The sequence below is a fragment of the Miniopterus schreibersii genome, assembly GCF_964146895.1.
Source record: "Miniopterus schreibersii genome assembly, chromosome: 22".
In the NCBI taxonomy this organism is placed as follows: Eukaryota; Metazoa; Chordata; class Mammalia; order Chiroptera; family Miniopteridae; genus Miniopterus; species Miniopterus schreibersii.
In genome coordinates this window covers 9,334,297-9,406,385 of record NC_138124.1, presented here as the reverse complement: position 1 = coordinate 9,406,385, position 72,089 = coordinate 9,334,297, and positions in this window count along the sequence as shown.

Sequence of the window (72,089 nt, the reverse complement as noted above, 5' to 3'; positions counted from 1 at the left end):
AGCGTGTTTGAGCAAGAGTGATGCAGTGTGCGTTTTCCTGATTTTCATGTGATTTGGGAAACATACTCCTTGTATTTCCACATTGTGTAAGAAACAACATGAAGCTTGCAAGAGATTGAAACAATGAATCCCAAAACGTATTCCAGCAGTGAAAACACACGTTTCTACAAAGACCTTGAAGGAGCAAGCAAAAGCCTGGTGGCTGAGTGTTCTTTCAGACAGAAACACATGCATTTCATCCTTCTGGAGTGAGTTTTCAGCCTGGAATTCATATGCGTTTTGTACTGTGCAGAATGTAGCTACCTGCTCGGGGGTTGTGTCATAGAAGCACCTTTCCTGCAGGAGCTCATTGCAACATTCATTGTTTGGCTAAGTTCTTTAGGGTTGGTTTTGGAAGGTCTTTCAACTTTCGCCAAATCCCGCTTCGTACGAAATTTTTTCACAGCGCTGTTTCCAAGTGTCCACAAAGAGCTGCTGCTTGAAACTGTACACATGCACATCTCCCATACTGGTGTGCTCGTTTCACTACCTGGATTTCGGTTTCCTCTTCTTTCTTTGAAATGACAAGCCTTCATTCGCCATGCTACACACACCTTGCAGCAGTATCAGTGTTAAGCACGTTGGTCCTCTCAATACGCTGTGTATCCTGTGAAGAGTGAATCACTCGACAATACTAAATACACAACTTAGAGCTCCATTCCCCACAGACACGCAAACACATCTTTTTGGGAAAGTCCTAATTCAGGTCACTTGGAAATGTAAGGGTTTCTTCGAGAACATGAAGTCAATCATGCTTTTGCACTCTGCAACCGCTAGAAATGACTTTTGTACATGCCCGTTTGAAATTCACTGCAAAATGCCCTTCTTTTCTACTTTCTTGTATGTTCTCAACGCATTAGGTGAAAGAGCGTGTTTGAGCAAGAGTGATGCAGTGTGCGTTTTCCTGATTTTCAAGTGATTTGGGAAACATATTCCTTGTATTTCCACATTGTGTAGGAAACAACATGAAGCTTGCAAGAGATTGAAACAATGAATCCCAAAACGTATTCCAGCAGTGAAAACACACGTTTCTACAAAGACCTTGAAGGAGCAAGCAAAAGCCTGGTGGCTGAGTGTTCTTTCAGAGAGAAACACATGCATTTCATCCTTCTGGAGTGAGTTTTCAGCCTGGAATTCATATGCGTTTTGTACTGTGCAGAATGTAGCTACCTGCTCGGGGGTTGTGTCATAGAAGCACCTTTCCTGCAGGAGCTCATTGCAACATTCATTGTTTGGCTAAGTTCTTTAGGTTTGGTTTTGGAAGGTCTTTCAACTTTGGCCAAATCCCGCTTCGTACGAAATTTTTTCACAGCGCTGTTTCCAAGTGTCCACAAAGAGCTGCTGCTTGAAACTGTACACATGCACATCTCCCATACTGGTGTGCTCGTTTCACTACCTGGATTTTGGTTTCCTCTTCTTTCTTTGAAATGACAAGCCTTCATTCGCCATGCTACACACACCTTGTAGCAGTATCAGTGTTAAGCATGTTGGTGCTCTCAATACGCTGTGTATCCTGTGAAGAGTGAATCACTCGACAATACTAAATACACAACTTAGAGCTCCATTCGCCACAGACACGCAAACACATCTTTTTGGGAAAGTCCTAATTCAGGTCACTTGGAAATGTAAGGGTTTCTTCGAGAACATGAAGTCAATCATGCTTTTGCACTCTGCAACCGATAGAAATGACTTTTTGTACATGCCGGTTTGAAATTCACTGCAAAATGCCCTTCTTTTCTACTTTCTTGAATGTTCTCAACGCATTAGGTGAAAGAGCGTGTTTGAGCAAGAGTGATGCAGTGTGCGTTTTCCTGATTTTCAAGTGATTTGGGAAACATATTCCTTGTATTTCCACATTGTGTAGGAAACAACATGAAGCTTGCAAGAGATTGAAACAATGAATCCCAAAACGTATTCCAGCAGTGAAAACACACGTTTCTACAAAGACCTTGAAGGAGCAAGCAAAAGCCTGGTGGCTGAGTGTTCTTTCAGAGAGAAACACATGCATTTCATCCTTCTGGAGTGAGTTTTCAGCCTGGAATTCATCTGCGTTTTGTACTGTGCAGAATGTAGCTACCTGCTCGGGGGTTGTGTCATAGAAGCACCTTTCTTGCAGGAGCTCATTGCAACATTCATTGTTTGGCTAAGTTCTTTAGGGTTGGTTTTGGAAGGTCTTTCAACTTTGGCCAAATCCTGCTTCGTACGAAATTTTTTCACAGCGCTGTTTCCAAGTGTCCACAAAGAGCTGCTGCTTGAAACTGTACACATGCACATCTCCCATACTGGTGTGCTCGCTTCACTACCTGGATTTTGGTTTCCTCTTCTTTCTTTGAAATGACAAGCCTTCATTCGACATGCTACACACACCTTGTAGCAGTATCAGTGTTAAGCATGTTGGTGCTCTCAAAACGCTGTGTATCCTGTGAAGAGTGAATCACTCGACAATACTAAATACACAACTTAGAGCTCCATTCGCCACAGACACGGAAACACACCTTTCTGGGAAATTCCTAATTCAGGTCACTTGGAAATGTAAGGGTTTCTTCGAGAACATGAAGTCAATCATGCTTTTGCACTCTGCAACCGATAGAAATGACTTTTTGTACATGCCCGTTTGAAATTCACTGCAAAATGCCCTTCTTTTCTACTTTCTTGAATGTTCTCAACGCATTAGGTGAAAGAGCGTGTTTGAGCAAGAGTGATGCAGTGTGCGTTTTCCTGATTTTCAAGTGATTTGGGAAACATACTCCTTGTATTTCCACATTGTGTAAGAAACAACATGAAGCTTGCAAGAGATTGAAACAATGAATCCCAAAACGTATTCCAGCAGTGAAAACACACGTTTCTACAAAGACCTTGAAGGAGCAAGCAAAAGCCTGGTGGCTGAGTGTTCTTTCAGACAGAAACACATGCATTTCATCCTTCTGGAGTGAGTTTTCAGCCTGGAATTCATATGCGTTTTGTACTGTGCAGAATGTAGCTACCTGCTCGGGGGTTGTGTCATAGAAGCACCTTTCCTGCAGGAGCTCATTGCAACATTCATTGTTTGGCTAAGTTCTTTAGGGTTGGTTTTGGAAGGTCTTTCAACTTTGGCCAAATCCCGCTTCGTACGAAATTTTTTCACAGCGCTGTTTCCAAGTGTCCACAAAGAGCTGCTGCTTGAAACTGTACACATGCACATCTCCCATACTGGTGTGCTCGTTTCACTACCTGGATTTCGGTTTCCTCTTCTTTCTTTGAAATGACAAGCCTTCATTCGCCATGCTACACACACCTTGTAGCAGTATCAGTGTTAAGCATGTTGGTGCTCTCAATACGCTGTGTATCCTGTGAAGAGTGAATCACTCTACAATACTAAATACACAACTTAGAGCTCCATTCGCCACAGACACGCAAACACATCTTTTTGGGAAAGTCCTAATTCAGGTCACTTGGAAATGTAAGGGTTTCTTCGAGAACATGAAGTCAATCATGCTTTTGCACTCTGCAACCGATAGAAATGACTTTTTGTACATGCCCGTTTGAAATTCACTGCAAAATGCCCTTCTTTTCTACTTTCTTGAATGTTCTCAACGCATTAGGTGAAAGAGCGTGTTTGAGCAAGAGTGATGCAGTGTGCGTTTTCCTGATTTTCAAGTGATTTGGGAAACATACTCCTTGTATTTCCACATTGTGTAAGAAACAACATGAAGCTTGCAAGAGATTGAAACAATGAATCCCAAAACGTATTCCAGCAGTGAAAACACACGTTTCTACAAAGACCTTGAAGGAGCAAGCAAAAGCCTGGTGGCTGAGTGTTCTTTCAGAGAGAAACACATGCATTTCATCCTTCTGGAGTGAGTTTTCAGCCTGGAATTCATCTGCGTTTTGTACTGTGCAGAATGTAGCTACCTGCTCGGGGGTTGTGTCATAGAAGCACCTTTCCTGCAGGAGCTCATTGCAACATTCATTGTTTGGCTAAGTTCTTTAGGGTTGGTTTTGGAAGGTCTTTCAACTTTGGCCAAATCCCGCTTCGTACGAAATTTTTTCACAGCGCTGTTTCCAAGTGTCCACAAAGAGCTGCTGCTTGAAACTGTACACATGCACATCTCCCATACTGGTGTGCTCGTTTCACTACCTGGATTTTGGTTTCCTCTTCTTTCTTTGAAATGACAAGCCTTCATTCGCCATGCTACACACACCTTGTAGCCGTATCAGTGTTAAGCATGTTGGTGCTCTCAAAACGCTGTGTATCCTGTGAAGAGTGAATCACTCTACAATACTAAATACACAACTTAGAGCTCCATTCCCCACAGACACGCAAACACATCTTTTTGGGAAAGTCCTAATTCAGGTCACTTGGAAATGTAAGGGTTTCTTCGAGAACATGAAGTCAATCATGCTTTTGCACTCTGCAACCGATAGAAATGACTTTTTGTACATGCCCGTTTGAAATTCACTGCAAAATGCCCTTCTTTTCTACTTTCTTGAATGTTCTCAACGCATTAGGTGAAAGAGCGTGTTTGAGCAAGAGTGATGCAGTGTGCGTTTTCCTGATTTTCAAGTGATTTGGGAAACATACTCCTTGTATTTCCACATTGTGTAAGAAACAACATGAAGCTTGCAAGAGATTGAAACAATGAATCCCAAAACGTATTCCAGCAGTGAAAACACACGTTTCTACAAAGACCTTGAAGGAGCAAGCAAAAGCCTGGTGGCTGAGTGTTCTTTCAGAGAGAAACACATGCATTTCATCCTTCTGGAGTGAGTTTTCAGCCTGGAATTCATCTGCGTTTTGTACTGTGCAGAATGTAGCTACCTGCTCGGGGGTTGTGTCATAGAAGCACCTTTCCTGCAGGAGCTCATTGCAACATTCATTGTTTGGCTAAGTTCTTTAGGGTTGGTTTTGGAAGGTCTTTCAACTTTGGCCAAATCCCGCTTCGTACGAAATTTTTTCACAGCGCTGTTTCCAAGTGTCCACAAAGAGCTGCTGCTTGAAACTGTACACATGCACATCTCCCATACTGGTGTGCTCGTTTCACTACCTGGATTTTGGTTTCCTCTTCTTTCTTTGAAATGACAAGCCTTCAATCGCCATGCTACACACACCTTGTAGCCGTATCAGTGTTAAGCATGTTGGTGCTCTCAAAACGCTGTGTATCCTGTGAAGAGTGAATCACTCTACAATACTAAATACACAACTTAGAGCTCCATTCCCCACAGACACGGAAACACATCTTTTTGGGAAAGTCCTAATTCAGGTCACTTGGAAATGTAAGGGTTTCTTCGAGAACATGAAGTCAATCATGCTTTTGCACTCTGCAACCGATAGAAATGACTTTTTGTACATGCCCGTTTGAAATTCACTGCAAAATGCCCTTCTTTTCTACTTTCTTGAATGTTCTCAACGCATTAGGTGAAAGAGCGTGTTTGAGCAAGAGTGATGCAGTGTGCGTTTTCCTGATTTTCAAGTGATTTGGGAAACATACTCCTTGTATTTCCACATTGTGTAAGAAACAACATGAAGCTTGCAAGAGATTGAAACAATGAATCCCAAAACGTATTCCAGCAGTGAAAACACACGTTTCTACAAAGACCTTGAAGGAGCAAGCAAAAGCCTGGTGGCTGAGTGTTCTTTCAGAGAGAAACACATGCATTTCATCCTTCTGGAGTGAGTTTTCAGCCTGGAATTCATATGCGTTTTGTACTGTGCAGAATGTAGCTACCTGCTCGGGGGTTGTGTCATAGAAGCACCTTTCCTGCAGGAGCTCATTGCAACATTCATTGTTTGGCTAAGTTCTTTAGGGTTGGTTTTGGAAGGTCTTTCAACTTTGGCCAAATCCCGCTTCGTACGAAATTTTTTCACAGCGCTGTTTCCAAGTGTCCACAAAGAGCTGCTGCTTGAAAGTGTACACATGCACATCTCCCATACTGGTGTGCTCGTTTCACTACCTGGATTTTGGTTTCCTCTTCTTTCTTTGAAATGACAAGCCTTCATTCGCCATGCTACACACACCTTGTAGCCGTATCAGTGTTAAGCATGTTGGTGCTCCCAAAACGCTGTGTATCCTGTGAAGAGTGAATCACTCTACAATACTAAATACACAACTTAGAGCTCCATTCCCCACAGACACGGAAACACATCTTTTTGGGAAAGTCCTAATTCAGGTCACTTGGAAATGTAAGGGTTTCTTCGAGAACATGAAGTCAATCATGCTTTTGCACTCTGCAACCGATAGAAATGACTTTTTGTACATGCCGGTTTGAAATTCACTGCAAAATGCCCTTCTTTTCTACTTTCTTGAATGTTCTCAACGCATTAGGTGAAAGAGCGTGTTTGAGCAAGAGTGATGCAGTGTGCGTTTTCCTGATTTTCAAGTGATTTGGGAAACATACTCCTTGTATTTCCACATTGTGTAAGAAACAACATGAAGCTTGCAAGAGATTGAAACAATGAATCCCAAAACGTATTCCAGCAGTGAAAACACACGTTTCTACAAAGACCTTGAAGGAGCAAGCAAAAGCCTGGTGGCTGAGTGTTCTTTCAGAGAGAAACACATGCATTTCATCCTTCTGGAGTGAGTTTTCAGCCTGGAATTCATCTGCGTTTTGTACTGTGCAGAATGTAGCTACCTGCTCGGGGGTTGTGTCATAGAAGCACCTTTCCTGCAGGAGCTCATTGCAACATTCATTGTTTGGCTAAGTTCTTTAGGGTTGGTTTTGGAAGGTCTTTCAACTTTGGCCAAATCCCGCTTCGTACGAAATTTTTTCACAGCGCTGTTTCCAAGTGTCCACAAAGAGCTGCTGCTTGAAACTGTACACATGCACATCTCCCATACTGGTGTGCTCGTTTCACTACCTGGATTTTGGTTTCCTCTTCTTTCTTTGAAATGACAAGCCTTCATTCGCCATGCTACACACACCTTGTAGCCGTATCAGTGTTAAGCATGTTGGTGCTCTCAAAACGCTGTGTATCCTGTGAAGAGTGAATCACTCTACAATACTAAATACACAACTTAGAGCTCCATTCCCCACAGACACGGAAACACATCTTTTTGGGAAAGTCCTAATTCAGGTCACTTGGAAATGTAAGGGTTTCTTCGAGAACATGAAGTCAATCATGCTTTTGCACTCTGCAACCGATAGAAATGACTTTTTGTACATGCCCGTTTGAAATTCACTGCAAAATGCCCTTCTTTTCTACTTTCTTGAATGTTCTCAACGCATTAGGTGAAAGAGCGTGTTTGAGCAAGAGTGATGCAGTGTGCGTTTTCCTGATTTTCAAGTGATTTGGGAAACATACTCCTTGTATTTCCACATTGTGTAAGAAACAACATGAAGCTTGCAAGAGATTGAAACAATGAATCCCAAAACGTATTCCAGCAGTGAAAACACACGTTTCTACAAAGACCTTGAAGGAGCAAGCAAAAGCCTGGTGGCTGAGTGTTCTTTCAGACAGAAACACATGCATTTCATCCTTCTGGAGTGAGTTTTCAGCCTGGAATTCATATGCGTTTTGTACTGTGCAGAATGTAGCTACCTGCTCGGGGGTTGTGTCATAGAAGCACCTTTCCTGCAGGAGCTCATTGCAACATTCATTGTTTGGCTAAGTTCTTTAGGGTTGGTTTTGGAAGGTCTTTCAACTTTCGCCAAATCCCGCTTCGTACGAAATTTTTTCACAGCGCTGTTTCCAAGTGTCCACAAAGAGCTGCTGCTTGAAACTGTACACATGCACATCTCCCATACTGGTGTGCTCGTTTCACTACCTGGATTTCGGTTTCCTCTTCTTTCTTTGAAATGACAAGCCTTCATTCGCCATGCTACACACACCTTGTAGCAGTATCAGTGTTAAGCACGTTGGTGCTCTCAATACGCTGTGTATCCTGTGAAGAGTGAATCACTCGACAATACTAAATACACAACTTAGAGCTCCATTCGCCACAGACACGCAAACACATCTTTTTGGGAAAGTCCTAATTCAGGTCACTTGGAAATGTAAGGGTTTCTTCGACAACATGAAGTCAATCATGCTTTTGCACTCTGCAACCGATAGAAATGACTTTTTGTACATGCCCGTTTGAAATTCACTGCAAAATGCCCATCTTTTCTACTTTCTTGTATGTTCTCAACGCATTAGGTGAAAGAGCGTGTTTGAGCAAGAGTGATGCAGTGTGCGTTTTCCTGATTTTCAAGTGATTTGGGAAACATACTCCTTGTATTTCCACATTGTGTAAGAAACAACATGAAGCTTGCAAGAGATTGAAACAATGAATCCCAAAACGTATTCCAGCAGTGAAAACACACGTTTCTACAAAGACCTTGAAGGAGCAAGCAAAAGCCTGGTGGCTGAGTGTTCTTTCAGAGAGAAACACATGCATTTCATCCTTCTGGAGTGAGTTTTCAGCCTGGAATTCATCTGCGTTTTGTACTGTGCAGAATGTAGCTACCTGCTCGGGGGTTGTGTCATAGAAGCACCTTTCCTGCAGGAGCTCATTGCAACATTCATTGTTTGGCTAAGTTCTTTAGGGTTGGTTTTGGAAGGTCTTTCAACTTTGGCCAAATCGCGCTTCGTACGAAATTTTTTCACAGCGCTGTTTCCAAGTGTCCACAAAGAGCTGCTGCTTGAAACTGTACACATGCACATCTCCCATACTGGTGTGCTCGTTTCACTACCTGGATTTCGGTTTCCTCTTCTTTCTTTGAAATGACAAGCCTTCATTCGCCATGCTACACACACCTTGTAGCAGTATCAGTGTTAAGCATGTTGGTGCTCTCAGTACGCTGTGTATCCTGTGAAGAGTGAATCAGTCGACAATACTAAATACACAACTTAGAGCTCCATTCGCCACAGACACGCAAACACATCTTTTTGGGAAAGTCCTAATTCAGGTCACTTGGAAATGTAAGGGTTTCTTCGAGAACATGAAGTCAATCATGCTTTTGCACTCTGCAACCGATAGAAATGACTTTTTGTACATGCCCGTTTGAAATTCACTGCAAAATGCCCTTCTTTTCTACTTTCTTGAATGTTCTCAACGCATTAGGTGAAAGAGCGTGTTTGAGCAAGAGTGATGCAGTGTGCGTTTTCCTGATTTTCAAGTGATTTGGGAAACATACTCCTTGTATTTCCACATTGTGTAAGAAACAACATGAAGCTTGCAAGAGATTGAAACAATGAATCCCAAAACGTATTCCAGCAGTGAAAACACACGTTTCTACAAAGACCTTGAAGGAGCAAGCAAAAGCCTGGTGGCTGAGTGTTCTTTCAGAGAGAAACACATGCATTTCATCCTTCTGGAGTGAGTTTTCAGCCTGGAATTCATCTGCGTTTTGTACTGTGCAGAATGTAGCTACCTGCTCGGGGGTTGTGTCATAGAAGCACCTTTCCTGCAGGAGCTCATTGCAACATTCATTGTTTGGCTAAGTTCTTTAGGGTTGGTTTTGGAAGGTCTTTCAACTTTGGCCAAATCCCGCTTCGTACGAAATTTTTTCACAGCGCTGTTTCCAAGTGTCCACAAAGAGCTGCTGCTTGAAAGTGTACACATGCACATCTCCCATACTGGTGTGCTCGTTTCACTACCTGGATTTTGGTTTCCTCTTCTTTCTTTGAAATGACAAGCCTTCATTCGCCATGCTACACACACCTTGTAGCCGTATCAGTGTTAAGCATGTTGGTGCTCCCAAAACGCTGTGTATCCTGTGAAGAGTGAATCACTCTACAATACTAAATACACAACTTAGAGCTCCATTCCCCACAGACACGGAAACACATCTTTTTGGGAAAGTCCTAATTCAGGTCACTTGGAAATGTAAGGGTTTCTTCGAGAACATGAAGTCAATCATGCTTTTGCACTCTGCAACCGATAGAAATGACTTTTTGTACATGCCGGTTTGAAATTCACTGCAAAATGCCCTTCTTTTCTACTTTCTTGAATGTTCTCAACGCATTAGGTGAAAGAGCGTGTTTGAGCAAGAGTGATGCAGTGTGCGTTTTCCTGATTTTCAAGTGATTTGGGAAACATACTCCTTGTATTTCCACATTGTGTAAGAAACAACATGAAGCTTGCAAGAGATTGAAACAATGAATCCCAAAACGTATTCCAGCAGTGAAAACACACGTTTCTACAAAGACCTTGAAGGAGCAAGCAAAAGCCTGGTGGCTGAGTGTTCTTTCAGAGAGAAACACATGCATTTCATCCTTCTGGAGTGAGTTTTCAGCCTGGAATTCATCTGCGTTTTGTACTGTGCAGAATGTAGCTACCTGCTCGGGGGTTGTGTCATAGAAGCACCTTTCCTGCAGGAGCTCATTGCAACATTCATTGTTTGGCTAAGTTCTTTAGGGTTGGTTTTGGAAGGTCTTTCAACTTTGGCCAAATCCCGCTTCGTACGAAATTTTTTCACAGCGCTGTTTCCAAGTGTCCACAAAGAGCTGCTGCTTGAAACTGTACACATGCACATCTCCCATACTGGTGTGCTCGTTTCACTACCTGGATTTTGGTTTCCTCTTCTTTCTTTGAAATGACAAGCCTTCATTCGCCATGCTACACACACCTTGTAGCCGTATCAGTGTTAAGCATGTTGGTGCTCTCAAAACGCTGTGTATCCTGTGAAGAGTGAATCACTCTACAATACTAAATACACAACTTAGAGCTCCATTCCCCACAGACACGGAAACACATCTTTTTGGGAAAGTCCTAATTCAGGTCACTTGGAAATGTAAGGGTTTCTTCGAGAACATGAAGTCAATCATGCTTTTGCACTCTGCAACCGATAGAAATGACTTTTTGTACATGCCCGTTTGAAATTCACTGCAAAATGCCCTTCTTTTCTACTTTCTTGAATGTTCTCAACGCATTAGGTGAAAGAGCGTGTTTGAGCAAGAGTGATGCAGTGTGCGTTTTCCTGATTTTCAAGTGATTTGGGAAACATACTCCTTGTATTTCCACATTGTGTAAGAAACAACATGAAGCTTGCAAGAGATTGAAACAATGAATCCCAAAACGTATTCCAGCAGTGAAAACACACGTTTCTACAAAGACCTTGAAGGAGCAAGCAAAAGCCTGGTGGCTGAGTGTTCTTTCAGACAGAAACACATGCATTTCATCCTTCTGGAGTGAGTTTTCAGCCTGGAATTCATATGCGTTTTGTACTGTGCAGAATGTAGCTACCTGCTCGGGGGTTGTGTCATAGAAGCACCTTTCCTGCAGGAGCTCATTGCAACATTCATTGTTTGGCTAAGTTCTTTAGGGTTGGTTTTGGAAGGTCTTTCAACTTTGGCCAAATCCCGCTTCGTACGAAATTTTTTCACAGCGCTGTTTCCAAGTGTCCACAAAGAGCTGCTGCTTGAAACTGTACACATGCACATCTCCCATACTGGTGTGCTCGTTTCACTACCTGGATTTCGGTTTCCTCTTCTTTCTTTGAAATGACAAGCCTTCATTCGCCATGCTACACACACCTTGTAGCAGTATCAGTGTTAAGCACGTTGGTGCTCTCAATACGCTGTGTATCCTGTGAAGAGTGAATCACTCGACAATACTAAATACACAACTTAGAGCTCCATTCGCCACAGACACGCAAACACATCTTTTTGGGAAAGTCCTAATTCAGGTCACTTGGAAATGTAAGGGTTTCTTCGACAACATGAAGTCAATCATGCTTTTGCACTCTGCAACCGATAGAAATGACTTTTTGTACATGCCCGTTTGAAATTCACTGCAAAATGCCCATCTTTTCTACTTTCTTGTATGTTCTCAACGCATTAGGTGAAAGAGCGTGTTTGAGCAAGAGTGATGCAGTGTGCGTTTTCCTGATTTTCAAGTGATTTGGGAAACATACTCCTTGTATTTCCACATTGTGTAAGAAACAACATGAAGCTTGCAAGAGATTGAAACAATGAATCCCAAAACGTATTCCAGCAGTGAAAACACACGTTTCTACAAAGACCTTGAAGGAGCAAGCAAAAGCCTGGTGGCTGAGTGTTCTTTCAGAGAGAAACACATGCATTTCATCCTTCTGGAGTGAGTTTTCAGCCTGGAATTCATCTGCGTTTTGTACTGTGCAGAATGTAGCTACCTGCTCGGGGGTTGTGTCATAGAAGCACCTTTCCTGCAGGAGCTCATTGCAACATTCATTGTTTGGCTAAGTTCTTTAGGGTTGGTTTTGGAAGGTCTTTCAACTTTGGCCAAATCGCGCTTCGTACGAAATTTTTTCACAGCGCTGTTTCCAAGTGTCCACAAAGAGCTGCTGCTTGAAACTGTACACATGCACATCTCCCATACTGGTGTGCTCGTTTCACTACCTGGATTTCGGTTTCCTCTTCTTTCTTTGAAATGACAAGCCTTCATTCGCCATGCTACACACACCTTGTAGCAGTATCAGTGTTAAGCATGTTGGTGCTCTCAATACGCTGTGTATCCTGTGAAGAGTGAATCACTCGACAATACTAAATACACAACTTAGAGCTCCATTCGCCACAGACACGCAAACACATCTTTTTGGGAAAGTCCTAATTCAGGTCACTTGGAAATGTAAGGGTTTCTTCGAGAACATGAAGTCAATCATGCTTTTGCACTCTGCAACCGATAGAAATGACTTTTTGTACATGCCCGTTTGAAATTCACTGCAAAATGCCCTTCTTTTCTACTTTCTTGAATGTTCTCAACGCATTAGGTGAAAGAGCGTGTTTGAGCAAGAGTGATGCAGTGTGCGTTTTCCTGATTTTCAAGTGATTTGGGAAACATACTCCTTGTATTTCCACATTGTGTAAGAAACAACATGAAGCTTGCAAGAGATTGAAACAATGAATCCCAAAACGTATTCCAGCAGTGAAAACACACGTTTCTACAAAGACCTTGAAGGAGCAAGCAAAAGCCTGGTGGCTGAGTGTTCTTTCAGAGAGAAACACATGCATTTCATCCTTCTGGAGTGAGTTTTCAGCCTGGAATTCATCTGCGTTTTGTACCTTGCAGAATGTAGCTACCTGCTCGGGGGTTGTGTCATAGAAGCACCTTTCCTGCAGGAGCTCATTGCAACATTCATTGTTTGGCTAAGTTCTTTAGGGTTGGTTTTGGAAGGTCTTTCAACTTTGGCCAAATCCCGCTTCGTACGAAATTTTTTCACAGCGCTGTTTCCAAGTGTCCACAAAGAGCTGCTGCTTGAAACTGTACACATGCACATCTCCCATACTGGTGTGCTCGTTTCACTACCTGGATTTCGGTTTCCTCTTCTTTCTTTGAAATGACAAGCCTTCATTCGCCATGCTACACACACCTTGTAGCAGTATCAGTGTTAAGCACGTTGGTGCTCTCAATACGCTGTGTATCCTGTGAAGAGTGAATCACTCGACAATACTAAATACACAACTTAGAGCTCCATTCGCCACAGACACTCAAACACATCTTTTTGGGAAAGTCCTAATTCAGGTCACTTGGAAATGTAAGGGTTTCTTCGAGAACATGAAGTCAATCATGCTTTTGCACTCTGCAACCGCTAGAAATGACTTTTTGTACATGCCCGTTTGAAATTCACTGCAAAATGCCCTTCTTTTCTACTTTCTTGAATGTTCTCAACGCATTAGGTGAAAGAGCGTGTTTGAGCAAGAGTGATGCAGTGTGCGTTTTCCTGATTTTCAAGTGATTTGGGAAACATACTCCTTGTATTTCCACATTGTGTAAGAAACAACATGAAGCTTGCAAGAGATTGAAACAATGAATCCCAAAACGTATTCCAGCAGTGAAAACACACGTTTCTACAAAGACCTTGAAGGAGCAAGCAAAAGCCTGGTGGCTGAGTGTTCTTTCAGAGAGAAACACATGCATTTCATCCTTCTGGAGTGAGTTTTCAGCCTGGAATTCATATGCGTTTTGTACTGTGCAGAATGTAGCTACCTGCTCGGGGGTTGTGTCATAGAAGCACCTTTCCTGCAGGAGCTCATTGCAACATTCATTGTTTGGCTAAGTTCTTTAGGGTTGGTTTTGGAAGGTCTTTCAACTTTGGCCAAATCCCGCTTCGTACGAAATTTTTTCACAGCGCTGTTTCCAAGTGTCCACAAAGAGCTGCTGCTTGAAAGTGTACACATGCACATCTCCCATACTGGTGTGCTCGTTTCACTACCTGGATTTTGGTTTCCTCTTCTTTCTTTGAAATGACAAGCCTTCATTCGCCATGCTACACACACCTTGTAGCCGTATCAGTGTTAAGCATGTTGGTGCTCCCAAAACGCTGTGTATCCTGTGAAGAGTGAATCACTCTACAATACTAAATACACAACTTAGAGCTCCATTCCCCACAGACACGGAAACACATCTTTTTGGGAAAGTCCTAATTCAGGTCACTTGGAAATGTAAGGGTTTCTTCGAGAACATGAAGTCAATCATGCTTTTGCACTCTGCAACCGATAGAAATGACTTTTTGTACATGCCGGTTTGAAATTCACTGCAAAATGCCCTTCTTTTCTACTTTCTTGAATGTTCTCAACGCATTAGGTGAAAGAGCGTGTTTGAGCAAGAGTGATGCAGTGTGCGTTTTCCTGATTTTCATGTGATTTGGGAAACATACTCCTTGTATTTCCACATTGTGTAAGAAACAACATGAAGCTTGCAAGAGATTGAAACAATGAATCCCAAAACGTATTCCAGCAGTGAAAACACACGTTTCTACAAAGACCTTGAAGGAGCAAGCAAAAGCCTGGTGGCTGAGTGTTCTTTCAGAGAGAAACACATGCATTTCATCCTTCTGGAGTGAGTTTTCAGCCTGGAATTCATCTGCGTTTTGTACTGTGCAGAATGTAGCTACCTGCTCGGGGGTTGTGTCATAGAAGCACCTTTCCTGCAGGAGCTCATTGCAACATTCATTTTTGGCTAAGTTCTTTAGGGTTGGTTTTGGAAGGTCTTTCAACTTTGGCCAAATCCCGCTTCGTACGAAATTTTTTCACAGCGCTGTTTCCAAGTGTCCACAAAGAGCTGCTGCTTGAAACTGTACACATGCACATCTCCCATACTGGTGTGCTCGTTTCACTACCTGGATTTCGGTTTCCTCTTCTTTCTTTGAAATGACAAGCCTTCATTCGCCATGCTACACACACCTTGTAGCAGTATCAGTGTTAAGCACGTTGGTGCTCTCAATACGCTGTGTATCCTGTGAAGAGTGAATCACTCGACAATACTAAATACACAACTTAGAGCTCCATTCGCCACAGACACGCAAACACATCTTTTTGGGAAAGTCCTAATTCAGGTCACTTGGAAATGTAAGGGTTTCTTCGAGAACATGAAGTCAATCATGCTTTTGCACTCTGCAACCGCTAGAAATGACTTTTTGTACATGCCCGTTTGAAATTCACTGCAAAATGCCCTTCTTTTCTACTTTCTTGAATGTTCTCAACGCATTAGGTGAAAGAGCGTGTTTGAGCAAGAGTGATGCAGTGTGCGTTTTCCTGATTTTCAAGTGATTTGGGAAACATACTCCTTGTATTTCCACATTGTGTAAGAAACAACATGAAGCTTGCAAGAGATTGAAACAATGAATCCCAAAACGTATTCCAGCAGTGAAAACACACGTTTCTACAAAGACCTTGAAGGAGCAAGCAAAAGCCTGGTGGCTGAGTGTTCTTTCAGAGAGAAACACATGCATTTCATCCTTCTGGAGTGAGTTTTCAGCCTGGAATTCATATGCGTTTTGTACTGTGCAGAATGTAGCTACCTGCTCGGGGGTTGTGTCATAGAAGCACCTTTCCTGCAGGAGCTCATTGCAACATTCATTGTTTGGCTAAGTTCTTTAGGGTTGGTTTTGGAAGGTCTTTCAACTTTCGCCAAATCCCGCTTCGTACGAAATTTTTTCACAGCTCTGTTTCCAAGTGTCCACAAAGAACTGCTGCTTGAAACTGTACACATGCACATCTCCCATACTGGTGTGCTCGTTTCACTACCTGGATTTTGGTTTCCTCTTCTTTCTTTGAAATGACAAGCCTTCATTCGCCATGCTACACACACCTTGTAGCCGTATCAGTGTTAAGCATGTTGGTGCTCTCAAAACGCTGTGTATCCTGTGAAGAGTGAATCACTCTACAATACTAAATACACAACTTAGAGCTCCATTCCCCACAGACACGGAAACACATCTTTTTGGGAAAGTCCTAATTCAGGTCACTTGGAAATGTAAGGGTTTCTTCGAGAACATGAAGTCAATCATGCTTTTGCACTCTGCAACCGATAGAAATGACTTTTTGTACATGCCCGTTTGAAATACACTGCAAAATGCCCTTCTTTTCTACTTTCTTGAATGTTCTCAACGCATTAGGTGAAAGAGCGTGTTTGAGCAAGAGTGATGCAGTGTGCGTTTTCCTGATTTTCAAGTGATTTGGGAAACATACTCCTTGTATTTCCACATTGTGTAAGAAACAACATGAAGCTTGCAAGAGATTGAAACAATGAATCCCAAAACGTATTCCAGCAGTGAAAACACACGTTTCTACAAAGACCTTGAAGGAGCAAGCAAAAGCCTGGTGGCTGAGTGTTCTTTCAGAGAGAAACACATGCATTTCATCCTTCTGGAGTGAGTTTTCAGCCTGGAATTCATATGCGTTTTGTACTGTGCAGAATGTAGCTACCTGCTCGGGGGTTGTGTCATAGAAGCACCTTTCCTGCAGGAGCTCATTGCAACATTCATTGTTTGGCTAAGTTCTTTAGGGTTGGTTTTGGAAGGTCTTTCAACTTTCGCCAAATCCCGCTTCGTACGAAATTTTTTCACAGCGCTGTTTCCAAGTGTCCACAAAGAGCTGCTTTGAAAGTGTACACATGCACATCTCCCATACTGGTGTGCTCGTTTCACTACCTGGATTTTGGTTTCCTCTTCTTTCTTTGAAATGACAAGCCTTCATTCGCCATGCTACACACACCTTGTAGCCGTATCAGTGTTAAGCATGTTGGTGCTCTCAAAACGCTGTGTATCCTGTGAAGAGTGAATCACTCTACAATACTAAATACACAACTTAGAGCTCCATTCCCCACAGACACGGAAACACATCTTTTTGGGAAAGTCCTAATTCAGGTCACTTGGAAATGTAAGGGTTTCTTCGAGAACATGAAGTCAATCATGCTTTTGCACTCTGCAACCGATAGAAATGACTTTTTGTACATGCCCGTTTGAAATTCACTGCAAAATGCCCTTCTTTTCTACTTTCTTGAATGTTCTCAACGCATTAGGTGAAAGAGCGTGTTTGAGCAAGAGTGATGCAGTGTGCGTTTTCCTGATTTTCATGTGATTTGGGAAACATACTCCTTGTATTTCCACATTGTGTAAGAAACAACATGAAGCTTGCAAGAGATTGAAACAATGAATCCCAAAACGTATTCCAGCAGTGAAAACACACGTTTCTACAAAGACCTTGAAGGAGCAAGCAAAAGCCTGGTGGCTGAGTGTTCTTTCAGAGAGAAACACATGCATTTCATCCTTCTGGAGTGAGTTTTCAGCCTGGAATTCATCTGCGTTTTGTACTGTGCAGAATGTAGCTACCTGCTCGGGGGCTGTGTCATAGAAGCACCTTTCCTGCAGGAGCTCATTGCAACATTCATTTTTGGCTAAGTTCTTTAGGGTTGGTTTTGGAAGGTCTTTCAACTTTGGCCAAATCCCGCTTCGTACGAAATTTTTTCACAGCGCTGTTTCCAAGTGTCCACAAAGAGCTGCTGCTTGAAACTGTACACATGCACATCTCCCATACTGGTGTGCTCGTTTCACTACCTGGATTTCGGTTTCCTCTTCTTTCTTTGAAATGACAAGCCTTCATTCGCCATGCTACACACACCTTGTAGCAGTATCAGTGTTAAGCACGTTGGTGCTCTCAATACGCTGTGTATCCTGTGAAGAGTGAATCACTCTACAATACTAAATACACAACTTAGAGCTCCATTCGCCACAGACACGCAAACACATCTTTTTGGGAAAGTCCTAATTCAGGTCACTTGGAAATGTAAGGGTTTCTTCGACAACATGAAGTCAATCATGCTTTTGCACTCTGCAACCGCTAGAAATGACTTTTTGTACATGCCCGTTTGAAATTCACTGCAAAATGCCCTTCTTTTCTACTTTCTTGTATGTTCTCAACGCATTAGGTGAAAGAGCGTGTTTGAGCAAGAGTGAGGCAGTGTGCGTTTTCCTGATTTTCAAGTGATTTGGGAAACATATTCCTTGTATTTCCACATTGTGTAAGAAACAACATGAAGCTTGCAAGAGATTGAAACAATGAATCCCAAAACGTATTCCAGCAGTGAAAACACACGTTTCTACAAAGACCTTGAAGGAGCAAGCAAAAGCCTGGTGGCTGAGTGTTCTTTCAGAGAGAAACACATGCATTTCATCCTTCTGGAGTGAGTTTTCAGCCTGGAATTCATATGCGTTTTGTACTGTGCAGAATGTAGCTACCTGCTCGGGGGTTGTGTCATAGAAGCACCTTTCCTGCAGGAGCTCATTGCAACATTCATTGTTTGGCTAAGTTCTTTAGGGTTGGTTTTGGAAGGTCTTTCAACTTTGGCCAAATCCCGCTTCGTACGAAATTTTTTCACAGCGCTGTTTCCAAGTGTCCACAAAGAGCTGCTGCTTGAAACTGTACACATGCACATCTCCCATACTGGTGTGCTCGTTTCACTACCTGGATTTCGGTTTCCTCTTCTTTCTTTGAAATGACAAGCCTTCATTCGCCATGCTACACACACCTTGTAGCAGTATCAGTGTTAAGCACGTTGGTGCTCTCAATACGCTGTGTATCCTGTGAAGAGTGAATCACTCGACAATACTAAATACACAACTTAGAGCTCCATTCGCCACAGACACGCAAACACATCTTTTTGGGAAAGTCCTAATTCAGGTCACTTGGAAATGTAAGGGTTTCTTCGAGAACATGAAGTCAATCATGCTTTTGCACTCTGCAACCGCTAGAAATGACTTTTTGTACATGCCCGTTTGAAATTCACTGCAAAATGCCCTTCTTTTCTACTTTCTTGTATGTTCTCAACGCATTAGGTGAAAGAGCGTGTTTGAGCAAGAGTGATGCAGTGTGCGTTTTCCTGATTTTCAAGTGATTTGGGAAACATACTCCTTGTATTTCCACATTGTGTAAGAAACAACATGAAGCTTGCAAGAGATTGAAACAATGAATCCCAAAACGTATTCCAGCAGTGAAAACACACGTTTCTACAAAGACCTTGAAGGAGCAAGCAAAAGCCTGGTGGCTGAGTGTTCTTTCAGAGAGAAACACATGCATTTCATCCTTCTGGAGTGAGTTTTCAGCCTGGAATTCATATGCGTTTTGTACTGTGCAGAATGTAGCTACCTGCTCGGGGGTTGTGTCATAGAAGCACCTTTCCTGCAGGAGCTCATTGCAACATTCATTGTTTGGCTAAGTTCTTTAGGGTTGGTTTTGGAAGGTCTTTCAACTTTGGCCAAATCCCGCTTCGTACGAAATTTTTTCACAGCGCTGTTTCCAAGTGTCCACAAAGAGCTGCTGCTTGAAACTGTACACATGCACATCTCCCATACTGGTGTGCTCGTTTCACTACCTGGATTTCGGTTTCCTCTTCTTTCTTTGAAATGACAAGCCTTCATTCGCCATGCTACACACACCTTGTAGCAGTATCAGTGTTAAGCACGTTGGTGCTCTCAATACGCTGTGTATCCTGTGAAGAGTGAATCACTCGACAATACTAAATACACAACTTAGAGCTCCATTCGCCACAGACACGGAAACACACCTTTCTGGGAAAGTCCTAATTCAGGTCACTTGGAAATGTAAGGGTTTCTTCGAGAACATGAAGTCAATCATGCTTTTGCACTCTGCAACCGATAGAAATGACTTTTTGTACATGCCCGTTTGAAATTCACTGCAAAATGCCCTTCTTTTCTACTTTCTTGAATGTTCTCAACGCATTAGGTGAAAGAGCGTGTTTGAGCAAGAGTGATGCAGTGTGCGTTTTCCTGATTTTCAAGTGATTTGGGAAACATACTCCTTGTATTTCCACATTGTGTAAGAAACAACATGAAGCTTGCAAGAGATTGAAACAATGAATCCCAAAACGTATTCCAGCAGTGAAAACACACGTTTCTACAAAGACCTTGAAGGAGCAAGCAAAAGCCTGGTGGCTGAGTGTTCTTTCAGAGAGAAACACATGCATTTCATCCTTCTGGAGTGAGTTTTCAGCCTGGAATTCATATGCGTTTTGTACTGTGCAGAATGTAGCTACCTGCTCGGGGGTTGTGTCATAGAAGCACCTTTCCTGCAGGAGCTCATTGCAACATTCATTGTTTGGCTAAGTTCTTTAGGGTTGGTTTTGGAAGGTCTTTCAACTTTGGCCAAATCCCGCTTCGTACGAAATTTTTTCACAGCGCTGTTTCCAAGTGTCCACAAAGAGCTGCTGCTTGAAACTGTACACATGCACATCTCCCATACTGGTGTGCTCGTTTCACTACCTGGATTTTGGTTTCCTCTTCTTTCTTTGAAATGACAAGCCTTCATTCGCCATGCTACACACACCTTGTAGCCGTATCAGTGTTAAGCATGTTGGTGCTCTCAAAACGCTGTGTATCCTGTGAAGAGTGAATCACTCTACAATACTAAATACACAACTTAGAGCTCCATTCCCCACAGACACGGAAACACATCTTTTTGGGAAAGTCCTAATTCAGGTCACTTGGAAATGTAAGGGTTTCTTCGAGAACATGAAGTCAATCATGCTTTTGCACTCTGCAACCGATAGAAATGACTTTTTGTACATGCCAGTTTGAAATTGACTGCAAAATGCCCTTCTTTTCTACTTTCTTGAATGTTCTCAACGCATTAGGTGAAAGAGCGTGTTTGAGCAAGAGTGATGCAGTGTGCGTTTTCCTGATTTTCAAGTGATTTGGGAAACATTCTCCTTGTATTTCCACATTGTGTAAGAAACAACATGAAGCTTGCAAGAGATTGAAACAATGAATCCCAAAACGTATTCCAGCAGTGAAAACACACGTTTCTACAAAGACCTTGAAGGAGCAAGCAAAAGCCTGGTGGCTGAGTGTTCTTTCAGACAGAAACACATGCATTTCATCCTTCTGGAGTGAGTTTTCAGCCTGGAATTCATCTGCGTTTTGTACTGTGCAGAATGTAGCTACCTGCTCGGGGGTTGTGTCATAGAAGCACCTTTCCTGCAGGAGCTCATTGCAACATTCATTGTTTGGCTAAGTTCTTTAGGGTTGGTTTTGGAAGGTCTTTCAACTTTGGCCAAATCCCGCTTCGTACGAAATTTTTTCACAGCGCTGTTTCCAAGTGTCCACAAAGAGCTGCTGCTTGAAACTGTACACATGCACATCTCCCATACTGGTGTGCTCGTTTCACTACCTGGATTTTGGTTTCCTCTTCTTTCTTTGAAATGACAAGCCTTCATTCGCCATGCTACACACACCTTGTAGCAGTATCAGTGTTAAGCATGTTGGTGCTCTCAATACGCTGTGTATCCTGTGAAGAGTGAATCACTCTACAATACTAAATACACAACTTAGAGCTCCATTCGCCACAGACACGGAAACACATCTTTTTGGGAAAGTCCTAATTCAGGTCACTTGGAAATGTAAGGGTTTCTTCGAGAACATGAAGTCAATCATGCTTTTGCACTCTGCAACCGATAGAAATGACTTTTTGTACATGCCGGTTTGAAATTCACTGCAAAATGCCCTTCTTTTCTACTTTCTTGAATGTTCTCAACGCATTAGGTGAAAGAGCGTGTTTGAGCAAGAGTGATGCAGTGTGCGTTTTCCTGATTTTCAAGTGATTTGGGAAACATACTCCTTGTATTTCCACATTGTGTAAGAAACAACATGAAGCTTGCAAGAGATTGAAACAATGAATCCCAAAACGTATTCCAGCAGTGAAAACACACGTTTCTACAAAGACCTTGAAGGAGCAAGCAAAAGCCTGGTGGCTGAGTGTTCTTTCAGACAGAAACACATGCATTTCATCCTTCTGGAGTGAGTTTTCAGCCTGGAATTCATATGCGTTTTGTACTGTGCAGAATGTAGCTACCTGCTCGGGGGTTGTGTCATAGAAGCACCTTTCCTGCAGGAGCTCATTGCAACATTCATTGTTTGGCTAAGTTCTTTAGGGTTGGTTTTGGAAGGTCTTTCAACTTTGGCCAAATCCCGCTTCGTACGAAATTTTTTCACAGCGCTGTTTCCAAGTGTCCACAAAGAGCTGCTGCTTGAAACTGTACACATGCACATCTCCCATACTGGTGTGCTCGTTTCACTACCTGGATTTTGGTTTCCTCTTCTTTCTTTGAAATGACAAGCCTTCATTCGCCATGCTACACACACCTTGTAGCAGTATCAGTGTTAAGCATGTTGGTGCTCTCAATACGCTGTGTATCCTGTGAAGAGTGAATCACTCGACAATACTAAATACACAACTTAGAGCTCCATTCGCCACAGACACGCAAACACATCTTTTTGGGAAAGTCCTAATTCAGGTCACTTGGAAATGTAAGGGTTTCTTAGAGAACATGAAGTCAATCATGCTTTTGCACTCTGCAACCGATAGAAATGACTTTTTGTACATGCCCGTTTGAAATTCACTGCAAAATGCCCTTCTTTTCTACTTTCTTGAATGTTCTCAACGCATTAGGTGAAAGAGCGTGTTTGAGCAAGAGTGATGCAGTGTGCGTTTTCCTGATTTTCAAGTGATTTGGGAAACATACTCCTTGTATTTCCACATTGTGTAAGAAACAACATGAAGCTTGCAAGAGATTGAAACAATGAATCCCAAAACGTATTCCAGCAGTGAAAACACACGTTTCTACAAAGACCTTGAAGGAGCAAGCAAAAGCCTGGTGGCTGAGTGTTCTTTCAGAGAGAAACACATGCATTTCATCCTTCTGGAGTGAGTTTTCAGCATGGAATTCATATGCGTTTTGTACTGTGCAGAATGTAGCTACCTGCTCGGGGGTTGTGTCATAGAAGCACCTTTCCTGCAGGAGCTCATTGCAACATTCATTGTTTGGCTAAGTTCTTTAGGGTTGGTTTTGGAAGGTCTTTCAACTTTCGCCAAATCCCGCTTCGTACGAAATTTTTTCACAGCTCTGTTTCCAAGTGTCCACAAAGAACTGCTGCTTGAAACTGTACACATGCACATCTCCCATACTGGTGTGCTCGTTTCACTACCTGGATTTTGGTTTCCTCTTCTTTCTTTGAAATGACAAGCCTTCATTCGCCATGCTACACACACCTTGTAGCCGTATCAGTGTTAAGCATGTTGGTGCTCTCAAAACGCTGTGTATCCTGTGAAGAGTGAATCACTCTACAATACTAAATACACAACTTAGAGCTCCATTCCCCACAGACACGGAAACACATCTTTTTGGGAAAGTCCTAATTCAGGTCACTTGGAAATGTAAGGGTTTCTTCGAGAACATGAAGTCAATCATGCTTTTGCACTCTGCAACCGATAGAAATGACTTTTTGTACATGCCCGTTTGAAATACACTGCAAAATGCCCTTCTTTTCTACTTTCTTGAATGTTCTCAACGCATTAGGTGAAAGAGCGTGTTTGAGCAAGAGTGATGCAGTGTGCGTTTTCCTGATTTTCAAGTGATTTGGGAAACATACTCCTTGTATTTCCACATTGTGTAAGAAACAACATGAAGCTTGCAAGAGATTGAAACAATGAATCCCAAAACGTATTCCAGCAGTGAAAACACACGTTTCTACAAAGACCTTGAAGGAGCAAGCAAAAGCCTGGTGGCTGAGTGTTCTTTCAGAGAGAAACACATGCATTTCATCCTTCTGGAGTGAGTTTTCAGCCTGGAATTCATATGCGTTTTGTACTGTGCAGAATGTAGCTACCTGCTCGGGGGTTGTGTCATAGAAGCACCTTTCCTGCAGGAGCTCATTGCAACATTCATTGTTTGGCTAAGTTCTTTAGGGTTGGTTTTGGAAGGTCTTTCAACTTTCGCCAAATCCCGCTTCGTACGAAATTTTTTCACAGCGCTGTTTCCAAGTGTCCACAAAGAGCTGCTTTGAAAGTGTACACATGCACATCTCCCATACTGGTGTGCTCGTTTCACTACCTGGATTTTGGTTTCCTCTTCTTTCTTTGAAATGACAAGCCTTCATTCGCCATGCTACACACACCTTGTAGCCGTATCAGTGTTAAGCATGTTGGTGCTCTCAAAACGCTGTGTATCCTGTGAAGAGTGAATCACTCTACAATACTAAATACACAACTTAGAGCTCCATTCCCCACAGACACGGAAACACATCTTTTTGGGAAAGTCCTAATTCAGGTCACTTGGAAATGTAAGGGTTTCTTCGAGAACATGAAGTCAATCATGCTTTTGCACTCTGCAACCGATAGAAATGACTTTTTGTACATGCCCGTTTGAAATTCACTGCAAAATGCCCTTCTTTTCTACTTTCTTGAATGTTCTCAACGCATTAGGTGAAAGAGCGTGTTTGAGCAAGAGTGATGCAGTGTGCGTTTTCCTGATTTTCATGTGATTTGGGAAACATACTCCTTGTATTTCCACATTGTGTAAGAAACAACATGAAGCTTGCAAGAGATTGAAACAATGAATCCCAAAACGTATTCCAGCAGTGAAAACACACGTTTCTACAAAGACCTTGAAGGAGCAAGCAAAAGCCTGGTGGCTGAGTGTTCTTTCAGAGAGAAACACATGCATTTCATCCTTCTGGAGTGAGTTTTCAGCCTGGAATTCATCTGCGTTTTGTACTGTGCAGAATGTAGCTACCTGCTCGGGGGCTGTGTCATAGAAGCACCTTTCCTGCAGGAGCTCATTGCAACATTCATTTTTGGCTAAGTTCTTTAGGGTTGGTTTTGGAAGGTCTTTCAACTTTGGCCAAATCCCGCTTCGTACGAAATTTTTTCACAGCGCTGTTTCCAAGTGTCCACAAAGAGCTGCTGCTTGAAACTGTACACATGCACATCTCCCATACTGGTGTGCTCGTTTCACTACCTGGATTTCGGTTTCCTCTTCTTTCTTTGAAATGACAAGCCTTCATTCGCCATGCTACACACACCTTGTAGCAGTATCAGTGTTAAGCACGTTGGTGCTCTCAATACGCTGTGTATCCTGTGAAGAGTGAATCACTCTACAATACTAAATACACAACTTAGAGCTCCATTCGCCACAGACACGCAAACACATCTTTTTGGGAAAGTCCTAATTCAGGTCACTTGGAAATGTAAGGGTTTCTTCGACAACATGAAGTCAATCATGCTTTTGCACTCTGCAACCGCTAGAAATGACTTTTTGTACATGCCCGTTTGAAATTCACTGCAAAATGCCCTTCTTTTCTACTTTCTTGTATGTTCTCAACGCATTAGGTGAAAGAGCGTGTTTGAGCAAGAGTGAGGCAGTGTGCGTTTTCCTGATTTTCAAGTGATTTGGGAAACATATTCCTTGTATTTCCACATTGTGTAAGAAACAACATGAAGCTTGCAAGAGATTGAAACAATGAATCCCAAAACGTATTCCAGCAGTGAAAACACACGTTTCTACAAAGACCTTGAAGGAGCAAGCAAAAGCCTGGTGGCTGAGTGTTCTTTCAGAGAGAAACACATGCATTTCATCCTTCTGGAGTGAGTTTTCAGCCTGGAATTCATATGCGTTTTGTACTGTGCAGAATGTAGCTACCTGCTCGGGGGTTGTGTCATAGAAGCACCTTTCCTGCAGGAGCTCATTGCAACATTCATTGTTTGGCTAAGTTCTTTAGGGTTGGTTTTGGAAGGTCTTTCAACTTTGGCCAAATCCCGCTTCGTACGAAATTTTTTCACAGCGCTGTTTCCAAGTGTCCACAAAGAGCTGCTGCTTGAAACTGTACACATGCACATCTCCCATACTGGTGTGCTCGTTTCACTACCTGGATTTCGGTTTCCTCTTCTTTCTTTGAAATGACAAGCCTTCATTCGCCATGCTACACACACCTTGTAGCAGTATCAGTGTTAAGCACGTTGGTGCTCTCAATACGCTGTGTATCCTGTGAAGAGTGAATCACTCGACAATACTAAATACACAACTTAGAGCTCCATTCGCCACAGACACGGAAACACACCTTTCTGGGAAAGTCCTAATTCAGGTCACTTGGAAATGTAAGGGTTTCTTCGAGAACATGAAGTCAATCATGCTTTTGCACTCTGCAACCGATAGAAATGACTTTTTGTACATGCCCGTTTGAAATTCACTGCAAAATGCCCTTCTTTTCTACTTTCTTGAATGTTCTCAACGCATTAGGTGAAAGAGCGTGTTTGAGCAAGAGTGATGCAGTGTGCGTTTTCCTGATTTTCAAGTGATTTGGGAAACATACTCCTTGTATTTCCACATTGTGTAAGAAACAACATGAAGCTTGCAAGAGATTGAAACAATGAATCCCAAAACGTATTCCAGCAGTGAAAACACACGTTTCTACAAAGACCTTGAAGGAGCAAGCAAAAGCCTGGTGGCTGAGTGTTCTTTCAGAGAGAAACACATGCATTTCATCCTTCTGGAGTGAGTTTTCAGCCTGGAATTCATATGCGTTTTGTACTGTGCAGAATGTAGCTACCTGCTCGGGGGTTGTGTCATAGAAGCACCTTTCCTGCAGGAGCTCATTGCAACATTCATTGTTTGGCTAAGTTCTTTAGGGTTGGTTTTGGAAGGTCTTTCAACTTTGGCCAAATCCCGCTTCGTACGAAATTTTTTCACAGCGCTGTTTCCAAGTGTCCACAAAGAGCTGCTGCTTGAAACTGTACACATGCACATCTCCCATACTGGTGTGCTCGTTTCACTACCTGGATTTTGGTTTCCTCTTCTTTCTTTGAAATGACAAGCCTTCATTCGCCATGCTACACACACCTTGTAGCCGTATCAGTGTTAAGCATGTTGGTGCTCTCAAAACGCTGTGTATCCTGTGAAGAGTGAATCACTCTACAATACTAAATACACAACTTAGAGCTCCATTCCCCACAGACACGGAAACACATCTTTTTGGGAAAGTCCTAATTCAGGTCACTTGGAAATGTAAGGGTTTCTTCGAGAACATGAAGTCAATCATGCTTTTGCACTCTGCAACCGATAGAAATGACTTTTTGTACATGCCAGTTTGAAATTGACTGCAAAATGCCCTTCTTTTCTACTTTCTTGAATGTTCTCAACGCATTAGGTGAAAGAGCGTGTTTGAGCAAGAGTGATGCAGTGTGCGTTTTCCTGATTTTCAAGTGATTTGGGAAACATTCTCCTTGTATTTCCACATTGTGTAAGAAACAACATGAAGCTTGCAAGAGATTGAAACAATGAATCCCAAAACGTATTCCAGCAGTGAAAACACACGTTTCTACAAAGACCTTGAAGGAGCAAGCAAAAGCCTGGTGGCTGAGTGTTCTTTCAGACAGAAACACATGCATTTCATCCTTCTGGAGTGAGTTTTCAGCCTGGAATTCATCTGCGTTTTGTACTGTGCAGAATGTAGCTACCTGCTCGGGGGTTGTGTCATAGAAGCACCTTTCCTGCAGGAGCTCATTGCAACATTCATTGTTTGGCTAAGTTCTTTAGGGTTGGTTTTGGAAGGTCTTTCAACTTTGGCCAAATCCCGCTTCGTACGAAATTTTTTCACAGCGCTGTTTCCAAGTGTCCACAAAGAGCTGCTGCTTGAAACTGTACACATGCACATCTCCCATACTGGTGTGCTCGTTTCACTACCTGGATTTTGGTTTCCTCTTCTTTCTTTGAAATGACAAGCCTTCATTCGCCATGCTACACACACCTTGTAGCAGTATCAGTGTTAAGCATGTTGGTGCTCTCAATACGCTGTGTATCCTGTGAAGAGTGAATCACTCTACAATACTAAATACACAACTTAGAGCTCCATTCGCCACAGACACGGAAACACATCTTTTTGGGAAAGTCCTAATTCAGGTCACTTGGAAATGTAAGGGTTTCTTCGAGAACATGAAGTCAATCATGCTTTTGCACTCTGCAACCGATAGAAATGACTTTTTGTACATGCCGGTTTGAAATTCACTGCAAAATGCCCTTCTTTTCTACTTTCTTGAATGTTCTCAACGCATTAGGTGAAAGAGCGTGTTTGAGCAAGAGTGATGCAGTGTGCGTTTTCCTGATTTTCAAGTGATTTGGGAAACATACTCCTTGTATTTCCACATTGTGTAAGAAACAACATGAAGCTTGCAAGAGATTGAAACAATGAATCCCAAAACGTATTCCAGCAGTGAAAACACACGTTTCTACAAAGACCTTGAAGGAGCAAGCAAAAGCCTGGTGGCTGAGTGTTCTTTCAGACAGAAACACATGCATTTCATCCTTCTGGAGTGAGTTTTCAGCCTGGAATTCATATGCGTTTTGTACTGTGCAGAATGTAGCTACCTGCTCGGGGGTTGTGTCATAGAAGCACCTTTCCTGCAGGAGCTCATTGCAACATTCATTGTTTGGCTAAGTTCTTTAGGGTTGGTTTTGGAAGGTCTTTCAACTTTGGCCAAATCCCGCTTCGTACGAAATTTTTTCACAGCGCTGTTTCCAAGTGTCCACAAAGAGCTGCTGCTTGAAACTGTACACATGCACATCTCCCATACTGGTGTGCTCGTTTCACTACCTGGATTTTGGTTTCCTCTTCTTTCTTTGAAATGACAAGCCTTCATTCGCCATGCTACACACACCTTGTAGCAGTATCAGTGTTAAGCATGTTGGTGCTCTCAATACGCTGTGTATCCTGTGAAGAGTGAATCACTCGACAATACTAAATACACAACTTAGAGCTCCATTCGCCACAGACACGCAAACACATCTTTTTGGGAAAGTCCTAATTCAGGTCACTTGGAAATGTAAGGGTTTCTTAGAGAACATGAAGTCAATCATGCTTTTGCACTCTGCAACCGATAGAAATGACTTTTTGTACATGCCCGTTTGAAATTCACTGCAAAATGCCCTTCTTTTCTACTTTCTTGAATGTTCTCAACGCATTAGGTGAAAGAGCGTGTTTGAGCAAGAGTGATGCAGTGTGCGTTTTCCTGATTTTCAAGTGATTTGGGAAACATACTCCTTGTATTTCCACATTGTGTAAGAAACAACATGAAGCTTGCAAGAGATTGAAACAATGAATCCCAAAACGTATTCCAGCAGTGAAAACACACGTTTCTACAAAGACCTTGAAGGAGCAAGCAAAAGCCTGGTGGCTGAGTGTTCTTTCAGAGAGAAACACATGCATTTCATCCTTCTGGAGTGAGTTTTCAGCCTGGAATTCATCTGCGTTTTGTACTGTGCAGAATGTAGCTACCTGCTCGGGGGTTGTGTCATAGAAGCACCTTTCCTGCAGGAGCTCATTGCAACATTCATTGTTTGGCTAAGTTCTTTAGGGTTGGTTTTGGAAGGTCTTTCAACGTTGGCCAAATCCCGCTTCGTACGAAATTTTTTCACAGCGCTGTTTCCAAGTGTCCACAAAGAGCTGCTGCTTGAAACTGTACACATGCACATCTCCCATACTGGTGTGCTCGTTTCACTACCTGGATTTCGGTTTCCTCTTCTTTCTTTGAAATGACAAGCCTTCATTCGCCATGCTACACACACCTTGTAGCAGTATCAGTGTTAAGCACGTTGGTGCTCTCAATACGCTGTGTATCCTGTGAAGAGTGAATCACTCGACAATACTAAATACACAACTTAGAGCTCCATTCGCCACAGACACGGAAACACACCTTTCTGGGAAAGTCCTAATTCAGGTCACTTGGAAATGTAAGGGTTTCTTCGAGAACATGAAGTCAATCATGCTTTTGCACTCTGCAACCGATAGAAATGACTTTTTGTACATGCCCGTTTGAAATTCACTGCAAAATGCCCTTCTTTTCTACTTTCTTGAATGTTCTCAACGCATTAGGTGAAAGAGCGTGTTTGAGCAAGAGTGATGCAGTGTGCGTTTTCCTGATTTTCAAGTGATTTGGGAAACATACTCCTTGTATTTCCACATTGTGTAAGAAACAACATGAAGCTTGCAAGAGATTGAAACAATGAATCCCAAAACGTATTCCAGCAGTGAAAACACACGTTTCTACAAAGACCTTGAAGGAGCAAGCAAAAGCCTGGTGGCTGAGTGTTCTTTCAGACAGAAACACATGCATTTCATCCTTCTGGAGTGAGTTTTCAGCCTGGAATTCATCTGCGTTTTGTACTGTGCAGAATGTAGCTACCTGCTCGGGGGTTGTGTCATAGAAGCACCTTTCCTGCAGGAGCTCATTGCAACATTCATTCTTTGGCTAAGTTCTTTAGGGGTGGTTTTGGAAGGTCTTTCAACTTTGGCCAAATCCCGCTTCGTACGAAATTTTTTCACAGCGCTGTTTCCAAGTGTCCACAAAGAGCTGCTGCTTGAAACTGTACACATGCACATCTCCCATACTGGTGTGCTCGTTTCACTACCTGGATTTTGGTTTCCTCTTCTTTCTTTGAAATGACAAGCCTTCATTCGCCATGCTACACACACCTTGTAGCAGTATCAGTGTTAAGCATGTTGGTGCTCTCATAAAGCTGTGTATCCTGTGAAGAGTGAATCACTCTACAATACTAAATACACAACTTAGAGCTCCATTCCCCACAGACACGGAAACACATCTTTTTGGGAAAGTCCTAATTCAGGTCACTTGTAAATGTAAGGGTTTATTCGAGAACATGAAGTCAATCATGCTTTTGCACTCTGCAACCGATAGAAATGACTTTTTGTACATGCCCGTTTGAAATTCACTGCAAAATGCCCTTCTTTTCTACTTTCTTGAATGTTCTCAACGCATTAGGTGAAAGAGCGTGTTTGAGCAAGAGTGATGCAGTGTGCGTTTTCCTGATTTTCAAGTGATTTGGGAAACATACTCCTTGTATTTCCACATTGTGTAAGAAACAACATGAAGCTTGCAAGAGATTGAAACAATGAATCCCAAAACGTATTCCAGTAGTGAAAACACACGTTTCTACAAAGACCTTGAAGGAGCAAGCAAAAGCCTGGTGGCTGAGTGTTCTTTCAGAGAGAAACACATGCATTTCATCCTTCTGGAGTGAGTTTTCAGCCTGGAATTCATATGCGTTTTGTACTGTGCAGAATGTAGCTACCTGCTCGGGGGTTGTGTCATAGAAGCACCTTTCCTGCAGGAGCTCATTGCAACATTCATTGTTTGGCTAAGTTCTTTAGGGTTGGTTTTGGAAGGTCTTTCAACTTTGGCCAAATCCCGCTTCGTACGAAATTTTTTCACAGCGCTGTTTCCAAGTGTCCACAAAGAGCTGCTGCTTGAAACTGTACACATGCACATCTCCCATACTGGTGTGCTCGTTTCACTACCTGGATTTTGGTTTCCTCTTCTTTCTTTGAAATGACAAGCCTTCATTCGCCATGCTACACACACCTTGTAGCCGTATCAGTGTTAAGCATGTTGGTGCTCTCAAAACGCTGTGTATCCTGTGAAGAGTGAATCACTCTACAATACTAAATACACAACTTAGAGCTCCATTCCCCACAGACACGGAAACACATCTTTTTGGGAAAGTCCTAATTCAGGTCACTTGCAAATGTAAGGGTTTCTTCGAGAACATGAAGTCAATCATGCTTTTGCACTCTGCAACCGATAGAAATGACTTTTTGTACATGCCAGTTTGAAATTGACTGCAAAATGCCCTTCTTTTCTACATTCTTGAATGTTCTCAACGCATTAGGTGAAAGAGCGTGTTTGAGCAAGAGTGATGCAGTGTGCGTTTTCCTGATTTTCAAGTGATTTGGGAAACATTCTCCTTGTATTTCCACATTGTGTAAGAAACAACATGAAGCTTGCAAGAGATTGAAACAATGAATCCCAAAACGTATTCCAGCAGTGAAAACACACGTTTCTACAAAGACCTTGAAGGAGCAAGCAAAAGCCTGGTGGCTGAGTGTTCTTTCAGAGAGAAACACATGCATTTCATCCTTCTGGAGTGAGTTTTCAGCCTGGAATTCATCTGCGTTTTGTACTGTGCAGAATGTAGCTACCTGCTCGGGGGTTGTGTCATAGAAGCACCTTTCCTGCAGGAGCTCATTGCAACATTCATTGTTTGGCTAAGTTCTTTAGGGTTGGTTTTGGAAGGTCTTTCAACTTTGGCCAAATCCCGCTTCGTACGAAATTTTTTCACAGCGCTGTTTCCAAGTGTCCACAAAGAGCTGCTGCTTGAAACTGTACACATGCACATCTCCCATACTGGTGTGCTCGTTTCACTACCTGGATTTCGGTTTCCTCTTCTTTCTTTGAAATGACAAGCCTTCATTCGCCATGCTACACACACCTTGTAGCAGTATCAGTGTTAAGCACGTTGGTGCTCTCAATACGCTGTGTATCCTGTGAAGAGTGAATCACTCGACAATACTAAATACACAACTTAGAGCTCCATTCGCCACAGACACGCAAACACATCTTTTTGGGAAAGTCCTAATTCAGGTCACTTGGAAATGTAAGGGTTTCTTCGAGAACATGAAGTCAATCATGCTTTTGCACTCTGCAACCGCTAGAAATGACTTTTGTACATGCCCGTTTGAAATTCACTGCAAAATGCCCTTCTTTTCTACTTTCTTGTATGTTCTCAACTCATTAGGTGAAAGAGCGTGTTTGAGCAAGAGTGATGCAGTGTGCGTTTTCCTGATTTTCAAGTGATTTGGGAAACATATTCCTTGTATTTCCACATTGTGTAAGAAACAACATGAAGCTTGCAAGAGATTGAAACAATGAATCCCAAAACGTATTCCAGCAGTGAAAACACACGTTTCTACAAAGACCTTGAAGGAGCAAGCAAAAGCCTGGTGGCTGAGTGTTCTTTCAGAGAGAAACACATGCATTTCATCCTTCTGGAGTGAGTTTTCAGCCTGGAATTCATCTGCGTTTTGTACTGTGCAGAATGTAGCTACCTGCTCGGGGGTTGTGTCATAGAAGCACCTTTCCTGCAGGAGCTCATTGCAACATTCATTGTTTGGCTAAGTTCTTTAGGGTTGGTTTTGGAAGGTCTTTCAACTTTGGCCAAATCCCGCTTCGTACGAAATTTTTTCACAGCGCTGTTTCCAAGTGTCCACAAAGAGCTGCTGCTTGAAACTGTACACATGCACATCTCCCATACTGGTGTGCTCGTTTCACTACCTGGATTTTGGTTTCCTCTTCTTTCTTTGAAATGACAAGCCTTCATTCGCCATGCTACACACACCTTGTAGCAGTATCAGTGTTAAGCATGTTGGTGCTCTCAATACGCTGTGTATCCTGTGAAGAGTGAATCACTCTACAATACTAAATACACAACTTAGAGCTCCATTCGCCACAGACACGGAAACACATCTTTTTGGGAAAGTCCTAATTCAGGTCACTTGGAAATGTAAGGGTTTCTTCGAGAACATGAAGTCAATCATGCTTTTGCACTCTGCAACCGATAGAAATGACTTTTTGTACATGCCGGTTTGAAATTCACTGCAAAATGCCCTTCTTTTCTACTTTCTTGAATGTTCTCAACGCATTAGGTGAAAGAGCGTGTTTGAGCAAGAGTGATGCAGTGTGCGTTTTCCTGATTTTCAAGTGATTTGGGAAACATACTCCTTGTATTTCCACATTGTGTAAGAAACAACATGAAGCTTGCAAGAGATTGAAACAATGAATCCCAAAACGTATTCCAGCAGTGAAAACACACGTTTCTACAAAGACCTTGAAGGAGCAAGCAAAAGCCTGGTGGCTGAGTGTTCTTTCAGACAGAAACACATGCATTTCATCCTTCTGGAGTGAGTTTTCAGCCTGGAATTCATATGCGTTTTGTACTGTGCAGAATGTAGCTACCTGCTCGGGGGTTGTGTCATAGAAGCACCTTTCCTGCAGGAGCTCATTGCAACATTCATTGTTTGGCTAAGTTCTTTAGGGTTGGTTTTGGAAGGTCTTTCAACTTTCGCCAAATCCCGCTTCGTACGAAATTTTTTCACAGCGCTGTTTCCAAGTGTCCACAAAGAGCTGCTGCTTGAAACTGTACACATGCACATCTCCCATACTGGTGTGCTCGTTTCACTACCTGGATTTCGGTTTCCTCTTCTTTCTTTGAAATGACAAGCCTTCATTCGCCATGCTACACACACCTTGTAGCAGTATCAGTGTTAAGCATGTTGGTGCTCTCAAAACGCTGTGTATCCTGTGAAGAGTGAATCACTCGACAATACTAAATACACAACTTAGAGCTCCATTCGCCACAGACACGGAAACACACCTTTCTGGGAAATTCCTAATTCAGGTCACTTGGAAATGTAAGGGTTTCTTCGAGAACATGAAGTCAATCATGCTTTTGCACTCTGCAACCGATAGAAATGACTTTTTGTACATGCCCGTTTGAAATTCACTGCAAAATGCCCTTCTTTTCTACTTTCTTGAATGTTCTCAACGCATTAGGTGAAAGAGCGTGTTTGAGCAAGAGTGATGCAGTGTGCGTTTTCCTGATTTTCAAGTGATTTGGGAAACATACTCCTTGTATTTCCACATTGTGTAAGAAACAACATGAAGCTTGCAAGAGATTGAAACAATGAATCCCAAAACGTATTCCAGCAGTGAAAACACACGTTTCTACAAAGACCTTGAAGGAGCAAGCTAAAGCCTGGTGGCTGAGTGTTCTTTCAGACAGAAACACATGCATTTCATCCTTCTGGAGTGAGTTTTCAGCCTGGAATTCATATGCGTTTTGTACTGTGCAGAATGTAGCTACCTGCTCGGGGGTTGTGTCATAGAAGCACCTTTCCTGCAGGAGCTCATTGCAACATTCATTGTTTGGCTAAGTTCTTTAGGGTTGGTTTTGGAAGGTCTTTCAACTTTGGCCAAATCCCGCTTCGTACGAAATTTTTTCACAGCGCTGTTTCCAAGTGTCCACAAAGAGCTGCTGCTTGAAACTGTACACATGCACATCTCCCATACTGGTGTGCTCGCTTCACTACCTGGATTTTGGTTTCCTCTTCTTTCTTTGAAATGACAAGCCTTCATTCGACATGCTACACACACCTTGTAGCAGTATCAGTGTTAAGCATGTTGGTGCTCTCAAAACGCTGTGTATCCTGTGAAGAGTGAATCACTCGACAATACTAAATACACAACTTAGAGCTCCATTCGCCACAGACACGGAAACACACCTTTCTGGGAAATTCCTAATTCAGGTCACTTGGAAATGTAAGGGTTTCTTCGAGAACATGAAGTCAATCATGCTTTTGCACTCTGCAACCGATAGAAATGACTTTTTGTACATGCCCGTTTGAAATTCACTGCAAAATGCCCTTCTTTTCTACTTTCTTGAATGTTCTCAACGCATTAGGTGAAAGAGCGTGTTTGAGCAAGAGTGATGCAGTGTGCGTTTTCCTGATTTTCAAGTGATTTGGGAAACATACTCCTTGTATTTCCACATTGTGTAAGAAACAACATGAAGCTTGCAAGAGATTGAAACAATGAATCCCAAAACGTATTCCAGCAGTGAAAACACACGTTTCTACAAAGACCTTGAAGGAGCAAGCAAAAGCCTGGTGGCTGAGTGTTCTTTCAGACAGAAACACATGCATTTCATCCTTCTGGAGTGAGTTTTCAGCCTGGAATTCATATGCGTTTTGTACTGTGCAGAATGTAGCTACCTGCTCGGGGGTTGTGTCATAGAAGCACCTTTCCTGCAGGAGCTCATTGCAACATTCATTCTTTGGCTAAGTTCTTTAGGGTTGGTTTTGGAAGGTCTTTCAACTTTGGCCAAATCCCGCTTCGTACGAAATTTTTTCACAGCGCTGTTTCCAAGTGTCCACAAAGAGCTGCTGCTTGAAACTGTACACATGCACATCTCCCATACTGGTGTGCTCGTTTCACTACCTGGATTTTGGTTTCCTCTTCTTTCTTTGAAATGACAAGCCTTCATTCGCCATGCTACACACACCTTGTAGCAGTATCAGTGTTAAGCATGTTGGTGCTCTCATAAAGCTGTGTATCCTGTGAAGAGTGAATCACTCTACAATACTAAATACACAACTTAGAGCTCCATTCCCCACAGACACGGAAACACATCTTTTTGGGAAAGTCCTAATTCAGGTCACTTGTAAATGTAAGGGTTTATTCGAGAACATGAAGTCAATCATGCTTTTGCACTCTGCAACCGATAGAAATGACTTTTTGTACATGCCCGTTTGAAATTCACTGCAAAATGCCCTTCTTTTCTACTTTCTTGAATGTTCTCAACGCATTAGGTGAAAGAGCGTGTTTGAGCAAGAGTGATGCAGTGTGCGTTTTCCTGATTTTCAAGTGATTTGGGAAACATACTCCTTGTATTTCCACATTGTGTAAGAAACAACATGAAGCTTGCAAGAGATTGAAACAATGAATCCCAAAACGTATTCCAGCAGTGAAAACACACGTTTCTACAAAGACCTTGAAGGAGCAAGCAAAAGCCTGGTGGCTGAGTGTTCTTTCAGAGAGAAACACATGCATTTCATCCTTCTGGAGTGAGTTTTCAGCCTGGAATTCATATGCGTTTTGTACTGTGCAGAATGTAGCTACCTGCTCGGGGGTTGTGTCATAGAAGCACCTTTCCTGCAGGAGCTCATTGCAACATTCATTGTTTGGCTAAGTTCTTTAGGGTTGGTTTTGGAAGGTCTTTCAACTTTGGCCAAATCCCGCTTCGTACGAAATTTTTTCACAGCGCTGTTTCCAAGTGTCCACAAAGAGCTGCTGCTTGAAACTGTACACATGCACATCTCCCATACTGGTGTGCTCGTTACACTACCTGGATTTTGGTTTCCTCTTCTTTCTTTGAAATGACAAGCCTTCATTCGCCATGCTACACACACCTTGTAGCCGTATCAGTGTTAAGCATGTTGGTGCTCTCAAAACGCTGTGTATCCTGTGAAGAGTGAATCACTCTACAATACTAAATACACAACTTAGAGCTCCATTCCCCACAGACACGGAAACACATCTTTTTGGGAAAGTCCTAATTCAGGTCACTTGGAAATGTAAGGGTTTCTTCGAGAACATGAAGTCAATCATGCTTTTGCACTCTGCAACCGATAGAAATGACTTTTTGTACATGCCGGTTTGAAATTCACTGCAAAATGCCCTTCTTTTCTACTTTCTTGAATGTTCTCAACGCATTAGGTGAAAGAGCGTGTTTGAGCAAGAGTGATGCAGTGTGCGTTTTCCTGATTTTCAAGTGATTTGGGAAACATTCTCCTTGTATTTCCACATTGTGTAAGAAACAACATGAAGCTTGCAAGAGATTGAAACAATGAATCCCAAAACGTATTCCAGCAGTGAAAACACACGTTTCTACAAAGACCTTGAAGGAGCAAGCAAAAGCCTGGTGGCTGAGTGTTCTTTCAGAGAGAAACACATGCATTTCATCCTTCTGGAGTGAGTTTTCAGCCTGGAATTCATCTGCGTTTTGTACTGTACAGAATGTAGCTACCTGCTCGGGGGTTGTGTCATAGAAGCACCTTTCCTGCAGGAGCTCATTGCAACATTCATTGTTTGGCTAAGTTCTTTAGGGTTGGTTTTGGAAGGTCTTTCAACTTTGGCCAAATCCCGCTTCGTACGAAATTTTTTCACAGCGCTGTTTCCAAGTGTCCACAAAGAGCTGCTGCTTGAAACTGTACACATGCACATCTCCCATACTGGTGTGCTCGTTTCACTACCTGGATTTCGGTTTCCTCTTCTTTCTTTGAAATGACAAGCCTTCATTCGCCATGCTACACACACCTTGTAGCAGTATCAGTGTTAAGCACGTTGGTCCTCTCAATACGCTGTGTATCCTGTGAAGAGTGAATCACTCGACAATACTAAATACACAACTTAGAGCTCCATTCCCCACAGACACGCAAACACATCTTTTTGGGAAAGTCCTAATTCAGGTCACTTGGAAATGTAAGGGTTTCTTCGAGAACATGAAGTCAATCATGCTTTTGCACTCTGCAACCGCTAGAAATGACTTTTGTACATGCCCGTTTGAAATTCACTGCAAAATGCCCTTCTTTTCTACTTTCTTGTATGTTCTCAACGCATTAGGTGAAAGAGCGTGTTTGAGCAAGAGTGATGCAGTGTGCGTTTTCCTGATTTTCAAGTGATTTGGGAAACATATTCCTTGTATTTCCACATTGTGTAGGAAACAACATGAAGCTTGCAAGAGATTGAAACAATGAATCCCAAAACGTATTCCAGCAGTGAAAACACACGTTTCTACAAAGACCTTGAAGGAGCAAGCAAAAGCCTGGTGGCTGAGTGTTCTTTCAGAGAGAAACACATGCATTTCATCCTTCTGGAGTGAGTTTTCAGCCTGGAATTCATATGCGTTTTGTACTGTGCAGAATGTAGCTACCTGCTCGGGGGTTGTGTCATAGAAGCACCTTTCCTGCAGGAGCTCATTGCAACATTCATTGTTTGGCTAAGTTCTTTAGGGTTGGTTTTGGAAGGTCTTTCAACTTTGGCCAAATCCCGCTTCGTACGAAATTTTTTCACAGCGCTGTTTCCAAGTGTCCACAAAGAGCTGCTGCTTGAAACTGTACACATGCACATCTCCCATACTGGTGTGCTCGTTTCACTACCTGGATTTTGGTTTCCTCTTCTTTCTTTGAAATGACAAGCCTTCATTCGCCATGCTACACACACCTTGTAGCAGTATCAGTGTTAAGCATGTTGGTGCTCTCAATACGCTGTGTATCCTGTGAAGAGTGAATCACTCGACAATACTAAATACACAACTTAGAGCTCCATTCGCCACAGACACGCAAACACATCTTTTTGGGAAAGTCCTAATTCAGGTCACTTGGAAATGTAAGGGTTTCTTCGAGAACATGAAGTCAATCATGCTTTTGCACTCTGCAACCGATAGAAATGACTTTTTGTACATGCCGGTTTGAAATTCACTGCAAAATGCCCTTCTTTTCTACTTTCTTGAATGTTCTCAACGCATTAGGTGAAAGAGCGTGTTTGAGCAAGAGTGATGCAGTGTGCGTTTTCCTGATTTTCAAGTGATTTGGGAAACATACTCCTTGTATTTCCACATTGTGTAAGAAACAACATGAAGCTTGCAAGAGATTGAAACAATGAATCCCAAAACGTATTCCAGCAGTGAAAACACACGTTTCTACAAAGACCTTGAAGGAGCAAGCAAAAGCCTGGTGGCTGAGTGTTCTTTCAGAGAGAAACACATGCATTTCATCCTTCTGGAGTGAGTTTTCAGCCTGGAATTCATCTGCGTTTTGTACTGTGCAGAATGTAGCTACCTGCTCGGGGGTTGTGTCATAGAAGCACCTTTCCTGCAGGAGCTCATTGCAACATTCATTGTTTGGCTAAGTTCTTTAGGGTTGGTTTTGGAAGGTCTTTCAACTTTGGCCAAATCCCGCTTCGTACGAAATTTTTTCACAGCGCTGTTTCCAAGTGTCCACAAAGAGCTGCTGCTTGAAACTGTACACATGCACATCTCCCATACTGGTGTGCTCGTTTCACTACCTGGATTTCGGTTTCCTCTTCTTTCTTTGAAATGACAAGCCTTCATTCGCCATGCTACACACACCTTGTAGCAGTATCAGTGTTAAGCATGTTGGTGCTCTCAATACGCTGTGTATCCTGTGAAGAGTGAATCACTCTACAATACTAAATACACAACTTAGAGCTCCATTCCCCACAGACACGGAAACACATCTTTTTGGGAAAGTCCTAATTCAGGTCACTTGGAAATGTAAGGGTTTCTTCGAGAACATGAAGTCAATCATGCTTTTGCACTCTGCAACCGATAGAAATGACTTTTTGTACATGCCCGTTTGAAATTCACTGCAAAATGCCCTTCTTTTCTACTTTCTTGAATGTTCTCAACGCATTAGGTGAAAGAGCGTGTTTGAGCAAGAGTGATGCAGTGTGCGTTTTCCTGATTTTCAAGTGATTTGGGAAACATACTCCTTGTATTTCCACATTGTGTAAGAAACAACATGAAGCTTGCAAGAGATTGAAACAATGAATCCCAAAACGTATTCCAGCAGTGAAAACACACGTTTCTACAAAGACCTTGAAGGAGCAAGCAAAAGCCTGGTGGCTGAGTGTTCTTTCAGACAGAAACACATGCATTTCATCCTTCTGGAGTGAGTTTTCAGCCTGGAATTCATATGCCTTTTGTACTGTGCAGAATGTAGCTACCTGCTCGGGGGTTGTGTCATAGAAGCACCTTTCCTGCAGGAGCTCATTGCAACATTCATTGTTTGGCTAAGTTCTTTAGGGTTGGTTTTGGAAGGTCTTTCAACATTCGCCAAATCCCGCTTCGTACGAAATTTTTTCACAGCGCTGTTTCCAAGTGTCCACAAAGAGCTGCTGCTTGAAACTGTACACATGCACATCTCCCATACTGGTGTGCTCGTTTCACTACCTGGATTTTGGTTTCCTCTTCTTTCTTTGAAATGACAAGCCTTCATTCGCCATGCTACACACACCTTGTAGCCGTATCAGTGTTAAGCATGTTGGTGCTCTCAAAACGCTGTGTATCCTGTGAAGAGTGAATCACTCTACAATACTAAATACACAACTTAGAGCTCCATTCCCCACAGACACGGAAACACATCTTTTTGGGAAAGTCCTAATTCAGGTCACTTGGAAATGTAAGGGTTTCTTCGAGAACATGAAGTCAATCATGCTTTTGCACTCTGCAACCGATAGAAATGACTTTTTGTACATGCCCGTTTGAAATTCACTGCAAAATGCCCTTCTTTTCTACTTTCTTGAATGTTCTCAACGCATTAGGTGAAAGAGCGTGTTTGAGCAAGAGTGATGCAGTGTGCGTTTTCCTGATTTTCAAGTGATTTGGGAAACATACTCCTTGTATTTCCACATTGTGTAAGAAACAACATGAAGCTTGCAAGAGATTGAAACAATGAATCCCAAAACGTATTCCAGCAGTGAAAACACACGTTTCTACAAAGACCTTGAAGGAGCAAGCAAAAGCCTGGTGGCTGAGTGTTCTTTCAGAGAGAAACACATGCATTTCATCCTTCTGGAGTGAGTTTTCAGCCTGGAATTCATATGCGTTTTGTACTGTGCAGAATGTAGCTACCTGCTCGGGGGTTGTGTCATAGAAGCACCTTTCCTGCAGGAGCTCATTGCAACATTCATTGTTTGGCTAAGTTCTTTAGGGTTGGTTTTGGAAGGTCTTTCAACTTTGGCCAAATCCCGCTTCGTACGAAATTTTTTCACAGCGCTGTTTCCAAGTGTCCACAAAGAGCTGCTGCTTGAAACTGTACACATGCACATCTCCCATACTGGTGTGCTCGTTTCACTACCTGGATTTTGGTTTCCTCTTCTTTCTTTGAAATGACAAGCCTTCATTCGCCATGCTACACACACCTTGTAGCCGTATCAGTGTTAAGCATGTTGGTGCTCCCAAAACGCTGTGTATCCTGTGAAGAGTGAATCACTCTACAATACTAAATACACAACTTAGAGCTCCATTCCCCACAGACACGGAAACACATCTTTTTGGGAAAGTCCTAATTCAGGTCACTTGGAAATGTAAGGGTTTCTTCGAGAACATGAAGTCAATCATGCTTTTGCACTCTGCAACCGATAGAAATGACTTTTTGTACATGCCGGTTTGAAATTCACTGCAAAATGCCCTTCTTTTCTACTTTCTTGAATGTTCTCAACGCATTAGGTGAAAGAGCGTGTTTGAGCAAGAGTGATGCAGTGTGCGTTTTCCTGATTTTCAAGTGATTTGGGAAACATACTCCTTGTATTTCCACATTGTGTAAGAAACAACATGAAGCTTGCAAGAGATTGAAACAATGAATCCCAAAACGTATTCCAGCAGTGAAAACACACGTTTCTACAAAGACCTTGAAGGAGCAAGCAAAAGCCTGGTGGCTGAGTGTTCTTTCAGAGAGAAACACATGCATTTCATCCTTCTGGAGTGAGTTTTCAGCCTGGAATTCATCTGCGTTTTGTACTGTGCAGAATGTAGCTACCTGCTCGGGGGTTGTGTCATAGAAGCACCTTTCCTGCAGGAGCTCATTGCAACATTCATTGTTTGGCTAAGTTCTTTAGGGTTGGTTTTGGAAGGTCTTTCAACTTTGGCCAAATCCCGCTTCGTACGAAATTTTTTCACAGCGCTGTTTCCAAGTGTCCACAAAGAGCTGCTGCTTGAAACTGTACACATGCACATCTCCCATACTGGTGTGCTCGTTTCACTACCTGGATTTTGGTTTCCTCTTCTTTCTTTGAAATGACAAGCCTTCATTCGCCATGCTACACACACCTTGTAGCCGTATCAGTGTTAAGCATGTTGGTGCTCTCAAAACGCTGTGTATCCTGTGAAGAGTGAATCACTCTACAATACTAAATACACAACTTAGAGCTCCATTCCCCACAGACACGGAAACACATCTTTTTGGGAAAGTCCTAATTCAGGTCACTTGGAAATGTAAGGGTTTCTTCGAGAACATGAAGTCAATCATGCTTTTGCACTCTGCAACCGATAGAAATGACTTTTTGTACATGCCCGTTTGAAATTCACTGCAAAATGCCCTTCTTTTCTACTTTCTTGAATGTTCTCAACGCATTAGGTGAAAGAGCGTGTTTGAGCAAGAGTGATGCAGTGTGCGTTTTCCTGATTTTCAAGTGATTTGGGAAACATACTCCTTGTATTTCCACATTGTGTAAGAAACAACATGAAGCTTGCAAGAGATTGAAACAATGAATCCCAAAACGTATTCCAGCAGTGAAAACACACGTTTCTACAAAGACCTTGAAGGAGCAAGCAAAAGCCTGGTGGCTGAGTGTTCTTTCAGACAGAAACACATGCATTTCATCCTTCTGGAGTGAGTTTTCAGCCTGGAATTCATATGCGTTTTGTACTGTGCAGAATGTAGCTACCTGCTCGGGGGTTGTGTCATAGAAGCACCTTTCCTGCAGGAGCTCATTGCAACATTCATTGTTTGGCTAAGTTCTTTAGGGTTGGTTTTGGAAGGTCTTGCAACTTTCGCCAAATCCCGCTTCGTACGAAATTTTTTCACAGCGCTGTTTCCAAGTGTCCACAAAGAGCTGCTGCTTGAAACTGTACACATGCACATCTCCCATACTGGTGTGCTCGTTTCACTACCTGGATTTCGGTTTCCTCTTCTTTCTTTGAAATGACAAGCCTTCATTCGCCATGCTACACACACCTTGTAGCAGTATCAGTGTTAAGCACGTTGGTGCTCTCAATACGCTGTGTATCCTGTGAAGAGTGAATCACTCGACAATACTAAATACACAACTTAGAGCTCCATTCGCCACAGACACGCAAACACATCTTTTTGGGAAAGTCCTAATTCAGGTCACTTGGAAATGTAAGGGTTTCTTCGACAACATGAAGTCAATCATGCTTTTGCACTCTGCAACCGATAGAAATGACTTTTTGTACATGCCCGTTTGAAATTCACTGCAAAATGCCCATCTTTTCTACTTTCTTGTATGTTCTCAACGCATTAGGTGAAAGAGCGTGTTTGAGCAAGAGTGATGCAGTGTGCGTTTTCCTGATTTTCAAGTGATTTGGGAAACATACTCCTTGTATTTCCACATTGTGTAAGAAACAACATGAAGCTTGCAAGAGATTGAAACAATGAATCCCAAAACGTATTCCAGCAGTGAAAACACACGTTTCTACAAAGACCTTGAAGGAGCAAGCAAAAGCCTGGTGGCTGAGTGTTCTTTCAGAGAGAAACACATGCATTTCATCCTTCTGGAGTGAGTTTTCAGCCTGGAATTCATCTGCGTTTTGTACTGTGCAGAATGTAGCTACCTGCTCGGGGGTTGTGTCATAGAAGCACCTTTCCTGCAGGAGCTCATTGCAACATTCATTGTTTGGCTAAGTTCTTTAGGGTTGGTTTTGGAAGGTCTTTCAACTTTGGCCAAATCGCGCTTCGTACGAAATTTTTTCACAGCGCTGTTTCCAAGTGTCCACAAAGAGCTGCTGCTTGAAACTGTACACATGCACATCTCCCATACTGGTGTGCTCGTTTCACTACCTGGATTTCGGTTTCCTCTTCTTTCTTTGAAATGACAAGCCTTCATTCGCCATGCTACACACACCTTGTAGCAGTATCAGTGTTAAGCATGTTGGTGCTCTCAATACGCTGTGTATCCTGTGAAGAGTGAATCACTCGACAATACTAAATACACAACTTAGAGCTCCATTCGCCACAGACACGCAAACACATCTTTTTGGGAAAGTCCTAATTCAGGTCACTTGGAAATGTAAGGGTTTCTTCGAGAACATGAAGTCAATCATGCTTTTGCACTCTGCAACCGATAGAAATGACTTTTTGTACATGCCCGTTTGAAATTCACTGCAAAATGCCCTTCTTTTCTACTTTCTTGAATGTTCTCAACGCATTAGGTGAAAGAGCGTGTTTGAGCAAGAGTGATGCAGTGTGCGTTTTCCTGATTTTCAAGTGATTTGGGAAACATACTCCTTGTATTTCCACATTGTGTAAGAAACAACATGAAGCTTGCAAGAGATTGAAACAATGAATCCCAAAACGTATTCCAGCAGTGAAAACACACGTTTCTACAAAGACCTTGAAGGAGCAAGCAAAAGCCTGGTGGCTGAGTGTTCTTTCAGAGAGAAACACATGCATTTCATCCTTCTGGAGTGAGTTTTCAGCCTGGAATTCATCTGCGTTTTGTACTGTGCAGAATGTAGCTACCTGCTCGGGGGTTGTGTCATAGAAGCACCTTTCCTGCAGGAGCTCATTGCAACATTCATTGTTTGGCTAAGTTCTTTAGGGTTGGTTTTGGAAGGTCTTTCAACTTTGGCCAAATCCCGCTTCGTACGAAATTTTTTCACAGCGCTGTTTCCAAGTGTCCACAAAGAGCTGCTGCTTGAAAGTGTACACATGCACATCTCCCATACTGGTGTGCTCGTTTCACTACCTGGATTTTGGTTTCCTCTTCTTTCTTTGAAATGACAAGCCTTCATTCGCCATGCTACACACACCTTGTAGCCGTATCAGTGTTAAGCATGTTGGTGCTCCCAAAACGCTGTGTATCCTGTGAAGAGTGAATCACTCTACAATACTAAATACACAACTTAGAGCTCCATTCCCCACAGACACGGAAACACATCTTTTTGGGAAAGTCCTAATTCAGGTCACTTGGAAATGTAAGGGTTTCTTCGAGAACATGAAGTCAATCATGCTTTTGCACTCTGCAACCGATAGAAATGACTTTTTGTACATGCCGGTTTGAAATTCACTGCAAAATGCCCTTCTTTTCTACTTTCTTGAATGTTCTCAACGCATTAGGTGAAAGAGCGTGTTTGAGCAAGAGTGATGCAGTGTGCGTTTTCCTGATTTTCATGTGATTTGGGAAACATACTCCTTGTATTTCCACATTGTGTAAGAAACAACATGAAGCTTGCAAGAGATTGAAACAATGAATCCCAAAACGTATTCCAGCAGTGAAAACACACGTTTCTACAAAGACCTTGAAGGAGCAAGCAAAAGCCTGGTGGCTGAGTGTTCTTTCAGACAGAAACACATGCATTTCATCCTTCTGGAGTGAGTTTTCAGCCTGGAATTCATATGCGTTTTGTACTGTGCAGAATGTAGCTACCTGCTCGGGGGTTGTGTCATAGAAGCACCTTTCCTGCAGGAGCTCATTGCAACATTCATTGTTTGGCTAAGTTCTTTAGGGTTGGTTTTGGAAGGTCTTTCAACTTTGGCCAAATCCCGCTTCGTACGAAATTTTTTCACAGCGCTGTTTCCAAGTGTCCACAAAGAGCTGCTGCTTGAAACTGTACACATGCACATCTCCCATACTGGTGTGCTCGTTTCACTACCTGGATTTCGGTTTCCTCTTCTTTCTTTGAAATGACAAGCCTTCATTCGCCATGCTACACACACCTTGTAGCAGTATCAGTGTTAAGCATGTTGGTGCTCTCAAAACGCTGTGTATCCTGTGAAGAGTGAATCACTCGACAATACTAAATACACAACTTAGAGCTCCATTCGCCACAGACACGGAAACACACCTTTCTGGGAAATTCCTAATTCAGGTCACTTGGAAATGTAAGGGTTTCTTCGAGAACATGAAGTCAATCATGCTTTTGCACTCTGCAACCGATAGAAATGACTTTTTGTACATGCCGGTTTGAAATTCACTGCAAAATGCCCTTCTTTTCTACTTTCTTGAATGTTCTCAACGCATTAGGTGAAAGAGCGTGTTTGAGCAAGAGTGATGCAGTGTGCGTTTTCCTGATTTTCAAGTGATTTGGGAAACATACTCCTTGTATTTCCACATTGTGTAAGAAACAACATGAAGCTTGCAAGAGATTGAAACAATGAATCCCAAAACGTATTCCAGCAGTGAAAACACACGTTTCTACAAAGACCTTGAAGGAGCAAGCTAAAGCCTGGTGGCTGAGTGTTCTTTCAGACAGAAACACATGCATTTCATCCTTCTGGAGTGAGTTTTCAGCCTGGAATTCATATGCGTTTTGTACTGTGCAGAATGTAGCTACCTGCTCGGGGGTTGTGTCATAGAAGCACCTTTCCTGCAGGAGCTCATTGCAACATTCATTGTTTGGCTAAGTTCTTTAGGGTTGGTTTTGGAAGGTCTTTCAACTTTGGCCAAATCCCGCTTCGTACGAAATTTTTTCACAGCGCTGTTTCCAAGTGTCCACAAAGAGCTGCTGCTTGAAACTGTACACATGCACATCTCCCATACTGGTGTGCTCGCTTCACTACCTGGATTTTGGTTTCCTCTTCTTTCTTTGAAATGACAAGCCTTCATTCGACATGCTACACACACCTTGTAGCAGTATCAGTGTTAAGCATGTTGGTGCTCTCAAAACGCTGTGTATCCTGTGAAGAGTGAATCACTCGACAATACTAAATACACAACTTAGAGCTCCATTCGCCACAGACACGGAAACACACCTTTCTGGGAAATTCCTAATTCAGGTCACTTGGAAATGTAAGGGTTTCTTCGAGAACATGAAGTCAATCATGCTTTTGCACTCTGCAACCGATAGAAATGACTTTTTGTACATGCCCGTTTGAAATTCACTGCAAAATGCCCTTCTTTTCTACTTTCTTGAATGTTCTCAACGCATTAGGTGAAAGAGCGTGTTTGAGCAAGAGTGATGCAGTGTGCGTTTTCCTGATTTTCAAGTGATTTGGGAAACATACTCCTTGTATTTCCACATTGTGTAAGAAACAACATGAAGCTTGCAAGAGATTGAAACAATGAATCCCAAAACGTATTCCAGCAGTGAAAACACACGTTTCTACAAAGACCTTGAAGGAGCAAGCAAAAGCCTGGTGGCTGAGTGTTCTTTCAGACAGAAACACATGCATTTCATCCTTCTGGAGTGAGTTTTCAGCCTGGAATTCATATGCGTTTTGTACTGTGCAGAATGTAGCTACCTGCTCGGGGGTTGTGTCATAGAAGCACCTTTCCTGCAGGAGCTCATTGCAACATTCATTGTTTGGCTAAGTTCTTTAGGGTTGGTTTTGGAAGGTCTTTCAACTTTGGCCAAATCCCGCTTCGTACGAAATTTTTTCACAGCGCTGTTTCCAAGTGTCCACAAAGAGCTGCTGCTTGAAACTGTACACATGCACATCTCCCATACTGGTGTGCTCGTTTCACTACCTGGATTTTGGTTTCCTCTTCTTTCTTTGAAATGACAAGCCTTCATTCGCCATGCTACACACACCTTGTAGCAGTATCAGTGTTAAGCATGTTGGTGCTCTCATAAAGCTGTGTATCCTGTGAAGAGTGAATCACTCGACAATACTAAATACACAACTTAGAGCTCCATTCCCCACAGACACGGAAACACATCTTTTTGGGAAAGTCCTAATTCAGGTCACTTGTAAATGTAAGGGTTTATTCGAGAACATGAAGTCAATCATGCTTTTGCACTCTGCAACCGATAGAAATGACTTTTTGTACATGCCCGTTTGAAATTCACTGCAAAATGCCCTTCTTTTCTACTTTCTTGAATGTTCTCAACGCATTAGGTGAAAGAGCGTGTTTGAGCAAGAGTGATGCAGTGTGCGTTTTCCTGATTTTCAAGTGATTTGGGAAACATACTCCTTGTATTTCCACATTGTGTAAGAAACAACATGAAGCTTGCAAGAGATTGAAACAATGAATCCCAAAACGTATTCCAGCAGTGAAAACACACGTTTCTACAAAGACCTTGAAGGAGCAAGCAAAAGCCTGGTGGCTGAGTGTTCTTTCAGAGAGAAACACATGCATTTCATCCTTCTGGAGTGAGTTTTCAGCCTGGAATTCATATGCGTTTTGTACTGTGCAGAATGTAGCTACCTGCTCGGGGGTTGTGTCATAGAAGCACCTTTCCTGCAGGAGCTCATTGCAACATTCATTGTTTGGCTAAGTTCTTTAGGGTTGGTTTTGGAAGGTCTTTCAACTTTGGCCAAATCCCGCTTCGTACGAAATTTTTTCACAGCGCTGTTTCCAAGTGTCCACAAAGAGCTGCTGCTTGAAACTGTACACATGCACATCTCCCATACTGGTGTGCTCGTTTCACTACCTGGATTTCGGTTTCCTCTTCTTTCTTTGAAATGACAAGCCTTCATTCGCCATGCTACACACACCTTGTAGCAGTATCAGTGTTAAGCACGTTGGTCCTCTCAATACGCTGTGTATCCTGTGAAGAGTGAATCACTCGACAATACTAAATACACAACTTAGAGCTCCATTCCCCACAGACACGCAAACACATCTTTTTGGGAAAGTCCTAATTCAGGTCACTTGGAAATGTAAGGGTTTCTTCGAGAACATGAAGTCAATCATGCTTTTGCACTCTGCAACCGCTAGAAATGACTTTTGTACATGCCCGTTTGAAATTCACTGCAAAATGCCCTTCTTTTCTACTTTCTTGTATGTTCTCAACGCATTAGGTGAAAGAGCGTGTTTGAGCAAGAGTGATGCAGTGTGCGTTTTCCTGATTTTCAAGTGATTTGGGAAACATATTCCTTGTATTTCCACATTGTGTAGGAAACAACATGAAGCTTGCAAGAGATTGAAACAATGAATCCCAAAACGTATTCCAGCAGTGAAAACACACGTTTCTACAAAGACCTTGAAGGAGCAAGCAAAAGCCTGGTGGCTGAGTGTTCTTTCAGAGAGAAACACATGCATTTCATCCTTCTGGAGTGAGTTTTCAGCCTGGAATTCATATGCGTTTTGTACTGTGCAGAATGTAGCTACCTGCTCGGGGGTTGTGTCATAGAAGCACCTTTCCTGCAGGAGCTCATTGCAACATTCATTGTTTGGCTAAGTTCTTTAGGGTTGGTTTTGGAAGGTCTTTCAACTTTGGCCAAATCCCGCTTCGTACGAAATTTTTTCACAGCGCTGTTTCCAAGTGTCCACAAAGAGCTGCTGCTTGAAACTGTACACATGCACATCTCCCATACTGGTGTGCTCGTTTCACTACCTGGATTTTGGTTTCCTCTTCTTTCTTTGAAATGACAAGCCTTCATTCGCCATGCTACACACACCTTGTAGCAGTATCAGTGTTAAGCATGTTGGTGCTCTCAATACGCTGTGTATCCTGTGAAGAGTGAATCACTCGACAATACTAAATACACAACTTAGAGCTCCATTCGCCACAGACACGCAAACACATCTTTTTGGGAAAGTCCTAATTCAGGTCACTTGGAAATGTAAGGGTTTCTTCGAGAACATGAAGTCAATCATGCTTTTGCACTCTGCAACCGATAGAAATGACTTTTTGTACATGCCGGTTTGAAATTCACTGCAAAATGCCCTTCTTTTCTACTTTCTTGAATGTTCTCAACGCATTAGGTGAAAGAGCGTGTTTGAGCAAGAGTGATGCAGTGTGCGTTTTCCTGATTTTCAAGTGATTTGGGAAACATACTCCTTGTATTTCCACATTGTGTAAGAAACAACATGAAGCTTGCAAGAGATTGAAACAATGAATCCCAAAACGTATTCCAGCAGTGAAAACACACGTTTCTACAAAGACCTTGAAGGAGCAAGCAAAAGCCTGGTGGCTGAGTGTTCTTTCAGAGAGAAACACATGCATTTCATCCTTCTGGAGTGAGTTTTCAGCCTGGAATTCATCTGCGTTTTGTACTGTGCAGAATGTAGCTACCTGCTCGGGGGTTGTGTCATAGAAGCACCTTTCCTGCAGGAGCTCATTGCAACATTCATTGTTTGGCTAAGTTCTTTAGGGTTGGTTTTGGAAGGTCTTTCAACTTTGGCCAAATCCCGCTTCGTACGAAATTTTTTCACAGCGCTGTTTCCAAGTGTCCACAAAGAGCTGCTGCTTGAAACTGTACACATGCACATCTCCCATACTGGTGTGCTCGTTTCACTACCTGGATTTCGGTTTCCTCTTCTTTCTTTGAAATGACAAGCCTTCATTCGCCATGCTACACACACCTTGTAGCAGTATCAGTGTTAAGCATGTTGGTGCTCTCAATACGCTGTGTATCCTGTGAAGAGTGAATCACTCTACAATACTAAATACACAACTTAGAGCTCCATTCCCCACAGACACGGAAACACATCTTTTTGGGAAAGTCCTAATTCAGGTCACTTGGAAATGTAAGGGTTTCTTCGAGAACATGAAGTCAATCATGCTTTTGCACTCTGCAACCGATAGAAATGACTTTTTGTACATGCCCGTTTGAAATTCACTGCAAAATGCCCTTCTTTTCTACTTTCTTGAATGTTCTCAACGCATTAGGTGAAAGAGCGTGTTTGAGCAAGAGTGATGCAGTGTGCGTTTTCCTGATTTTCAAGTGATTTGGGAAACATACTCCTTGTATTTCCACATTGTGTAAGAAACAACATGAAGCTTGCAAGAGATTGAAACAATGAATCCCAAAACGTATTCCAGCAGTGAAAACACACGTTTCTACAAAGACCTTGAAGGAGCAAGCAAAAGCCTGGTGGCTGAGTGTTCTTTCAGACAGAAACACATGCATTTCATCCTTCTGGAGTGAGTTTTCAGCCTGGAATTCATATGCCTTTTGTACTGTGCAGAATGTAGCTACCTGCTCGGGGGTTGTGTCATAGAAGCACCTTTCCTGCAGGAGCTCATTGCAACATTCATTGTTTGGCTAAGTTCTTTAGGGTTGGTTTTGGAAGGTCTTTCAACATTCGCCAAATCCCGCTTCGTACGAAATTTTTTCACAGCGCTGTTTCCAAGTGTCCACAAAGAGCTGCTGCTTGAAACTGTACACATGCACATCTCCCATACTGGTGTGCTCGTTTCACTACCTGGATTTTGGTTTCCTCTTCTTTCTTTGAAATGACAAGCCTTCATTCGCCATGCTACACACACCTTGTAGCCGTATCAGTGTTAAGCATGTTGGTGCTCTCAAAACGCTGTGTATCCTGTGAAGAGTGAATCACTCTACAATACTAAATACACAACTTAGAGCTCCATTCCCCACAGACACGGAAACACATCTTTTTGGGAAAGTCCTAATTCAGGTCACTTGGAAATGTAAGGGTTTCTTCGAGAACATGAAGTCAATCATGCTTTTGCACTCTGCAACCGATAGAAATGACTTTTTGTACATGCCCGTTTGAAATTCACTGCAAAATGCCCTTCTTTTCTACTTTCTTGAATGTTCTCAACGCATTAGGTGAAAGAGCGTGTTTGAGCAAGAGTGATGCAGTGTGCGTTTTCCTGATTTTCAAGTGATTTGGGAAACATACTCCTTGTATTTCCACATTGTGTAAGAAACAACATGAAGCTTGCAAGAGATTGAAACAATGAATCCCAAAACGTATTCCAGCAGTGAAAACACACGTTTCTACAAAGACCTTGAAGGAGCAAGCAAAAGCCTGGTGGCTGAGTGTTCTTTCAGAGAGAAACACATGCATTTCATCCTTCTGGAGTGAGTTTTCAGCCTGGAATTCATATGCGTTTTGTACTGTGCAGAATGTAGCTACCTGCTCGGGGGTTGTGTCATAGAAGCACCTTTCCTGCAGGAGCTCATTGCAACATTCATTGTTTGGCTAAGTTCTTTAGGGTTGGTTTTGGAAGGTCTTTCAACTTTGGCCAAATCCCGCTTCGTACGAAATTTTTTCACAGCGCTGTTTCCAAGTGTCCACAAAGAGCTGCTGCTTGAAAGTGTACACATGCACATCTCCCATACTGGTGTGCTCGTTTCACTACCTGGATTTTGGTTTCCTCTTCTTTCTTTGAAATGACAAGCCTTCATTCGCCATGCTACACACACCTTGTAGCCGTATCAGTGTTAAGCATGTTGGTGCTCCCAAAACGCTGTGTATCCTGTGAAGAGTGAATCACTCTACAATACTAAATACACAACTTAGAGCTCCATTCCCCACAGACACGGAAACACATCTTTTTGGGAAAGTCCTAATTCAGGTCACTTGGAAATGTAAGGGTTTCTTCGAGAACATGAAGTCAATCATGCTTTTGCACTCTGCAACCGATAGAAATGACTTTTTGTACATGCCGGTTTGAAATTCACTGCAAAATGCCCTTCTTTTCTACTTTCTTGAATGTTCTCAACGCATTAGGTGAAAGAGCGTGTTTGAGCAAGAGTGATGCAGTGTGCGTTTTCCTGATTTTCAAGTGATTTGGGAAACATACTCCTTGTATTTCCACATTGTGTAAGAAACAACATGAAGCTTGCAAGAGATTGAAACAATGAATCCCAAAACGTATTCCAGCAGTGAAAACACACGTTTCTACAAAGACCTTGAAGGAGCAAGCAAAAGCCTGGTGGCTGAGTGTTCTTTCAGAGAGAAACACATGCATTTCATCCTTCTGGAGTGAGTTTTCAGCCTGGAATTCATCTGCGTTTTGTACTGTGCAGAATGTAGCTACCTGCTCGGGGGTTGTGTCATAGAAGCACCTTTCCTGCAGGAGCTCATTGCAACATTCATTGTTTGGCTAAGTTCTTTAGGGTTGGTTTTGGAAGGTCTTTCAACTATGGCCAAATCCCGCTTCGTACGAAATTTTTTCACAGCGCTGTTTCCAAGTGTCCACAAAGAGCTGCTGCTTGAAACTGTACACATGCACATCTCCCATACTGGTGTGCTCGTTTCACTACCTGGATTTTGGTTTCCTCTTCTTTCTTTGAAATGACAAGCCTTCATTCGCCATGCTACACACACCTTGTAGCCGTATCAGTGTTAAGCATGTTGGTGCTCTCAAAACGCTGTGTATCCTGTGAAGAGTGAATCACTCTACAATACTAAATACACAACTTAGAGCTCCATTCCCCACAGACACGGAAACACATCTTTTTGGGAAAGTCCTAATTCAGGTCACTTGGAAATGTAAGGGTTTCTTCGAGAACATGAAGTCAATCATGCTTTTGCACTCTGCAACCGATAGAAATGACTTTTTGTACATGCCCGTTTGAAATTCACTGCAAAATGCCCTTCTTTTCTACTTTCTTGAATGTTCTCAACGCATTAGGTGAAAGAGCGTGTTTGAGCAAGAGTGATGCAGTGTGCGTTTTCCTGATTTTCAAGTGATTTGGGAAACATACTCCTTGTATTTCCACATTGTGTAAGAAACAACATGAAGCTTGCAAGAGATTGAAACAATGAATCCCAAAACGTATTCCAGCAGTGAAAACACACGTTTCTACAAAGACCTTGAAGGAGCAAGCAAAAGCCTGGTGGCTGAGTGTTCTTTCAGACAGAAACACATGCATTTCATCCTTCTGGAGTGAGTTTTCAGCCTGGAATTCATATGCGTTTTGTACTGTGCAGAATGTAGCTACCTGCTCGGGGGTTGTGTCATAGAAGCACCTTTCCTGCAGGAGCTCATTGCAACATTCATTGTTTGGCTAAGTTCTTTAGGGTTGGTTTTGGAAGGTCTTGCAACTTTCGCCAAATCCCGCTTCGTACGAAATTTTTTCACAGCGCTGTTTCCAAGTGTCCACAAAGAGCTGCTGCTTGAAACTGTACACATGCACATCTCCCATACTGGTGTGCTCGTTTCACTACCTGGATTTCGGTTTCCTCTTCTTTCTTTGAAATGACAAGCCTTCATTCGCCATGCTACACACACCTTGTAGCAGTATCAGTGTTAAGCACGTTGGTGCTCTCAATACGCTGTGTATCCTGTGAAGAGTGAATCACTCGACAATACTAAATACACAACTTAGAGCTCCATTCGCCACAGACACGCAAACACATCTTTTTGGGAAAGTCCTAATTCAGGTCACTTGGAAATGTAAGGGTTTCTTCGACAACATGAAGTCAATCATGCTTTTGCACTCTGCAACCGATAGAAATGACTTTTTGTACATGCCCGTTTGAAATTCACTGCAAAATGCCCATCTTTTCTACTTTCTTGTATGTTCTCAACGCATTAGGTGAAAGAGCGTGTTTGAGCAAGAGTGATGCAGTGTGCGTTTTCCTGATTTTCAAGTGATTTGGGAAACATACTCCTTGTATTTCCACATTGTGTAAGAAACAACATGAAGCTTGCAAGAGATTGAAACAATGAATCCCAAAACGTATTCCAGCAGTGAAAACACACGTTTCTACAAAGACCTTGAAGGAGCAAGCAAAAGCCTGGTGGCTGAGTGTTCTTTCAGAGAGAAACACATGCATTTCATCCTTCTGGAGTGAGTTTTCAGCCTGGAATTCATCTGCGTTTTGTACTGTGCAGAATGTAGCTACCTGCTCGGGGGTTGTGTCATAGAAGCACCTTTCCTGCAGGAGCTCATTGCAACATTCATTGTTTGGCTAAGTTCTTTAGGGTTGGTTTTGGAAGGTCTTTCAACTTTGGCCAAATCGCGCTTCGTACGAAATTTTTTCACAGCGCTGTTTCCAAGTGTCCACAAAGAGCTGCTGCTTGAAACTGTACACATGCACATCTCCCATACTGGTGTGCTCGTTTCACTACCTGGATTTCGGTTTCCTCTTCTTTCTTTGAAATGACAAGCCTTCATTCGCCATGCTACACACACCTTGTAGCAGTATCAGTGTTAAGCATGTTGGTGCTCTCAATACGCTGTGTATCCTGTGAAGAGTGAATCACTCGACAATACTAAATACACAACTTAGAGCTCCATTCGCCACAGACACGCAAACACATCTTTTTGGGAAAGTCCTAATTCAGGTCACTTGGAAATGTAAGGGTTTCTTCGAGAACATGAAGTCAATCATGCTTTTGCACTCTGCAACCGATAGAAATGACTTTTTGTACATGCCCGTTTGAAATTCACTGCAAAATGCCCTTCTTTTCTACTTTCTTGAATGTTCTCAACGCATTAGGTGAAAGAGCGTGTTTGAGCAAGAGTGATGCAGTGTGCGTTTTCCTGATTTTCAAGTGATTTGGGAAACATACTCCTTGTATTTCCACATTGTGTAAGAAACAACATGAAGCTTGCAAGAGATTGAAACAATGAATCCCAAAACGTATTCCAGCAGTGAAAACACACGTTTCTACAAAGACCTTGAAGGAGCAAGCAAAAGCCTGGTGGCTGAGTGTTCTTTCAGAGAGAAACACATGCATTTCATCCTTCTGGAGTGAGTTTTCAGCCTGGAATTCATCTGCGTTTTGTACTGTGCAGAATGTAGCTACCTGCTCGGGGGTTGTGTCATAGAAGCACCTTTCCTGCAGGAGCTCATTGCAACATTCATTGTTTGGCTAAGTTCTTTAGGGTTGGTTTTGGAAGGTCTTTCAACTTTGGCCAAATCCCGCTTCGTACGAAATTTTTTCACAGCGCTGTTTCCAAGTGTCCACAAAGAGCTGCTGCTTGAAAGTGTACACATGCACATCTCCCATACTGGTGTGCTCGTTTCACTACCTGGATTTTGGTTTCCTCTTCTTTCTTTGAAATGACAAGCCTTCATTCGCCATGCTACACACACCTTGTAGCCGTATCAGTGTTAAGCATGTTGGTGCTCCCAAAACGCTGTGTATCCTGTGAAGAGTGAATCACTCTACAATACTAAATACACAACTTAGAGCTCCATTCCCCACAGACACGGAAACACATCTTTTTGGGAAAGTCCTAATTCAGGTCACTTGGAAATGTAAGGGTTTCTTCGAGAACATGAAGTCAATCATGCTTTTGCACTCTGCAACCGATAGAAATGACTTTTTGTACATGCCGGTTTGAAATTCACTGCAAAATGCCCTTCTTTTCTACTTTCTTGAATGTTCTCAACGCATTAGGTGAAAGAGCGTGTTTGAGCAAGAGTGATGCAGTGTGCGTTTTCCTGATTTTCATGTGATTTGGGAAACATACTCCTTGTATTTCCACATTGTGTAAGAAACAACATGAAGCTTGCAAGAGATTGAAACAATGAATCCCAAAACGTATTCCAGCAGTGAAAACACACGTTTCTACAAAGACCTTGAAGGAGCAAGCAAAAGCCTGGTGGCTGAGTGTTCTTTCAGAGAGAAACACATGCATTTCATCCTTCTGGAGTGAGTTTTCAGCCTGGAATTCATCTGCGTTTTGTACTGTGCAGAATGTAGCTACCTGCTCGGGGGTTGTGTCATAGAAGCACCTTTCCTGCAGGAGCTCATTGCAACATTCATTTTTGGCTAAGTTCTTTAGGGTTGGTTTTGGAAGGTCTTTCAACTTTGGCCAAATCCCGCTTCGTACGAAATTTTTTCACAGCGCTGTTTCCAAGTGTCCACAAAGAGCTGCTGCTTGAAACTGTACACATGCACATCTCCCATACTGGTGTGCTCGTTTCACTACCTGGATTTCGGTTTCCTCTTCTTTCTTTGAAATGACAAGCCTTCATTCGCCATGCTACACACACCTTGTAGCAGTATCAGTGTTAAGCACGTTGGTGCTCTCAATACGCTGTGTATCCTGTGAAGAGTGAATCACTCGACAATACTAAATACACAACTTAGAGCTCCATTCGCCACAGACACGCAAACACATCTTTTTGGGAAAGTCCTAATTCAGGTCACTTGGAAATGTAAGGGTTTCTTCGAGAACATGAAGTCAATCATGCTTTTGCACTCTGCAACCGCTAGAAATGACTTTTTGTACATGCCCGTTTGAAATTCACTGCAAAATGCCCTTCTTTTCTACTTTCTTGAATGTTCTCAACGCATTAGGTGAAAGAGCGTGTTTGAGCAAGAGTGATGCAGTGTGCGTTTTCCTGATTTTCAAGTGATTTGGGAAACATACTCCTTGTATTTCCACATTGTGTAAGAAACAACATGAAGCTTGCAAGAGATTGAAACAATGAATCCCAAAACGTATTCCAGCAGTGAAAACACACGTTTCTACAAAGACCTTGAAGGAGCAAGCAAAAGCCTGGTGGCTGAGTGTTCTTTCAGAGAGAAACACATGCATTTCATCCTTCTGGAGTGAGTTTTCAGCCTGGAATTCATATGCGTTTTGTACTGTGCAGAATGTAGCTACCTGCTCGGGGGTTGTGTCATAGAAGCACCTTTCCTGCAGGAGCTCATTGCAACATTCATTGTTTGGCTAAGTTCTTTAGGGTTGGTTTTGGAAGGTCTTTCAACTTTCGCCAAATCCCGCTTCGTACGAAATTTTTTCACAGCTCTGTTTCCAAGTGTCCACAAAGAACTGCTGCTTGAAACTGTACACATGCACATCTCCCATACTGGTGTGCTCGTTTCACTACCTGGATTTTGGTTTCCTCTTCTTTCTTTGAAATGACAAGCCTTCATTCGCCATGCTACACACACCTTGTAGCCGTATCAGTGTTAAGCATGTTGGTGCTCTCAAAACGCTGTGTATCCTGTGAAGAGTGAATCACTCTACAATACTAAATACACAACTTAGAGCTCCATTCCCCACAGACACGGAAACACATCTTTTTGGGAAAGTCCTAATTCAGGTCACTTGGAAATGTAAGGGTTTCTTCGAGAACATGAAGTCAATCATGCTTTTGCACTCTGCAACCGATAGAAATGACTTTTTGTACATGCCCGTTTGAAATACACTGCAAAATGCCCTTCTTTTCTACTTTCTTGAATGTTCTCAACGCATTAGGTGAAAGAGCGTGTTTGAGCAAGAGTGATGCAGTGTGCGTTTTCCTGATTTTCAAGTGATTTGGGAAACATACTCCTTGTATTTCCACATTGTGTAAGAAACAACATGAAGCTTGCAAGAGATTGAAACAATGAATCCCAAAACGTATTCCAGCAGTGAAAACACACGTTTCTACAAAGACCTTGAAGGAGCAAGCAAAAGCCTGGTGGCTGAGTGTTCTTTCAGAGAGAAACACATGCATTTCATCCTTCTGGAGTGAGTTTTCAGCCTGGAATTCATATGCGTTTTGTACTGTGCAGAATGTAGCTACCTGCTCGGGGGTTGTGTCATAGAAGCACCTTTCCTGCAGGAGCTCATTGCAACATTCATTGTTTGGCTAAGTTCTTTAGGGTTGGTTTTGGAAGGTCTTTCAACTTTCGCCAAATCCCGCTTCGTACGAAATTTTTTCACAGCGCTGTTTCCAAGTGTCCACAAAGAGCTGCTGCTTGAAAGTGTACACATGCACATCTCCCATACTGGTGTGCTCGTTTCACTACCTGGATTTTGGTTTCCTCTTCTTTCTTTGAAATGACAAGCCTTCATTCGCCATGCTACACACACCTTGTAGCCGTATCAGTGTTAAGCATGTTGGTGCTCTCAAAACGCTGTGTATCCTGTGAAGAGTGAATCACTCTACAATACTAAATACACAACTTAGAGCTCCATTCCCCACAGACACGGAAACACATCTTTTTGGGAAAGTCCTAATTCAGGTCACTTGGAAATGTAAGGGTTTCTTCGAGAACATGAAGTCAATCATGCTTTTGCACTCTGCAACCGATAGAAATGACTTTTTGTACATGCCCGTTTGAAATTCACTGCAAAATGCCCTTCTTTTCTACTTTCTTGAATGTTCTCAACGCATTAGGTGAAAGAGCGTGTTTGAGCAAGAGTGATGCAGTGTGCGTTTTCCTGATTTTCATGTGATTTGGGAAACATACTCCTTGTATTTCCACATTGTGTAAGAAACAACATGAAGCTTGCAAGAGATTGAAACAATGAATCCCAAAACGTATTCCAGCAGTGAAAACACACGTTTCTACAAAGACCTTGAAGGAGCAAGCAAAAGCCTGGTGGCTGAGTGTTCTTTCAGAGAGAAACACATGCATTTCATCCTTCTGGAGTGAGTTTTCAGCCTGGAATTCATCTGCGTTTTGTACTGTGCAGAATGTAGCTACCTGCTCGGGGGCTGTGTCATAGAAGCACCTTTCCTGCAGGAGCTCATTGCAACATTCATTTTTGGCTAAGTTCTTTAGGGTTGGTTTTGGAAGGTCTTTCAACTTTGGCCAAATCCCGCTTCGTACGAAATTTTTTCACAGCGCTGTTTCCAAGTGTCCACAAAGAGCTGCTGCTTGAAACTGTACACATGCACATCTCCCATACTGGTGTGCTCGTTTCACTACCTGGATTTCGGTTTCCTCTTCTTTCTTTGAAATGACAAGCCTTCATTCGCCATGCTACACACACCTTGTAGCAGTATCAGTGTTAAGCACGTTGGTGCTCTCAATACGCTGTGTATCCTGTGAAGAGTGAATCACTCGACAATACTAAATACACAACTTAGAGCTCCATTCGCCACAGACACGCAAACACATCTTTTTGGGAAAGTCCTAATTCAGGTCACTTGGAAATGTAAGGGTTTCTTCGACAACATGAAGTCAATCATGCTTTTGCACTCTGCAACCGCTAGAAATGACTTTTTGTACATGCCCGTTTGAAATTCACTGCAAAATGCCCTTCTTTTCTACTTTCTTGTATGTTCTCAACGCATTAGGTGAAAGAGCGTGTTTGAGCAAGAGTGAGGCAGTGTGCGTTTTCCTGATTTTCAAGTGATTTGGGAAACATATTCCTTGTATTTCCACATTGTGTAAGAAACAACATGAAGCTTGCAAGAGATTGAAACAATGAATCCCAAAACGTATTCCAGCAGTGAAAACACACGTTTCTACAAAGACCTTGAAGGAGCAAGCAAAAGCCTGGTGGCTGAGTGTTCTTTCAGAGAGAAACACATGCATTTCATCCTTCTGGAGTGAGTTTTCAGCCTGGAATTCATATGCGTTTTGTACTGTGCAGAATGTAGCTACCTGCTCGGGGGTTGTGTCATAGAAGCACCTTTCCTGCAGGAGCTCATTGCAACATTCATTGTTTGGCTAAGTTCTTTAGGGTTGGTTTTGGAAGGTCTTTCAACTTTGGCCAAATCCCGCTTCGTACGAAATTTTTTCACAGCGCTGTTTCCAAGTGTCCACAAAGAGCTGCTGCTTGAAACTGTACACATGCACATCTCCCATACTGGTGTGCTCGTTTCACTACCTGGATTTCGGTTTCCTCTTCTTTCTTTGAAATGACAAGCCTTCATTCGCCATGCTACACACACCTTGTAGCAGTATCAGTGTTAAGCACGTTGGTGCTCTCAATACGCTGTGTATCCTGTGAAGAGTGAATCACTCGACAATACTAAATACACAACTTAGAGCTCCATTCGCCACAGACACGCAAACACATCTTTTTGGGAAAGTCCTAATTCAGGTCACTTGGAAATGTAAGGGTTTCTTCGAGAACATGAAGTCAATCATGCTTTTGCACTCTGCAACCGCTAGAAATGACTTTTTGTACATGCCCGTTTGAAATTCACTGCAAAATGCCCTTCTTTTCTACTTTCTTGTATGTTCTCAACGCATTAGGTGAAAGAGCGTGTTTGAGCAAGAGTGATGCAGTGTGCGTTTTCCTGATTTTCAAGTGATTTGGGAAACATACTCCTTGTATTTCCACATTGTGTAAGAAACAACATGAAGCTTGCAAGAGATTGAAACAATGAATCCCAAAACGTATTCCAGCAGTGAAAACACACGTTTCTACAAAGACCTTGAAGGAGCAAGCAAAAGCCTGGTGGCTGAGTGTTCTTTCAGAGAGAAACACATGCATTTCATCCTTCTGGAGTGAGTTTTCAGCCTGGAATTCATATGCGTTTTGTACTGTGCAGAATGTAGCTACCTGCTCGGGGGTTGTGTCATAGAAGCACCTTTCCTGCAGGAGCTCATTGCAACATTCATTGTTTGGCTAAGTTCTTTAGGGTTGGTTTTGGAAGGTCTTTCAACTTTGGCCAAATCCCGCTTCGTACGAAATTTTTTCACAGCGCTGTTTCCAAGTGTCCACAAAGAGCTGCTGCTTGAAACTGTACACATGCACATCTCCCATACTGGTGTGCTCGTTTCACTACCTGGATTTCGGTTTCCTCTTCTTTCTTTGAAATGACAAGCCTTCATTCGCCATGCTACACACACCTTGTAGCAGTATCAGTGTTAAGCACGTTGGTGCTCTCAATACGCTGTGTATCCTGTGAAGAGTGAATCACTCGACAATACTAAATACACAACTTAGAGCTCCATTCGCCACAGACACGGAAACACACCTTTCTGGGAAAGTCCTAATTCAGGTCACTTGGAAATGTAAGGGTTTCTTCGAGAACATGAAGTCAATCATGCTTTTGCACTCTGCAACCGCTAGAAATGACTTTTTGTACATGCCCGTTTGAAATTCACTGCAAAATGCCCTTCTTTTCTACTTTCTTGAATGTTCTCAACGCATTAGGTGAAAGAGCGTGTTTGAGCAAGAGTGATGCAGTGTGCGTTTTCCTGATTTTCAAGTGATTTGGGAAACATACTCCTTGTATTTCCACATTGTGTAAGAAACAACATGAAGCTTGCAAGAGATTGAAACAATGAATCCCAAAACGTATTCCAGCAGTGAAAACACACGTTTCTACAAAGACCTTGAAGGAGCAAGCAAAAGCCTGGTGGCTGAGTGTTCTTTCAGAGAGAAACACATGCATTTCATCCTTCTGGAGTGAGTTTTCAGCCTGGAATTCATATGCGTTTTGTACTGTGCAGAATGTAGCTACCTGCTCGGGGGTTGTGTCATAGAAGCACCTTTCCTGCAGGAGCTCATTGCAACATTCATTGTTTGGCTAAGTTCTTTAGGGTTGGTTTTGGAAGGTCTTTCAACTTTGGCCAAATCCCGCTTCGTACGAAATTTTTTCACAGCGCTGTTTCCAAGTGTCCACAAAGAGCTGCTGCTTGAAACTGTACACATGCACATCTCCCATACTGGTGTGCTCGTTTCACTACCTGGATTTTGGTTTCCTCTTCTTTCTTTGAAATGACAAGCCTTCATTCGCCATGCTACACACACCTTGTAGCCGTATCAGTGTTAAGCATGTTGGTGCTCTCAAAACGCTGTGTATCCTGTGAAGAGTGAATCACTCTACAATACTAAATACACAACTTAGAGCTCCATTCCCCACAGACACGGAAACACATCTTTTTGGGAAAGTCCTAATTCAGGTCACTTGGAAATGTAAGGGTTTCTTCGAGAACATGAAGTCAATCATGCTTTTGCACTCTGCAACCGATAGAAATGACTTTTTGTACATGCCGGTTTGAAATTGACTGCAAAATGCCCTTCTTTTCTACTTTCTTGAATGTTCTCAACGCATTAGGTGAAAGAGCGTGTTTGAGCAAGAGTGATGCAGTGTGCGTTTTCCTGATTTTCAAGTGATTTGGGAAACATTCTCCTTGTATTTCCACATTGTGTAAGAAACAACATGAAGCTTGCAAGAGATTGAAACAATGAATCCCAAAACGTATTCCAGCAGTGAAAACACACGTTTCTACAAAGACCTTGAAGGAGCAAGCAAAAGCCTGGTGGCTGAGTGTTCTTTCAGACAGAAACACATGCATTTCATCCTTCTGGAGTGAGTTTTCAGCCTGGAATTCATCTGCGTTTTGTACTGTGCAGAATGTAGCTACCTGCTCGTGGGTTGTGTCATAGAAGCACCTTTCCTGCAGGAGCTCATTGCAACATTCATTGTTTGGCTAAGTTCTTTAGGGTTGGTTTTGGAAGGTCTTTCAACTTTGGCCAAATCCCGCTTCGTACGAAATTTTTTCACAGCGCTGTTTCCAAGTGTCCACAAAGAGCTGCTGCTTGAAACTGTACACATGCACATCTCCCATACTGGTGTGCTCGTTTCACTACCTGGATTTCGGTTTCCTCTTCTTTCTTTGAAATGACAAGCCTTCATTCGCCATGCTACACACACCTTGTAGCAGTATCAGTGTTAAGCACGTTGGTGCTCTCAATACGCTGTGTATCCTGTGAAGAGTGAATCACTCGACAATACTAAATACACAACTTAGAGCTCCATTCGCCACAGACACGCAAACACATCTTTTTGGGAAAGTCCTAATTCAGGTCACTTGGAAATGTAAGGGTTTCTTCGAGAACATGAAGTCAATCATGCTTTTGCACTCTGCAACCGCTAGAAATGACTTTTTGTACATGCCCGTTTGAAATTCACTGCAAAATGCCCTTCTTTTCTACTTTCTTGAATGTTCTCAACGCATTAGGTGAAAGAGCGTGTTTGAGCAAGAGTGATGCAGTGTGCGTTTTCCTGATTTTCAAGTGATTTGGGAAACATACTCCTTGTATTTCCACATTGTGTAAGAAACAACATGAAGCTTGCAAGAGATTGAAACAATGAATCCCAAAACGTATTCCAGCAGTGAAAACACACGTTTCTACAAAGACCTTGAAGGAGCAAGCAAAAGCCTGGTGGCTGAGTGTTCTTTCAGAGAGAAACACATGCATTTCATCCTTCTGGAGTGAGTTTTCTGCCTGGAATTCATATGCGTTTTGTACTGTGCAGAATGTAGCTACCTGCTCGGGGGTTGTGTCATAGAAGCACCTTTCCTGCAGGAGCTCATTGCAACATTCATTGTTTGGCTAAGTTCTTTAGGGTTGGTTTTGGAAGGTCTTTCAACTTTCGCCAAATCCCGCTTCGTACGAAATTTTTTCACAGCTCTGTTTCCAAGTGTCCACAAAGAACTGCTGCTTGAAACTGTACACATGCACATCTCCCATACTGGTGTGCTCGTTTCACTACCTGGATTTTGGTTTCCTCTTCTTTCTTTGAAATGACAAGCCTTCATTCGCCATGCTACACACACCTTGTAGCCGTATCAGTGTTAAGCATGTTGGTGCTCTCAAAACGCTGTGTATCCTGTGAAGAGTGAATCACTCTACAATACTAAATACACAACTTAGAGCTCCATTCCCCACAGACACGGAAACACATCTTTTTGGGAAAGTCCTAATTCAGGTCACTTGGAAATGTAAGGGTTTCTTCGAGAACATGAAGTCAATCATGCTTTTGCACTCTGCAACCGATAGAAATGACTTTTTGTACATGCCCGTTTGAAATACACTGCAAAATGCCCTTCTTTTCTACTTTCTTGAATGTTCTCAACGCATTAGGTGAAAGAGCGTGTTTGAGCAAGAGTGATGCAGTGTGCGTTTTCCTGATTTTCAAGTGATTTGGGAAACATACTCCTTGTATTTCCACATTGTGTAAGAAACAACATGAAGCTTGCAAGAGATTGAAACAATGAATCCCAAAACGTATTCCAGCAGTGAAAACACACGTTTCTACAAAGACCTTGAAGGAGCAAGCAAAAGCCTGGTGGCTGAGTGTTCTTTCAGAGAGAAACACATGCATTTCATCCTTCTGGAGTGAGTTTTCAGCCTGGAATTCATATGCGTTTTGTACTGTGCAGAATGTAGCTACCTGCTCGGGGGTTGTGTCATAGAAGCACCTTTCCTGCAGGAGCTCATTGCAACATTCATTGTTTGGCTAAGTTCTTTAGGGTTGGTTTTGGAAGGTCTTTCAACTTTCGCCAAATCCCGCTTCGTACGAAATTTTTTCACAGCGCTGTTTCCAAGTGTCCACAAAGAGCTGCTGCTTGAAAGTGTACACATGCACATCTCCCATACTGGTGTGCTCGTTTCACTACCTGGATTTTGGTTTCCTCTTCTTTCTTTGAAATGACAAGCCTTCATTCGCCATGCTACACACACCTTGTAGCCGTATCAGTGTTAAGCATGTTGGTGCTCTCAAAACGCTGTGTATCCTGTGAAGAGTGAATCACTCTACAATACTAAATACACAACTTAGAGCTCCATTCCCCACAGACACGGAAACACATCTTTTTGGGAAAGTCCTAATTCAGGTCACTTGGAAATGTAAGGGTTTCTTCGAGAACATGAAGTCAATCATGCTTTTGCACTCTGCAACCGATAGAAATGACTTTTTGTACATGCCCGTTTGAAATTCACTGCAAAATGCCCTTCTTTTCTACTTTCTTGAATGTTCTCAACGCATTAGGTGAAAGAGCGTGTTTGAGCAAGAGTGATGCAGTGTGCGTTTTCCTGATTTTCATGTGATTTGGGAAACATACTCCTTGTATTTCCACATTGTGTAAGAAACAACATGAAGCTTGCAAGAGATTGAAACAATGAATCCCAAAACGTATTCCAGCAGTGAAAACACACGTTTCTACAAAGACCTTGAAGGAGCAAGCAAAAGCCTGGTGGCTGAGTGTTCTTTCAGAGAGAAACACATGCATTTCATCCTTCTGGAGTGAGTTTTCAGCCTGGAATTCATCTGCGTTTTGTACTGTGCAGAATGTAGCTACCTGCTCGGGGGCTGTGTCATAGAAGCACCTTTCCTGCAGGAGCTCATTGCAACATTCATTTTTGGCTAAGTTCTTTAGGGTTGGTTTTGGAAGGTCTTTCAACTTTGGCCAAATCCCGCTTCGTACGAAATTTTTTCACAGCGCTGTTTCCAAGTGTCCACAAAGAGCTGCTGCTTGAAACTGTACACATGCACATCTCCCATACTGGTGTGCTCGTTTCACTACCTGGATTTCGGTTTCCTCTTCTTTCTTTGAAATGACAAGCCTTCATTCGCCATGCTACACACACCTTGTAGCAGTATCAGTGTTAAGCACGTTGGTGCTCTCAATACGCTGTGTATCCTGTGAAGAGTGAATCACTCTACAATACTAAATACACAACTTAGAGCTCCATTCGCCACAGACACGCAAACACATCTTTTTGGGAAAGTCCTAATTCAGGTCACTTGGAAATGTAAGGGTTTCTTCGACAACATGAAGTCAATCATGCTTTTGCACTCTGCAACCGCTAGAAATGACTTTTTGTACATGCCCGTTTGAAATTCACTGCAAAATGCCCTTCTTTTCTACTTTCTTGTATGTTCTCAACGCATTAGGTGAAAGAGCGTGTTTGAGCAAGAGTGATGCAGTGTGCGTTTTCCTGATTTTCAAGTGATTTGGGAAACATATTCCTTGTATTTCCACATTGTGTAAGAAACAACATGAAGCTTGCAAGAGATTGAAACAATGAATCCCAAAACGTATTCCAGCAGTGAAAACACACGTTTCTACAAAGACCTTGAAGGAGCAAGCAAAAGCCTGGTGGCTGAGTGTTCTTTCAGAGAGAAACACATGCATTTCATCCTTCTGGAGTGAGTTTTCAGCCTGGAATTCATATGCGTTTTGTACTGTGCAGAATGTAGCTACCTGCTCGGGGGTTGTGTCATAGAAGCACCTTTCCTGCAGGAGCTCATTGCAACATTCATTGTTTGGCTAAGTTCTTTAGGGTTGGTTTTGGAAGGTCTTTCAACTTTGGCCAAATCCCGCTTCGTACGAAATTTTTTCACAGCGCTGTTTCCAAGTGTCCACAAAGAGCTGCTGCTTGAAACTGTACACATGCACATCTCCCATACTGGTGTGCTCGTTTCACTACCTGGATTTCGGTTTCCTCTTCTTTCTTTGAAATGACAAGCCTTCATTCGCCATGCTACACACACCTTGTAGCAGTATCAGTGTTAAGCACGTTGGTGCTCTCAATACGCTGTGTATCCTGTGAAGAGTGAATCACTCGACAATACTAAATACACAACTTAGAGCTCCATTCGCCACAGACACGCAAACACATCTTTTTGGGAAAGTCCTAATTCAGGTCACTTGGAAATGTAAGGGTTTCTTCGAGAACATGAAGTCAATCATGCTTTTGCACTCTGCAACCGCTAGAAATGACTTTTTGTACATGCCCGTTTGAAATTCACTGCAAAATGCCCTTCTTTTCTACTTTCTTGTATGTTCTCAACGCATTAGGTGAAAGAGCGTGTTTGAGCAAGAGTGATGCAGTGTGCGTTTTCCTGATTTTCAAGTGATTTGGGAAACATACTCCTTGTATTTCCACATTGTGTAAGAAACAACATGAAGCTTGCAAGAGATTGAAACAATGAATCCCAAAACGTATTCCAGCAGTGAAAACACACGTTTCTACAAAGACCTTGAAGGAGCAAGCAAAAGCCTGGTGGCTGAGTGTTCTTTCAGAGAGAAACACATGCATTTCATCCTTCTGGAGTGAGTTTTCAGCCTGGAATTCATATGCGTTTTGTACTGTGCAGAATGTAGCTACCTGCTCGGGGGTTGTGTCATAGAAGCACCTTTCCTGCAGGAGCTCATTGCAACATTCATTGTTTGGCTAAGTTCTTTAGGGTTGGTTTTGGAAGGTCTTTCAACTTTGGCCAAATCCCGCTTCGTACGAAATTTTTTCACAGCGCTGTTTCCAAGTGTCCACAAAGAGCTGCTGCTTGAAACTGTACACATGCACATCTCCCATACTGGTGTGCTCGTTTCACTACCTGGATTTCGGTTTCCTCTTCTTTCTTTGAAATGACAAGCCTTCATTCGCCATGCTACACACACCTTGTAGCAGTATCAGTGTTAAGCACGTTGGTGCTCTCAATACGCTGTGTATCCTGTGAAGAGTGAATCACTCGACAATACTAAATACACAACTTAGAGCTCCATTCGCCACAGACACGGAAACACACCTTTCTGGGAAAGTCCTAATTCAGGTCACTTGGAAATGTAAGGGTTTCTTCGAGAACATGAAGTCAATCATGCTTTTGCACTCTGCAACCGATAGAAATGACTTTTTGTACATGCCCGTTTGAAATTCACTGCAAAATGCCCTTCTTTTCTACTTTCTTGAATGTTCTCAACGCATTAGGTGAAAGAGCGTGTTTGAGCAAGAGTGATGCAGTGTGCGTTTTCCTGATTTTCAAGTGATTTGGGAAACATACTCCTTGTATTTCCACATTGTGTAAGAAACAACATGAAGCTTGCAAGAGATTGAAACAATGAATCCCAAAACGTATTCCAGCAGTGAAAACACACGTTTCTACAAAGACCTTGAAGGAGCAAGCAAAAGCCTGGTGGCTGAGTGTTCTTTCAGAGAGAAACACATGCATTTCATCCTTCTGGAGTGAGTTTTCAGCCTGGAATTCATATGCGTTTTGTACTGTGCAGAATGTAGCTACCTGCTCGGGGGTTGTGTCATAGAAGCACCTTTCCTGCAGGAGCTCATTGCAACATTCATTGTTTGGCTAAGTTCTTTAGGGTTGGTTTTGGAAGGTCTTTCAACTTTGGCCAAATCCCGCTTCGTACGAAATTTTTTCACAGCGCTGTTTCCAAGTGTCCACAAAGAGCTGCTGCTTGAAACTGTACACATGCACATCTCCCATACTGGTGTGCTCGTTTCACTACCTGGATTTTGGTTTCCTCTTATTTCTTTGAAATGACAAGCCTTCATTCGCCATGCTACACACACCTTGTAGCCGTATCAGTGTTAAGCATGTTGGTGCTCTCAAAACGCTGTGTATCCTGTGAAGAGTGAATCACTCTACAATACTAAATACACAACTTAGAGCTCCATTCCCCACAGACACGGAAACACATCTTTTTGGGAAAGTCCTAATTCAGGTCACTTGGAAATGTAAGGGTTTCTTCGAGAACATGAAGTCAATCATGCTTTTGCACTCTGCAACCGATAGAAATGACTTTTTGTACATGCCAGTTTGAAATTGACTGCAAAATGCCCTTCTTTTCTACTTTCTTGAATGTTCTCAACGCATTAGGTGAAAGAGCGTGTTTGAGCAAGAGTGATGCAGTGTGCGTTTTCCTGATTTTCAAGTGATTTGGGAAACATTCTCCTTGTATTTCCACATTGTGTAAGAAACAACATGAAGCTTGCAAGAGATTGAAACAATGAATCCCAAAACGTATTCCAGCAGTGAAAACACACGTTTCTACAAAGACCTTGAAGGAGCAAGCAAAAGCCTGGTGGCTGAGTGTTCTTTCAGACAGAAACACATGCATTTCATCCTTCTGGAGTGAGTTTTCAGCCTGGAATTCATATGCGTTTTGTACTGTGCAGAATGTAGCTACCTGCTCGGGGGTTGTGTCATAGAAGCACCTTTCCTGCAGGAGCTCATTGCAATATTCATTGTTTGGCTAAGTTCTTTAGGGTTGGTTTTGGAAGGTCTTTCAACTTTGGCCAAATCCCGCTTCGTACGAAATTTTTTCACAGCGCTGTTTCCAAGTGTCCACAAAGAGCTGCTGCTTGAAACTGTACACATGCACATCTCCCATACTGGTGTGCTCGTTTCACTACCTGGATTTTGGTTTCCTCTTCTTTCTTTGAAATGACAAGCCTTCATTCGCCATGCTACACACACCTTGTAGCAGTATCAGTGTTAAGCATGTTGGTGCTCTCAAAACGCTGTGTATCCTGTGAAGAGTGAATCACTCGACAATACTAAATACACAACTTAGAGCTCCATTCCCCACAGACACGGAAACACATCTTTTTGGGAAAGTCCTAATTCAGGTCACTTGGAAATGTAAGGGTTTCTTCGAGAACATGAAGTCAATCATGCTTTTGCACTCTGCAACCGATAGAAATGACTTTTTGTACATGCCAGTTTGAAATTCACTGCAAAATGCCCTTCTTTTCTACTTTCTTGAATGTTCTCAACGCATTAGGTGAAAGAGCGTGTTTGAGCAAGAGTGATGCAGTGTGCGTTTTCCTGATTTTCAAGTGAATTGGGAAACATACTCCTTGTATTTCCACATTGTGTAAGAAACAACATGAAGCTTGCAAGAGATTGAAACAATGAATCCCAAAACGTATTCCAGCAGTGAAAACACACGTTTCTACAAAGACCTTGAAGGAGCAAGCAAAAGCCTGGTGGCTGAGTGTTCTTTCAGAGAGAAACACATGCATTTCATCCTTCTGGAGTGAGTTTTCAGCCTGGAATTCATATGCGTTTTGTACTGTGCAGAATGTAGCTACCTGCTCGGGGGTTGTGTCATAGAAGCACCTTTCCTGCAGGAGCTCATTGCAACATTCATTGTTTGGCTAAGTTCTTTAGGGTTGGTTTTGGAAGGTCTTTCAACTTTGGCCAAATCCCGCTTCGTACGAAATTTTTTCACAGCGCTGTTTCCAAGTGTCCACAAAGAGCTGCTGCTTGAAACTGTACACATGCACATCTCCCATACTGGTGTACTCGTTTCACTACCTGGATTTCGGTTTCCTCTTCTTTATTTGAAATGACAAGCCTTCATTCGCCATGCTACACACACCTTGTAGCAGTATCGGTGTTAAGCACGTTGGTGATCTCAATACGCTGTGTATCCTGTGAAGAGTGAATCACTCGACAATACTAAATACACAACTTAGAGCTCCATTCGCCACAGACACGCAAACACATCTTTTTGGGAAAGTCCTAATTCAGGTCACTTGGAAATGTAAGGGTTTCTTCGAGAACATGAAGTCAATCATGCTTTTGCACTCTGCAACCGATAGAAATGACTTTTTGTACATGTCCGTTTGAAATTCACTGCAAAATGCCCTGCTTTTCTACTTTCTTGTATGTTCTCAACGCATTAGTTGAAAGAGCGTGTTTGAGCAAGAGTGATGCAGTGTGCGTTTTCCTGATTTTCAAGTGATTTGGGAAACATATTCCTTGTATTTCCACATTGTGTAAGAAACAACATGAAGCTTGCAAGAGATTGAAACAATGAATCCCAAAACGTATTCCAGCAGTGAAAACACAGGTTTCTACAAAGACCTTGAAGGAGCAAGCAAAAGCCTGGTGGCTGAGTGTTCTTTCAGAGAGAAACACATGCATTTCATCCTTCTGGAGTGAGTTTTCAGCCTGGAATTCATATGCGTTTTGTACTGTGCAGAATGTAGCTACCTGCTCGGGGGTTGTGTCATAGAAGCACCTTTCCTGCAGGAGCTCATTGCAACATTCATTGTTTGGCTAAGTTCTTTAGGGTTGGTTTTGGAAGGTCTTTCAACTTTGGCCAAATCCCGCTTCGTACGAAATTTTTTCACAGCGCTGTTTCCAAGTGTCCACAAAGAGCTGCTGCTTGAAACTGTACACATGCACATCTCCCATACTGGTGTGCTCGTTTCACTACCTGGATTTTGGTTTCCTCTTCTTTCTTTGAAATGACAAGCCTTCATTCGACATGCTACACACACCTTGTAGCAGTATCAGTGTTAAGCATGTTGGTGCTCTCATAAAGCTGTGTATCCTGTGAAGAGTGAATCACTCGACAATACTAAATACACAACTTAGAGCTCCATTCCCCACAGACACGGAAACACATCTTTTTGGGAAAGTCCTAATTCAGGTCACTTGGAAATGTAAGGGTTTCTTCGAGAACATGAAGTCAATCATGCTTTTGCACTCTGCAACCGATAGAAATGACTTTTTGTACATGCCCGTTTGAAATTCACTGCAAAATGCCCTTCTTTTCTACTTTCTTGAATGTTCTCAACGCATTAGGTGAAAGAGCGTGTTTGAGCAAGAGTGATGCAGTGTGCGTTTTCCTGATTTTCAAGTGATTTGGGAAACATACTCCTTGTATTTCCACATTGTGTAAGAAACAACATGAAGCTTGCAAGAGATTGAAACAATGAATCCCAAAACGTATTCCAGCAGTGAAAACACACGTTTCTACAAAGACCTTGAAGGAGCAAGCAAAAGCCTGGTGGCTGAGTGTTCTTTCAGAGAGAAACACATGCATTTCATCCTTCTGGAGAGAGTTTTCAGCCTGGAATTCATATGCGTTTTGTACTGTGCAGAATGTAGCTACCTGCTCGGGGGTTGTGTCATAGAAGCACCTTTCCTGCAGGAGCTCATTGCAACATTCATTGTTTGGCTACGTTCTTTAGGGTTGGTTTTGGAAGGTCTTTCAACTTTGGCCAAATCCCGCTTCGTACGAAATTTTTTCACAGCGCTG